General features: G+C 45.1%; 2 protein-coding genes and 1 long non-coding RNA gene across 6 annotated transcripts; 2 read left to right on the forward strand and 1 right to left on the reverse strand.

The window, feature by feature from the left end:
• The first annotated feature begins 587 nt into the window (after window positions 1–587).
• On the forward strand, window positions 588–8,286 carry CZIB (CXXC motif containing zinc binding protein). Its single transcript, XM_002810805.5, has 8 exons — window positions 588–1,836; window positions 2,062–2,145; window positions 3,486–3,542; window positions 3,914–3,995; window positions 4,206–4,237; window positions 5,554–5,631; window positions 6,357–6,422; window positions 7,649–8,286. The coding sequence occupies exons 1-8, from the start codon at window positions 1,831–1,833 to the stop codon at window positions 7,724–7,726; spliced, it is 483 nt and encodes a 160-aa protein (XP_002810851.3). The 5' UTR covers window positions 588–1,830; the 3' UTR covers window positions 7,727–8,286.
• Window positions 8,188–28,192, reverse strand: CPT2 (carnitine palmitoyltransferase 2). Of its 4 annotated transcripts, none has more exons than XM_009250174.4 (5): window positions 25,327–28,192; window positions 21,610–21,690; window positions 19,985–20,091; window positions 11,143–12,378; window positions 8,188–9,125 (listed from the first exon to the last, which is right to left on the reverse strand). In XM_009250174.4, the coding sequence occupies exons 1-5, from the start codon at window positions 25,476–25,478 to the stop codon at window positions 8,794–8,796; spliced, it is 1,908 nt and encodes a 635-aa protein (XP_009248449.2). In that variant the 5' UTR covers window positions 25,479–28,192; the 3' UTR covers window positions 8,188–8,793. The 4 variants fall into 4 exon arrangements, with proteins under 4 accessions (XP_009248449.2, XP_002810850.2, XP_054390725.1 ...); XM_002810804.3 differs by having other exon boundaries at window positions 11,074–12,378; XM_054534750.2 differs by having other exon boundaries at window positions 11,024–12,378.
• Window positions 28,193–45,288: 17,096 nt separating this feature from the next.
• Window positions 45,289–49,051, forward strand: LOC129050932 (uncharacterized). Its single transcript, XR_008514842.2, has 3 exons — window positions 45,289–45,465; window positions 46,186–46,313; window positions 46,908–49,051. It is a non-coding gene; the product is annotated as an uncharacterized LOC129050932 (long non-coding RNA).
• Window positions 49,052–71,199: the final 22,148 nt, after the last annotated feature.

Consider the following 71,199-nt stretch of genomic DNA (forward strand, 5'->3'; position numbering starts at 1 on the left):
ACTGTGGCTGGGATGGTATCCAAGCTGTAAGACAAAGTCCTCCTTACTTTCCCCTCTCCTTTCCTCTAAGGGAAAGGAGTCTCTCCTGGAGCTGTGAGCTGTGCTGCCTGGGGTTGGGGGACTGGTGACATAAACACTCCTTTGGCTCCCCAGCTGGTATCTCACTAGGCTGTGTGCACCCCAAGTCCACGGGCTCTGAGCTCAGCACAGCACCAGGACTTGCCCAGGAATTGCAGTATTTGTGGCCTAGACTGCCTTTCTAATTTATTTAGGACCCTGAAGCGCTTTAGCCAGTGGTGGTGGGGCTCGCCGGAACCTGACCGCTGGGATGGATGATTCCCCTCTGGGTTTCTCTAAGTGCTTCCTCTGTGGGCACTAGCTGAATTCTGCCCTGAGTTGCTTTCTACTGTGACAGGGCAGCACTCAGTTCCAATGCAAAGTCCCATAAGCACACAGATTCTCTCTCTGTGCCGGGCAGCCAGCTGCTGCCAGAGGATGAGGGAGGGGTGGTGGTAGCAATTCAAGACTGTCTTTCCTACCCTCTTCATTGCCTTGTTCCTTTTTTTTTCTTCTTCTTCTTTTATGAGATAGAGTCTCACTCTGTCACCCAGGCTGGAGTGCAATGGCATGATCTCAGCTCACTACAACCTCCACCTCCCGGGTTCAAACAATTTTCCTGCCTTAGCCTCCGGAGTAGCTGGGACTACAGGTGTGCACTGCCATACTCGGCTAATTTTTCTATTTTTAGTAGAGACAGGGTTTCACTATGTTGGCCAGCTAGGTCTCAAACTCCTGACCTCAGGTGATCTGCCCGCCTCAGCCTCCCAAAGCACTGGGATTACAGGTGTGAGCCACTGCGCCCGGCCATTGCCTTATATCTTGATGTGATGTTAAAACCAACTACTGTGATTGCTATCTGAGTTTTGGTTCTCAAGAAGGTGCTTTCTTGTGTGGATAGTTGTTCAGTTTGGTGTTCCTGCCAGGGAAGAGGAGGAGGAGGCTCACTGGAGGGTTCTATTTGGCCATCTTGCCCCACCTCCTAGAAGGAGTCTTGAATGTGCTGTTCCTTTTACCGTTAATCTCCACAGCTCCTGCATGGTCTCAGATGTAGCCTGGACAGGAGGCCAGGTAAAGTTCAATAAACATATGAGAGAAGAATAAACCAGGTGGGCTCCCAAAAAAGAGCCAGCTGAAGGGGAATGTCCAGTCGCAAGGACCACAATGAGATGGATATGGACACAGGGCAACCTCTGGAGAGGGGTCTAGAAACCAGGTCTCTTGGGTGAAACAGGAAAGGGCAGTTTAAAGAAAGGCATCATCCCCAAATCTGATAAACCAATACACTCTACTTTTTAAAGTGTATTGGTTTATCTTTATTTGGCAGTCTTGGAACTCTTCCTTTTATAGCTTTTCCCCTGGGCAGAGGGAGCTGACGTGATCTGAGAAGTTCCAGGGCAGGCAGAGTAGTGAAGAGCCTGGAAAGAACTGAGGGGCAGGAACTGTCTTGTTCGCTTAAAGCAGGCACAAAATTGGCGTTCAGTAAGTGTCTGTGGCACCACCGAAACCCGGAGTCAGGCTTCCGCTGGCCTGAGCACAGGTTGCTCGCGGACCTGGCTGACCTCCTCCACCGGCCCCAGATCCCCAGATGCGAAAAGCCCTGTGGGCCAAGCGATCAGCCGCGCGTAGACGTCCCGGCCCCGGCCCCGGCCCCGCCCTCGCCCTCGCTCTCGCCCTCGCCCTACTGAGGGTGCGCAGACGGCATCCGCCTTTTACGACGCACCGGAAAGCAACGGCAACGGCCGCAGCCAGCACCGGGCGGAGTGGGCCACCATGGGGGTGAGGGGAGGCCGCCCGCCGCGGGGACACGGAGGGGAGGTGGCGAGGGTGTGGGAGGCAACAGCTCGCGCCAGGAGGAGATGAAGCGAGTGGGTTCGCGCTGAAGGAGCAGGAGGCAGAAGGAGTGTCTCCCTGTGGCACCCACGGCTGGGAATGCGGGAGGGTCGGGCTGGCGTGGGGCTGCGCAGGCACGGTTGACGCAGTCGCTCTGGCCCTCCCCCACAGAAAATCGCGCTGCAACTCAAAGCCACGCTGGAGAACATCACCAACCTCCGGCCCGTGGGCGAGGACTTCCGGTGGTACCTGAAGGTGCGGCCGGGGGCGGGGCCCGGGGAGAGAAGGCGAGTCCTGATCTCAGTGCTGAACCGGAGCCTTCTCTCCGGCAGTATGAGAAAAATATTTAACCAGGCACATTAAGTGTTCAGGGTTTTCCTAGTTAGAATTTTACGTTTGCTTTTTATTAAAGTATATTGGTTTATTTCTAATTGGCAGTCTTGGAAAGCTTCATTTTGTAGTTCTTCCCTGTGTTAAATATTTCGTGGTCTGTAAATGGACACAAAACGAAATGCTACTTGAAGGGACGTTGTGATTATTTAATAAGGTGAATAGTTCGCCTTTCGTTTATTGATTTGGTTTTCTTTATTGTGAAATAGTTTAATTTTGTGCGTAATCCACCCTTCCTTAACCCTCCCACACTGGTAAAGCTGGTACCCAAGTGGCATGGTCTACAGAGGCCTCCCCTTCCCCAGCAGTTCGAGGCTCTTCACTCTTCCAGATCCCAGAGCTTCTGCTCTGTTTTCCTCTTGGTCAAAATCCCGGCATCCTTCTCTACCTCTGAAAAGCCCTGTTCTTCGGGAAGCTGCCTCCGGACTACTTTTATTTCCCAGGATTTTGAAGCCTGAATACCAGGGCTTACTTGGGAGAATCTGTTCTTTGGCTTGAAGAAGCAGAATCGAGTGAAGGAGACAGAAAAATAGAGTAACAATAGAGTGATAAATGCTTATACCAGTGACATACGGGGCCTGTGGGAACATAAAGCTAACTAAGCAGAGTGGGTCGGGAGCCTGCTGAGGCCATTTCTCTCTTTTTTCTTTTCTTAATTGACACATAAGAATTGTACATATTTATGGAGTATATAGTGATGTTCCAATAAATGTAATGTCTAGTGATCAGATCAAGGTAGTTAGCATATTCATCTCAAACGTATCATTTCTTTGTGTTGGGAGCATTTAATATCCTAGCTATTTGAAACTATATATTATTGTCAGTTATAGTCATCCTACAGTGCTATAGAACACTAGAACTTATTCCTCCCATATAGCTGTAATTTTGTATCTTTTAACACATCTCTCCATATTCCCCCCCACCCCTGTTGAAGCCATTTCTGCACCACAGGTGCCTTGAATCCCCGGCCACACTGAGCACTTCATAGAGGAGGGTGGACACACCGGCATAGGAAACAGGCTTACCTATCCTTTGCCCAGAGATAGGTCTAGTTTTGTCCTTGTTGGGGATGGTGTTAGGGATGAAGTGAGATTGCCAACAAGAAGGTAGGTCATGAGCCTGCCCACCTCCCACTGTTATTACCCTTTCCTTGGTGTCTGTCCAGCTGAGCCAGCTGCTTTACTAACATTCTTTTTCCCCCAAAGATGAAATGTGGCAACTGTGGTGAGATTTCGGACAAGTGGCAGTACATCCGGCTGATGGTAACTGTTCTCCCCCAACCCCCAACATAAACACTCATAAACACACATACACTTCTGGGCAGGGATTTGGGGAAACTGGCTTTCATCTCTCCAGTTCTTTGCTCCCTGCTTTTTGTGGTTTGGGAGGGTAGGTGTCAGTGTGATCAGCACTGGATTCAGTAGGCATCTTTGAGGTATGAGGCAGAGTTCAAAATCAAGGGGAAGCCCTTTTTTTTATTTTCTTCAGGAAGCCTTCCCAGGAGTCTTGTCCTAGTAAGTTACCCTTTCTGGGTCTTGGTCTCTTTAAGTGGACAATAAATGGTGGGCTCGATCTCCTCAAGACCGTACATCTAATTCATATGTGACTGAAAGTTCTGTTTGCTTTTTGCCAGGACAGTATGGCACTGAAGGGGGGCCGTGGCAGTGCTTCCATGGTCCAGAAGTGCAAGCTGTGTGCAAGAGAAAATTCCATCGGTAGGTCAGGCTGTGTGTACTGAGTTCTGCCAGGGTGGCCCACAGCTTCCTGGCACCAGGCTGAAAGTAGACTCATGTTACCTGAGGGTGGAGTCAGGCCTAAGATGCCGACACCTGTACAGCGCGATCTTTTTCAGGGCCACATGTGGGCACCTGGCTGGGGCCAGGGTATGGACTTAAGTCAACTTTGTGTTCTCTTTTCTATTTCAGAGATTTTAAGCAGCACCATCAAGCCTTACAATGTAAGTTTGCTGCTGTAGTGGCAGGGATGGTGGGCTTAAATCCTAACTGGAGTTAGTAGGTCTGGGTTCTAGAGTCATGCCAGCATCAGGGTGACCTGCCATAGGACATTCACTCATGAACTTAGTTCTTCTTTGACTCAGTCATTTATTCACTGTACACTGAGTGCTTGGTATATTGCCTCTTGCAGTGCCTTCTTATGAGGGCTGGGCTGTAGGAGCTCAGGGGACCTCTGACACAACCTAGCTGTTCAGTTTGCATCACTGAGAGCACTTGCCTTGTCTTCATTTTAGGGGACTAGCAAGCTTTCTCTGGAACCATAGGTGGGGTAGTCCTTTGGTGCATCTTATCCTTTATAGCATCAGTGTTAACAAGTTAGCCCAAAGGTGAGGGAGGGAGTATGTGCTTTGGATCTGTTTGTTTAAAGAAAGCCAGTTATTTGTATTCACCTATTCCTTATTTGGTATTTATTTAAAGTATCTTGAGTTGTGCTGAATTCTTGGCTTTGTCCTGAAGTTAAAGAGAAATTAAATGAGGACTTGCCTTCAAGTACATAATAATCTAGTGGAAAATACAAAAAACAAGAATCGAACTAGGGCCCTAACAGAGAAGTGCCTTACCAGTGCCAGAGATGTGGTCAGTGTGCAGGAAATTATTTTACAGTGAATGACAGGATGAAACTGAATGTAGGGCATGGCACTTATGGTCCCTAAGCCCATAGGTCAGGTAGGCATGAATTTCCTGGCCACCTACCCACCAAGAGGTGCCCCCTCCACATACATAACCATTTCAAAGGCTATAAGACATCCCTCTGCCCTTACTGCATGGCAGATGGTGAGCAAAAGGCTATGGCTAAGTGTACTGGGTCTGTTTGGATGATCTAGAGACTTTGGAGCTTAACATTCTTGTTCATATTTTTGGTGTTGATAATTTTATTTACTATTTATTGAGCACTGTGCTGGGCACTTTGTATGCATTTCAGAATCTGACAATAAAATTGTAGAGGTTTCCTCAGCTCTATTTGACAGTTTAGGAATCTTGGGCCCAGAGGGGAAGAGAGGCATAGCTTACCTTACATCCAGGCAGGTTGATCCCAGCATCAACACTCTTCTGCAGCCTCCATGTCTACTGTCTACAGACAGCTTCATAGGGAGCAGGTGCCCAAGGCAGGCCTCCTCTAAGAAGGGGATGAGTTCTTCCTGGGTCTCATGCTAGGCCTCCAGGGGCAGTAAGTGCCCATTTGGCAGGAAGGAGAGGGGCCATGGGGTTATCCTGAGAGCTCATTTGGGCCTACCTTCTCAACACACTTCCTTTCTAGGCTGAAGACAATGAGAACTTCAAGACAATAGTGGAGTTTGAGTGCCGGGGCCTTGAACCAGTTGATTTCCAGCCCCAGGTGTGTATGTATCTTTCTGGGGAATTTTTGTCTTTGGGGAGGGGATGTATGAAGTGACAGCCAGAACTGTGCTACCTACAGAGACCATGGACTAGACATTCTCCTTTCTAGCGGTAGTAATAATGGTCCCTTAAGTTGCTGCTGTATGCTTGGGCACCCATGCCGTCATTTTTACACGTTACCACATTTAATCCTCATGGTAACCCTATGAATTTATTCATCCTGTTGTTCAGATGAGGAAGGAACTGAAGAGATTTTGCAACTTGCTTAGGGTCACACAGTAAGCAATGGAGCTATAGTTTCAACCCAGATCTATTTGACTTGAGCTGGTGCTCATCCCCCTTTATTTGTGCATGTTTCACCTCACAGCAAATCTGTGAGGTAGGCAGAAGAGCAAATACTTCATCCCCATTTTATAAATAACTAAGGTCCAACCTGGGAAATGACATGCTCAGGGGCCTTCAGCAAACCAGGGCTAGTGGAAGGGATTACGCTGTGCCTGCTGCCTTCTGGTCCAGGGCTGTAATTCAGAGAAACCACCACTCTAGTTCTGAGGCAGCTGCCAGGTCCTGGAAGCTCAGCAGTTATTCCAAGACAGGTGCTCCTACTGCATCTCTGTCCTCCATCCCAAAAGTGTGAGAAGAGCCAGCAGCCTGGCCGGCCCTCACTTATAGCCGAATGCCTCCTTTTGCCAAGACTAACTGGTACCTTCTTGTGCCCTGCAGGCTGGGTTTGCTGCTGAAGGTGTGGAGTCAGGGACAGCCTTCAGTGACATTAATCTGCAGGAGAAGGTATGAGACTTGGGGGCTTTGGGAGGTACTGTAGGGCACCTGGTGGGAATTATTTTTTTGGTGGACAAGGCTCATCAATGGAAAGCCAACTTTGTATTTTTGTGCTTTTTGTTAGTGATGTTGCTGTTCAAATGGCCACAGGTATAGTGCTAAAGTGCTTTCTAATGTTCCTACATATGAGAAAGCTATGATGCCCCTTACAGAGAGAATATGTGTTAGATAAGCTTTATTCAGGCATGAGCTATAGTGCTGCTGGCTGTGAGTTCATGAATCAACAATATATATTAAATAAGGTATCTTTAAACAGAAACACATAAAGCTAGATTATTGATTGGTTGATGAAAATGTGACCAGAGGCTCATAGGAACCTAACGCTGTATTTCCCTGGGGAGTATTCATTCAGTATTCCCTAATTCAGTGTTTGTGGTGGCTTTATTGCACCTGACTACCATGAAGAACAAGAAATAGTCTATATTACTGGACATATTACTACTCTGCAGATAGAAAAGCCTTGTGCTCAAGCCTTGAAGGAAGGACAAAAACTTCATTTCATTTGCTTAGCACCTAGTAACAGCGGCTAGCATTTACTGAGCTCTTATATGTGCCAGGCACTCACTATGCTGAGTGCTTTTATTTTATTTTATGTATTTTTTGAGACAGTCTCACTCTGTTGCCCAGGCTGGAGTGCAGTGGTGCAATGTCAGCTCACTGCAGCCTCTGCCTCCTGGGCTCAAGTGATCCTCCTACCTCAGCCTCCCAAGTAGCTGGGATTACAGGCACCTGCCACCATTCCTGGCTATTTTTTGTATTTTTAGTAGAGACGGGGTTTCACCTTGTTGACCAGGATGGTCTCAGACCCCTGACCTGAAATGATCCACCTGCCTTGGCCTCCCAAAGTGCTGGGATTACAGGCATGAGCCACCACACCCGGCTGCTTAGTGCTTTTAAATGTGTTACCTCATTTGATTCTTTCAACATTCAATATGAACTCCATTGTTGTCCTTTTTTTTTTTTTTTTTTTAAAATAGAAGATAGGACTCAGAGAAGGGGCTCAGAGAAGTTAAGTGATTTGCCCAGTCATACAACTGAAAGAGCTAGAATTCAGGCCTGAGCTATCTGGCTCTGTTCAGGGTCATACATGTTCATGATTATTTGAGTCAGAGCCTGAGCTGGGCCCTTTAAGTCCCAGTTTTCTGTGAGGCTAACAATGCCATTTTGTTTCCCAGGACTGGACTGACTATGATGAAAAGGCCCAGGAGTCTGTGGGAATCTATGAGGTCACCCACCAGTTTGTGAAGTGCTGATCCCTCTTCCTTCCCAGTTGCCCTTAAGAACTGAGAAAGGACAAAGTACTCTAAGCAGCAGAGCCCACAGAGGCTGGTTCCTTTGACCCTTGTCTCCTGGTGGCTGTACGAAACCTTCACAATCTGCATGCTGGACTTTATTACAGCTTCCCAAGCCCCATCAATAAAGCCCCTGTTCATGCTGCACTGGTGCATGAAGGTGAAGTAAGGAGGCAGCTACTCCCTTCACAAATAAGAATTCGTGCAGCAGCAGTTCACTTCTTAGGAAAATGAAGAGTATTTTTAAGGAGATGGTATCTCCCCAGTCAAGGGCAAGTTTACAGAGATGAAACCACAGTCCCACCATCACTCAATGAGCCAGAAGCCAAAGGTGACGTACTGTTACCTGAACTTACTGAACTTGCTGTTGGGAAGATCTTTGTGAGGATTAGGAATTAGGTTAAAAGAAATTAAGAACCATCTTCAAGCAAAAATTAAACTTTATTTCTGCTTAAACAATAAATACACCTGAGTTAGTTTTCCAAACCTTTCCTCCTGATTAAATGCCCTTAAAACTGAAATCTCTTGTTATCTTCAGTTGTGATCTAGTCCCACACGGAAATTACATGTTTAGCTTTAAAACCATGAGTTTAAAGCTCAAGCCTGTAGCTGGCTGCCTAGGCAGCCAGCTTATGATTAGTTTCACAGAATAGCACCCACTGGCTACACAGGCCCGTTTTTTTTTTGTTTGTTTTTTTGAGACAGAGTCTCGCTCTGTTGCCCAGGCCAGAGTGCAGTGGTGCGATCTCAGCTCACTGCAACCTCCACCTCCTGGGTTCAAGCAATTCTGCTTCAACCTCCCAAGTAGCTGTGATAACAGGCACATGCCACCACACCCAGCTAATTTTTGTATTTTTAGTAGAGACGAGGTTTCACCATGTTGGCCAGGTTGGTCTCAAACTCCTGACCTCAAGTGATCCACCCGCCTCAGCCTCCCAAAGTGCTGGGATTACAGGCATGAGCCACCATGCCCGGCCTCCCAGTTTTCATGAAGAGGAAGTGATGGTAGCTTTTCATCTGCCCAGAAGTTAACTTTTGATGGATTTGCCTTCTAAGGCATCAAACATGTCTTCTAAGGCCTTCTCCACACATTGGAGAAACTCCCGGGCATTGCGGCCTGGGTAGGAAGAGACATTGCAGCCTATCCAGTTGTCATGAACAGCATACCCAACACCAAAGCCATCAGAGACCACGGGGGCAAAGCCCCCAAGGTTCACTGCTGGGCTGCTCAGCGTGCTCGTGGACAGGACATTGTGGTTTATCTGCCCATATGCAGGGTCCAGGTAGAGCTCAGGCAAGATGATCCCTTTGGCTGCTGCCAGGTGCCGCAGAGCAAACAAGTGTCGGTCAAAGCCCTGGCCTGTGAGAAACAAAATGGAAAACCAGAGTCTCAGGATGGAAAAGGACCTCAGGAAAACCTCCCCACTCACCACATGGTAGGAATACCCCTCATAGCATCCTTGAGAGTGGGGGAAGGCTCTGTCTACCTCTATGCACACCACCAAGTGACTAACTTCAGAGCAGCTCAAGCTAGAATATTTTAAATTATTTAGAAAATATATTATGTCAGGTTACATTTAAAAATAGCTGTCAACAGCTGAGCTAAAAATGAGCCTAAAAGGAAAGCATAATTTTAAAGATTCGAAATCAGTTTAGTCAGAGTCAAGACAGTACAGGAAGAGAGCTGTGGACTCAAAAACTACGATAAAACTAAAAGTCTGATTCAAGTGTAAAAGAGAAGATTGAGTCAGTGGAACAAAATGGAAAGTCTGTTTGACCAGGGTTCGAATCTCAGTCTTACTACTAACTTGCTGTGTAACGGGGCCAGTGGCTTGGTTTCCTCCCTGTAAAATGGAGAAGAAGACTAGAATGTCTTGGAGGTCCCTTTCACTTCCAGCACTTCATAGCAACATGAAAGGATAACTATGACCCTCCAGGTCCTTTCCAGGTCTTGAATTTTATCAAAAAAACGTAATGATGGATGACAATTGGGAAGAGCTTCTGAGATGACCTATTTACAGAGAGCAGACACATTACAACTGAGATGAAGTTAGTGGGGCCATAAGTTTAGAAATCCTAAATTTTCAGAAAAGTGAGTCTGATAACCAATGAGTAATAGAAAAAGGAGGGTGGGTGCAGTGGTGCACGCCTATAATCCTAGTGCCTTGGGAGGCTGAGGCAGGAGGATTGCTTGAGCCCAGGAGTTTGAGACCACCTTGGGCAATACAGTGGGACCTCATCTCTACAAAAAATTTTAAAAATTAGGCCCGGCATGGTGGCTTACGCCTATAATCCCAGCACTTTGGGAGGGCGAGGCAGGTAGATCATGAGGTCAGGAGTTTGAGACCAACCTGGCCAACATAGTGAAACCCCGTCTCTATTGAAAATATAAAAATTAGCTGGGCATGGTGGCATGAGCCTGTAGTCCCAGCTACTCAGGAGGCTGAGGCAGGAGAATCGCTTGAACCCAGGAGGCAGAGGTTGCAGTGAGCTGAGATTGTGCCACTGCACTCCAGCCTGAGCAACAGAGCAAGATTCCATCTCAAAAAAAAAAATTAAAATATCAGCTGGGCATGGTGGTGCATGCCTATAGTCCCAGCTATTTGGGAGGCTGAGGCAGGAGGATTGTTTGAGCCAAGGAAGTTGAGGCTGCAGTGAGCCATGATTGCACCACTGCACTCCAGCCTGGGTGACAGAATGAGACCGTGTCTCCAAAAAAAAAAAAAAAAAAAAAGAAAGAAAAGGCCGGGCGCGGTGGCTCACGCCTGTATTCCTAGCACTTTGGGAGGCCGAGGGGGGCGGATCACCTGAGGTCAGGAGTTCAAGACCAGCCTGGCCAAAATGGCAAAACCCCTTCTTTACTAAAAATGCAAAAACTAGCCAGGCATGGTGGCGGGTGCCTATTATCCCAGCTACTCGGGAGGCAGAGGCAGGAGAATCACCTGAACCTGGGGGCGGAGGCTGCAGTGAGCCGAGATCACGCCATTGCACTCCAGCTTGGACAAAGGAGGGAAACTCTGTCTCCAAAAAAAAAAAAAGAATTAATGCGTCACAGCTGAAAGTGACCTTACATGAGGACAAAGTCACATGCATTTCCCCACCCCTGCTTAGGAGGCAAGAACATTCTGATCCCTAGTGGCTAGTGTGGCTGTTCAGACTGCTAGGGTAGAAAAGAAAAATTTGGGGAGTTGGCGATGGATTAAACCTAGTGAAGGGGTAGAAATCAGATTTGGAGTAGAATGATTTAGGCTTGCTTACCCGAGCACTGAAGACAAGACCCAAGGGCATGCTCCCCACCCCTGCCTCACCCATTGCTGCTTCTTTGGTCAGCTGGCCATGGTACTTGGAGCACTCAACCATCATCTGCTGAAGCTCACCAGCACTGTGCCTGGAGGGCTCCCTGACAAAGGCCTCAGAGCACCTCTTTGTATAGATGGAGGCCGGGCGGATGGTCTCAGTGCGGCCGTGCTTGAATGCAGCAGTGCTACAGGACTCATAGGTGGCCACTGTCTGCCCGTACTGCCGCAGGAAGGCCATCTGGAATGCCAGCTGGGCAACTGCGTCAGGGCTCAGCTTTTGCTTCTTCAGGAATTCTTTGCCTCCTCTCTGAAACTGGATGCAGTCAATAGTGAGGGTCTTCATGGTGGCATCAAACTTTTCCTTAGCAGCTGTGATGCCAGTCTTTAAGGCATCAGTCAGCTTGAAGCTGAGTTTCTGCACAGTGACAGTAGAGTCAGTGGTAGCTGGCTGGCTCTGTGGAGTGACGGCAGGGGTCTGAGTGCTGTCTTTAAATACTTCATTAAAAAATCTGAGCACTGCCACACCATCACCCCAAGAGTGCTCAAAGTGGACGGCAGCAGAGCCATCCTTGGCGATAATGAGGTTAAAGGATTTATCAAACCAGCGGTTTGTGCCATCCCCATGCAGCATATTGTGGGACAAGTGGACAAGGTCCTTAATGGGGAATTCATCTAGGCAGAGGCAGAACACTGCCGAGTCCACTTTCCTCAGGCTCTCCTCATTGCCACTACTCATCAGCTTCTGCCTGAGCTCTGCCCAGATGTCTCGGTTCTCACTGGTCAGGTATGTCAGAGGAAACTCGGGGGCAGGGCTGCTGTCTGAGAGAATGTACTTCAGATGCGCCTGGATTTCCGAGGGGCTCACAATGTTCCCATCTGGATCCAGGACATCAAAGATATAAAAATTTCCTTTCCTTAGGACCAGGAGGTGTCTGGCCTTGTCATCAGTGAAGAGTTCATCCCGACTGGGTTTGGGTAAACGAGTTGAGTTGAAAAGCCGAAAATACTGGGACATATCCAGGGGATATGCATTGACCAGGTAGGCCCCATACCAGGACAGAGAGGAAGGCACAAAGCGTATGAGTCTCTTGAAGGTGTCAGTGTCACTTTTTGCAGGGTTCAAGTGGAACACTTCTGGCTCCAGAAGGCCAGCCCGGAGTGTCTTCAGAAACCGGATGGCAGAAACAGTCATGTTGGTTGCCCGGGTGAGCTGGTCGTTATACTCAGATTTTGGGTCAGGATTGAAAGCCATAAATGGATTAAAGTTCAGAACAACGGAGTCTCGAGCAGATAGGTACATATCAAACCAGGGTCCTAAAAAATAAAAAGAAAAAAAAAACATAAAATGTTAATGCTCTCCCTAAAAATAAAATTTGAAGAAGAAAAAAAATTCAAGCCTAGGCAAAGGAAATGGCATTAACCTCCAGAGAGAATTCCCTGAATGTTTTTGCTCTGCAGTAATTCAAGACATATAAATGGGGTCATACAATATATGGTGTTTTGCATCTAGCTTCTGTCACTTATAATAATGTTTTTGTTTTGTTTTTTTGGGACGGAGCCTCGCTTCTGTCACCAAGGCTGGAGAACAGTGCTGCAATCTTGGCTCACTGCAACCTCCACCTCCTGGATTGAAGCGATTCTCCTGCCTCAGCCTCCCAAGTAGCTGGGATTACAGGAGTCCTCCGCCATGCCCAGATAATTTTTGGATTTTTAGTAGAGACAGGGTTTCACCATGTTGGGCAGGCTGGTCTCAAACTCCTGACCTCAGGTGATCCACCCGCCTTAGCCTCCTAATAATGTTTTTAAGGTTCATTCATGTTGTAGCATATAAGTTCTTCATTTCTTCTTACCGCTGAATAATGTTCCATTATATGGATATACTATATTTTGTTTATCCACTCATCAGGTAATGGACATTTGAACTGTTCCACTCTTTATTATGAATTATATTGCCTTTTGTTTTTTTTTTTTTTTAAGACACACAGGATTTCTGTCATCCAGGCCGGATTACAGTGGTATGATCATGGCTCACTGCAGCCTTGAACCCTGGGCTCAAGCGATCCTCCCACCTCAGCCTCCCAAGTAGCTAGGACTACAGATGCACACCACCAGCCTGGCTAATTTTTTTATTTTTTGTAGAGATGGGGTCTTACTGTGTTGCTCAGGCTGGTTTCAAACTCCTGGCCTCAAGTAATCCTCTCACCTCAGCCACTTAAAGTGCTAGGATTACAGGTGTGAGCCACTGCACCTAGCTATTAAGAATTATGTTGTTATGAACATTCTTATACATGTTTTTATATGGACATAGCTAGGAGTGGAATTGCTATCACATGGTAAGTCTCTGTTTAACCTTTGAGGAACTGCCAGGATGTTTTCCAAAGTGGCTGCCCCATTCCCACGAGCCGTCTATGAGGGTTCCTATTTTTCCACATCTTCAGCAGCACTTGTTACATGTCTTGTTGCGTGGAGATATTCTGGTAGGTGTAAAGTAGTATGGCATTGCAGATTTGGTTTGCATTTTCCTAATGTTTATTAATTGCTTTTTCTTCCTCTTCTGTTTCCTTTCTTGGTTTAAGGAATAAAATATGGTAACACTCCACTTGCATTCATGCTGGAACAGAATAGTTAATTCCCACCCCATCTCTTTAGGTTTCTCTTGCTTCATCTCCTTTCAGGGGCAACAGTCATATTTGATTGCTCCCCGATAAGGGGGGAACGTCTTCATTGTCCTTCTGTGTATCGGGGGGAACGTCTTCATTGTCCTTCTGTGTACAGTGTACATTTGTACACTCCCTGTTTAGAAAGTACTCAAAAAGCTATTATAAATATCAGTGCATGGATCACTCAGACTAGCCCTCTGAGTTCCTATAGATGTTTTACCTGTAAAAATTCCAGAAGCAATATTTTATCAGAAAATATATCAGGGAAAGTTCCTGCTGGGATTAGTAAGCATGAATAAACTCTATAAATAAGGACTGTCTTTTATTCGGGCAAATAATGTTCATATGTATAGCACTGGGAAAAGGATTAATAGATGCAGATTTGTCTGTTACTCATTTGTTGGTCCATCCACTCATTCCATCCCTTGAGTATCAGTGCTGTGCCAGGCCTTGGTCCAGGGGATTTAGAGAGGAATAGGACATGGTCTTTCATTCTGAAAAACCCTGGTGAAGGAGGCAAATAATTAAAACATAACACAGTGCACTAAAATGGTGAGAGAAAAGTACTGGTGGACAAGATATATTTGATGAAACAAGACATAAATTCATGCCTCTGACCCCCCTTTAGCAAAAGAATTTCAAAGAGACATAAACCAGTCAGGCCAAGAGAATGGAAGATGAGAAAACAAATACTGGAAGCTGGAAAGCACTTATGCAACTGGTAATGACTAAAGCAGACTCAAGAAAGCCAATCCTAAATTGGCAAGAGAGAAAGCCAAGAAATCATATGATTTGCACAGCAGAACCCCCAGAGGGCTCAGTAATTGGCAACCTAGATACATCTGGTTGAAGGACTGTTCAATTATATCACCACTACCACAACCTGAGATTCCCTCCTCACTCCAGTAGAAGACTTAAGTTTTACTCTCTGGAGATAATAAAACTAGGGGCTGGGTGCAGTGGCTAATGCTGGTAATCCCAGCAATTTGGGAGGGCGAGGTGGGTGTATCATGAGGTCAGGAGATCAAGACCATCCTGGCTAACATGGTGAAACACCGTCTCTGCTAAAAATACAAAAAATTAGCCAGGCGTGGTGGCACGTGCCTGTAGTCCCAGCTACTCGGAAGGCTGAGGCAGGAGACTCACTTGAACCCAGGAGGCTGAGGTTGCGGTGAGCCGAGATCGCACCACTGCACTCCAGCCTGGGTGACAAAGTGAAACTGTGTCTCAAAAAATAAATAAATAAAAGTGGGAGACCTGAATCACAGTTGAGATCTCAAACCTTCTTCCCTTACTTACCCTACCTTCTACAACACTAGCAACCTTTTGGCAGTTTACTGGAAAAGCCTCCCTAGGGAATATAACCCAATTACACTACCATTAGGGGCAACCCAGGGAAGCAGTTTAGCTGGATCACTGTATTAGTCTGTTTTCACACTGCTATAAAGAACTACCTGAGACTGGATAATTTATAAAGAAGAGAAGCTTAACTGACTTAGTTCTGCATGGCTGGGAAGGCCTTAGGAAACTTACAATCATGGCAGAAGGCAAAGGGGAAGCAAGGCACATCTTACACAGCAGCAGGAGAGAGAACAAGCGAGGAGTAGGAACTGCCAAACACTTTTAAACCATCAGATCTCATGAGAACTCACTATCACAAGAAAAGCATGGGGGAAACTACCCCATGATCCAATCACCTCCCACTAGACCTTGACACTAGGGGATTATTACAATTCAAGATCAGATTTGGTTGGAGACACAGAGCCAAACCACATTCTGCCCTGGCCTCACCCAAATCTCATGTACTTCTAACATTTCAAAACACAACCATGTCTTCCCAACAGTCCCCCAGAGTCTTAACTCATTCCAGCATTAACTCAAAATTACAAGTCCAAAGTCTCATCTGAGTCAAGGCAAGTTCCTTCTGCCTATGAGTCTGTAAAATCAAAAACAAGTTAGTTATTTTCAAGATACACTGGTGTTACAGGCATTGGGTAAATGCTCCCATTCCAAAAGGGAGAAATTGGCCAAAACAGAGGGGCTACAAGCCCCATGCAAGCCTGAAATCCAGCAGGGCAGCCATTAAATCTTAAAGCTCCAAAATAATCTTTGACTCCATGTCTCACATCCAGGGCATGCTGATGTAAGGGGTGGGCTCCCAAGGCGTTTGGTAGCCCTGCCCCTGTGGCTCTGCAGAGTACAGCCCCATGGTTGCTTTTACAGTCTGGCATTGAATGCCTGTGGCTTTTCCAGGCACATGGTGCAAACTGTCAGTGGATCTACCATTCTGGGGTCTGAAGGGCAATGGCCCTCTTCTCACAGTTCCACTAGGCTCCCCATTGGGAACTCTGTGTGGGGGCTCTAACCCCATGTTTCCCATCTGCATTGCCCTAGTAGAGGATCTCCATGAGGGCTTCACCCCTGCAACAGACTTCTGCCTGGACATCCAGGTGTTTCCATATAGCCTCTGAAATCTAGGAGGAGGTTTTCTCTTTTTTTTTTTTTTTTTGAGACGGAGTCTTGCTCTGTCACCCAGACTGGAGTGCAGTGGGGCTATCTCAGCTCACTGCAAGCTCCGCCTCCTGGGTTCACGCCATTCTCCTGCCTCAGCCTCCTCAGCAGCTGGGACACAGGTGCACGCCACCATACCCGGCTACTTTTTTTTGTATTTTTAGTAGAGAGAGGGTTTCACCATGTTAGCCAGGATGGTCTCGATCTCCTGACCTCATAATCCGCCCGCCTTGGCCTCCCAAAGTGCTGAGATTACAGGCGTGAGCCACCGCACCCGGTCGGAGGAGGTTTTCAAACCTCAACTCTTGTTTTCTGCAAACCTGCATGCCCAACACCATGGGGAAGCCTCCAATGCTCGGGGCTTGCACCCTCTGAAGCAATGGCCAGAGCTGTGCCTTGGCCCCTTTTAGCCATGGCTGGAGCTGGAGTGCCTGGGACACAGGGCACCATGTCCCAAGGCTGCACAGAGCAGCAGGGCCCAGGAAACCATTTTTCCCTCTTAGGCCTCTGGGCCTATGCTGGGAGGGGCTACTGTAAAGATCTCTGAAATGCCTTCAAGACATTTTCCCCATTGTCTTGGCTATTAACATTTGGCTTCTCATTACTTATGCAAATTTCTGCAGCTTGGGGCTTGAATTTCTCCCGAGAAAATGGGTTTTTCTTTTCTACTGCATGGTCAGGCTGCAGATTTTCCAAACTTTTATGCTCTGCTTCCCTTTTAAACATAAGTTCCAATTTCAGATCATCTCTCTGTGAATGCCTATGACCATATGCTTTCAGAAAAAGCCATCTTGAATGCTTTGTTGCTTAGAAATTTCTTCTGTCAGACACCCTAAATCACCTCTCTCAAGTTCAAAGTTCTGCAGATCTCTAGGACAGGGACAAAATGCCGCTAGTCTCTCTGCTAAAGCATAGTAAAGAGTGACTTTTGCTGCAGTTCCCAATAAGTTCCTCATCTCCATCTGAGACCACCTCAGCCTGGACTTCATTGTCCATATCTCTATCAGCATTTTGGTCAAAACATTCAACTCTCTAAGAAGTTCCAAACTGTCTGACATCTTCCTGTCTTCTTCTGACCCTTCCAAACTGTTCCAGCCTCTGCCTATTAACCAGTTCCAAAGTTGTTTCCACATTTTCAGGTATCTTTGTAGCAATGCCCCCCTCCTGGTACCAATTTTATATATTAGTCCGTTTTCACACTGCTATAAAGAACTACCTGAGACTGGGTAATTTATAAAGAAAAGAGGTCTAATTGACTGACAGTTCCTTGTGGCTGGGGAGGCCTCAGGAAACTTACAATCACAGCGCAAGTTGAAGGGGAAGCAAGGCACATCTTATGTGGCAGCAGGAGAGAAAGCGAACAACTGGGGGAACTACTGAACACTTTTTAACTATCAGAGCTCGTGAGAAACCGCTCACTATCATGAGAACAGCATGGGGAAAACTGCCCCCATGAGCCAATCACCTCCCTCCAGGTCCCTCCCTCAACACGTGGGGATTACAATTCAAGATTAGATTTGGGGGGGGACATAGAGCCAAACCATATCAATCACATTAGAGCAAAGCCTGTAACTGACAAGCCTCACCCTCATCCACATAGCTTCCAAGAGCTTTCTAATATCTCATTCATATCTAAGACGACACAGGATTATGAAGCATCTGAAGAAAGGGCAAAGCAAACAGGAGAAAAGCAACTTGGAGGCAACAGACTATGAAGAAGGAAGAGATCTTAAAAAAAATTATCAGAGATAAACTATTTTTAAAAAGAACACCATAAGAAGAAAAAAGAGCTTGTGGAAGTAAAAAACAGGAAAGCAGGAGTTTTAAAAACAGACAGGTTGAGAGATTAAAATTAAGTAAGTCTCCCAAGAAAATGGAACAAAAAGAGTAAGAGATGAAAAATGTGAGAGAAAAGAAAATTAGAGGATGAGACCCAGAAATTCTACACCTGAATAATAATAGAGTTCCACAAAGAAAAAACAGAGAAAAAAAATGGAGAGGAAGAAATCCAAAGAAATAAAACAAGAAAATATCCCAGACCTGAAGGATGAGATTCCAGATTCAAAGGACTCACAGAGTGGCCCAACACACACTAAAACACATTACCTGAAATTTCAAAACACTGGGGACAAAGAGAAAATTCTAAAAAGCTTCCAAAGGCAGAGAGAAGAAGTAGTCAAAAGATTAAGTCTCAGAATAGCATTAGATTTACCAACAGCAACACTGGATGCTAAAAGACAATGGAGCAAAGGCTCCAAAATTCTGTGGGAAAATGATTTCAAACCTGGCCAAACAAATTATCAATGAAGTATAAGGGCCATTTTAAAATTTTTGCTTCCCATGTTCTGTTTCCAGATAGTAAAGGGAATATGTGCTCTGATTTAAAAAAAAAAAAAAAGAAAAGCCAAGAAATAAGAAAATATGAAAGACAAGAAACACGAGTCCCAACATGAGAAAGAGATGACAGATGCCCCAGCTGATGGTGAAAGAGCACAGGAGAGCAGCTTCAGAGTAGGCCAAGAGGTTCACAAATCCAGACTACAGCATGTCGCAAGTTCTGGAAGAAGTTTCGTCAAGAAGACCAAAATGGATAGAATGTCCAATCTGCTTTCATGTATTGAGAGGAGATTCAGACAGCTTGGGAAGAGTCTGGGGGTAAATTAGTAAGCACATAGAAAACTAAACAAGAGAAAGGATGGAACAATGATTAACTTAAGAGAAAACAAAAAGTTTGTACTGGAAAGGAAAAACAATCCCAATATGCTACATGAGTCAGCTGACAATAGTGTTTCTATGATCATAATAGCATAAAACTAGATACTGAGTTATCCAAAATTACAAATCCCTATGCTGTGAAAATGAGGGGATAGGAAGTACGTGTATACACATCCCACATATGTGGTGGGATGTAAAATACTGCTGAATTCTAATCTTCTACAGTGAGATGTCAATAGCTAATGACTAAAGTGAAAAAATCAAGATGCAGTAATGTAAGTATCTAATTTAGAGATACGGGGGTATATAACAAAAGATTTAGGAGCTGAAAGTGAGAAGTGGGAAATAAGGAGATGATAAGGAATTTGCTCTTTTTCCTAACAAGCCTTATAGAACTGTCTGATTCTTTAAACTATATGCATGTATAACCTTGGTAAATATATAAACTAAATTAAAAGAAGTGCTGTAGGAACAGAGGTGGAAGCAACCAACTCTGAATGGAAGGGAAAAAGGACTGAGAAGGTTTCACAGAAAACCATCCTCCTTGGATCTTAAAAGAAGAATTTGCCAGACAAAAAAATGGTAGTGGGAACAGCATGGATAAAGGCACAGAAGAATGAAAGACTAAGGGTTCAGGGAGCAATGAGGAGTTTTAGCAGGAAGTATGTCGGGGTGGGTGGTGAGAGAAGAGGCTGGAGAGGACAGTTCTGTCTGACAGTGAAGGACCCAGAATGATACAGGACATAGGACTTAATCCTGCATCCTTTTCAGACAGGACCGTTGATTAGGTTCTGCCTCAATCCCATCTACAGAGAAGGCTGGCCATCGTTCTTGAGCATGGGCTCAAGTCAACACCTCAGTAGAGGAGGAACACACTCAGCCTTAACATTTACCTCAGGAAGGGAGGATGAGACATTACTTCATTTGCCGGTCTCACCAAAAATATCTCTGAGACCAAAACAGGAGAGAATATGCCTTACTTTTCATTATGGAGGGCTCTGGGAGAAATCATACCCACCGCCCAGCCTACCTACCCGAAATGTAGCTTGTATGTTTATTCTGTTTGTCCTGAGCAACAAGCTGCTTGTGCAGTTCTTTTCCAATCCCATTTTCAAAACTCTTGCAAAATTGTTCTGTTTTCCTAAAACATTCAAGAAAAGGCAAAATCAAACCATGGTAGGGAATACATGATTTTTAGGTTCATGGTGAGGAACTCATAATAGAGTTTTGGGTCCCCAACAGCACAGCCCTAAAACCTGGAATGAGATCAGAAAGTACCTCTAACCAGAACAGGAATCAATCTAAAATTGATAATCTACACTACCTTCTTAAAATGAATGATTAGGAAAATCAATCAACATCTCACAAAATAATCCATACCCTAGGAGGCAGTTTGGCATGGAGAAAAGGACATAAGCTCTGGAGTCAACATAAGTTAAGTCTGAATCCTAGCTCTGTCGCTTTTCAAACTGTGTGATCTTGGATAAGTTACTTGATCTGAGTCTCAGTTTCTTGATGTGTAAAATGGATAATAATACCACTTTACAAGACTAAAAATATTTATAAAGCTAAGGATTTAGAATATCCTAAAACATAATACTCAATAACTGGTAGCTATTACCATATCAAGAGAAACTTTAAATGACTAATAACAAATATTTGAAAACAGAGGCCTAGATTATGGATAATTCATCTGTTTCTCCATCGCTGTCCAGTGAAGAGTTCTGTGATTCCAACAACAATGCCAGTTACCTGTACAGAAAAATTTCCATTATGGAAAAAGAGCACTACACTAGGCTATGAGAGCTTAATGCAATCCACTTTTTGACAATATTTGATATTATTTTCCAATTCCATGCTGTATTTGCTTCCTAGGACTGTTATAACAAAACACCACAAACTGGGTGGCTTAAAACAACAGAAATTTATTCTCTCACAGTTCTGGAAGCTTTAAGGACAAAATCCAGGTGTCAGTAGGACTATATCTTCTCTGAAGACTGGGGAAGAATCTGTTGCATGGCTTTCTCTTAGATTCTGGTGTTGCCAGCAATCCCTGGCATGCCTTGGCTTGTTGATACATCACTCCAATCTCTGCCTGTGTCCTCACATGGCTGTCTCTGTGTCTTCTTACAAGGACACCAGTCATATTTAATTAAGAACCCACACTACTCCAGTAGGACCTCATCTTAACTAATTACATCTGCCACAACCCTAATTCCAAATAAGATCATATACTAAATTTCATGAAAAAGGGCATAAATTTTGGAGGCATGCTATCCAACTCAATAAACATGCTCACAACGCAGACTTCTGGTCTGCCGTATGGTCTCCTCAATGGACCTCTCTTCCAAGGGTACATGTTGTCTATAAATGACCAGGACCAGCGAGCCTCCCAGGTACACCTGCTAAGGGAAAGTACACATTTGGCATTCTGGCTTATAAACTATCTCCTATTGAGCCTGTTTAGAAGAACCCTCGGGGCTTGGTCAGTCCTTCATGAATGAAAATATATTTCCTGAACTTGTAGATGTACAACTAGGTTCTGGGTTCCTGGAGACCCAGCCAAGTCACAGACATACCCTGAAGCTTGGTCCACCACTACTTGCCAGCCTGTCTTGAACCACCCCAACTATGCTCACCCAAGGTTCTCAGTGTTTACCTGAACTGGCCATCATCCAAGAGAGGCTTCTGTGCACTGAGGTATCTCCTAATGGTATCTTCAAGTTTGGGAATAGGCAGCCTGGAGAGAAAGCAGGGTCAGTGTAAGGCTGACAGTATGTGGAAGAGGTTAATTAGCTTTACAAGCTAATGAACTGATTACTAGATCATTAATTTCCTCCCCCAAAACCAATAATTGGAAGTGACTGACAAATCAGAATCAGTGGGTTTACTAATGCCAAGTATATCAATGGTAACTCTATTTTTAAGTAAAATGACAACTAAATCTTTAAGTAAAATAAGAATATCATTATTTTAAATAATAATAATAGATTCAAAATGGGGAAGCAGAAGCTGCCCCAAGCATTCCTGTTTTCTGGTCACAATGATGACACCTGTGCTAACACTGTATTGGCCCTGATTTAATTCTACCCTTAGTTTGAACAACCGCATTTTTCTCCCCTAGGATAAAATGAAAAGGGTCTATTTTCTAAATTTTCTTCTGCATTTTACAACAGATAGTTAGATAAGAGTGAAACACAGATCTGTTCACGGGCCAGCCATGTATGGGCGCTACAGTCACTGAAAGGTAGGATTCGACCAGTAAGCCATGCCCAGACACCAGGAACGCCATTAGGAAGAACCAAATAGTCCCTGTGCTTAAATAACAGGAACAGCAATTTGCCTACTTATCATTCTGTCTACTAGTGATTTCCAAAGATGGCTATGGTGATGAAGTTACTGGCTTATTGTGAAATGAAAATACATGGACAGTAAAGTGAGGTGTATTTTCTCTTTCAATTCATTGGTTTTATTGAAGGAAATATCCCCTAATAGCAAAACAATCAGAGTTTGTTAGGTTGCCTCTACCAACTCAAAATTAACACTGATATGCAAAATACTGAAATGTATCAGTCATTTAGGAAAACTGAAACATGATACATAAAGCAGTTTAAAAGCCTAATATAAGATATACTGTGGTTTATCAGTTTATTTTTAATGCATGTTTATCCATAATATGACAAAAATAAATCAATTATTTACTGCCATTATGGACTTAGACTGCACTAAGTACCCATTTACAACACTTTAACACCATAGATCCCCTTACATTCACTGACTTACTCAGAAAAATTCCAAATACTATCTCAGCTACCTCATAATTCCAGTTGCCTACGTATGTTTAAGATTTAGTTTTATTACAGTAGGAATATTCATGAAAGTTAACCTTCTTCCTTTTAAACAAAATTCTACATTAGAGACAATGGCAATTTGATTAAAAAAAGTCCTACTTAAAAATTTCTGGAGTGAAGCTGGGCACGGTGGTGCACACCTGTAATCCCAGCACTTTGGGAGGCCGAGGCAGGCAGATTGCTAGAGTCCAGGAGTTCAAGACCAGCCTGGGCAACATGGCGAAACCCTGTCTCTACAAAAGATACAAAAAATCAGCCAGGCATGATGGTGCATGCCTGTGGTCCCAGCTACCTGGGAGGCCATGGGCAGCTCACTTGAGGTCAGGAGATTGAGACCAGCCTGGCCAACATGGTGAAACTCCATCTCTACTAAAAATACAAAAATTAGCTGGTTGTGGTGGCGCATGCTTGTAATCCCAGCTACTTGGGAGGCTGAGGCGGGAGGATCCTTTGAACCCAGGAGGCAGAAGTTGCAGTGAGCCGAGATACGGCCACTGCACTCCAGTATGGGCAACAGAGCGAGACTCTGTCTCAAAAAAACCAAAATAAAACTGTGGCTCAATGAAGTTAACAGAATTGCCCAAAATTATAGCTAAAGACTTGCAGATGCAGAATCTGCAACTATATTCTACCAGACTTCAAAGTCACGGCTTTTCACCAAGTGTGACATCAATGAGTGAGTGTGAAAGATTATACATTTTACCAGTCTAGAATCTGAGCGAGAGAAGGAATCTCATCTCTCATCTAACTGCCAATTTACAAATAAGTTAATGGAGGTCTGGGGGAGGTTGGTTGCTTAAGGTTATGCATAGGTGATTAGTGGTACTATTTGAACTGGAGTTTGAATTGGTACCTCCAGATTCCTACAGACTGTGCTATGGATGGGGTTGGAATAAATGATCTTGAATATTCTTTCCAGCTTTCCAATTCTAAAGTGCAGAAAATCCCTCTGATCTTAAACTTGGGTGGGGCCCAGGCCTGCCTGAAAGTCAGTAACCATCTGACTCTGAATTTGGCAAGTGAAGACAGGTTCTGTCAGTCCTCACCTTTCACCCATATACTGGCTCAGCTCATACACACAGGCTGACAGGGTGGAAGCAGGTACCAGGCTCATTCCACAGGCACAAAGCCCCTTTTTCTTCCTCCCTCCTGCCACGTGTAGATAATCTCATTTTCATGTCTTAGATGTTTGCACAAAATGTAATTTCACAAGAATCACTTGATCCCCCTGAAAGGGTGAGGGTATGTAGTGACGACGTGGGGTTAAGTGGTCCCAGATGCAGAGAAAAACAAACACCCAGCAGCTCAGGTGAGGCCTGTGACACAATGTTTGTTCCACACATGGGGAAGAAGCCTGGCCTCTAGCTCTTGGGGTGTGGGGAATCCCTGAGGGCAGTTTGGTGAGAAATAAGGTGAGAAGGGTCTTTGAGACAAATTTTGAACTTGGCTCCAGGAACTGAGTTACTCACTCAGTAAGTTAGAAGTTAGTTTAGGTTTGGTTTAGAGGGTGAAGAAAATTTCTAATATTGAAGAAGGAGACCTGGCAACTCAGACAAAAGCGGAGTTCAAAGGCTGGGAGAACTGGAAGCCGGATTTAAGAAAGTACTGGGGGAGGGAAAGGCAAGAGGATTTACTAGGGCTATTTTCAGAGGGGAAGTCGATTCTGGGTGAAGTGTTTCGAAGGCAGGGTAGCCTGTAGTGAGGAGGAGTAGAGAAATTTGGGTGGACCCTTGATCTGAGTATGATGGAGTGTGGACGGGGTACTGAGGGTGGTGTCTAGAATTCTGTGAGGGTGAGCTGCACTTACAAGAGGTACTGTGGGTGAGGAAGGATATTTTAAGGGGAGGAACCTGTTGAGGAAGGCTTGGAGAGACTGAAAGGTTTCCGGGTGAACACTGGACTTAGGAGATTAAAGATTTAAAAACATGGGGGAGGGTCAGTTGAGGACAAGGGTGAACACTTGAGGGCTGTGCTTGTGGGGGCTCATGGGGGGTGAAAGAACAGAGTACTGGAGAAATGGGAGGTGGGGCTGAGGGTCCTGAGTGACAGGGGTGAAGGCGGTGCTGGGAGAAGTTAAGGAATGGTAACCATGATATATTAGGAATCAGCCTACCCATATTCCGGGTAGGAATGTGAGGCAGTCATTAAAGTACTTCAGGAGACACCATAGTCGAGGGATTACAGCGGCGCTGGAAATATGCAGGTCTGGCATTTTTCAGGGAGAAGAGGACTCAGGATAGCTGGCTGGAAGTTAGGTTAAAGGAGAGGGAATCTGAGAAGCGTTCAAGATGGAGAATCTGAGATAGCATCGAGGGGTTCTGGAAGAGAATTTGAGGGTTCTGAGGTTCCTGTGCTAGGAGATTCTGAAAAGTCCTAAGACTTCCAGATTAGGGGATGTGGCAGCCTCCATGGTAGGGGCTTGGGGGCGGAAACGGGTTCACTAGAAGAGTCATGAATGACTGCAGTCAGGTTGGGGCCGATCCTGGGATGGCAGCGGGCGGCGGGGACCCGGAGGCCGGGCTCACCTGGGCAGGCTGTCCTGGTAGTGCATGGTGGGCACGATGCTGCGCTGCAGGTACTGGCCGGGCCCGGAGCCGGCGCTGAGGGGCCGACTGGGGGCTCCCGGACCAACCGCGGGGCCCCGAGGCCAGGCGCGCAGCAGCAGGCGGGGCATCATCGTCCCGGGAGCCTGCGGCGGCGAGAACGCGGCAAGTGGGGAGTTCTGGAATCTAAACACAAGGCTGCCGCCGCCGTTAGAGCCCAAGACACTGCGTCAGGACTCCGGGGACACCTCTCCGCCCGCAGGCCACTTCCGGCCCCTGTAAGGCCGTCGGCTCCGCCCCGGACTGGCTCCTTCCGGGCAGGGGCCGCCCACCGCCAGGCCCCGCCCACCACTAGGCCCCGCCCGGAAGGGGGCCCCAGCCTCCGCGCTGCTGGTCTCCCTTTCCTTCCCTAGGAGGCGGGAAACCGAGCGCCGCAGCAGCTCCTTCCCCTTTTTTGGAGCAAGACAGAAACTGGAGCTGGAAAAAAAAAGAGAAGCTAAGAAACGTGATTGGAATCTGATAACCGAAAATTTGATCCAGGCTCCATCCTTGCGAGACTGTGGACTAAATTTTAAACCTCTATTTCCTCACCTAAGAAGTAGATAGATCGTAGTGATTCAACGTACCTCCCAAAATTCTAGATGTGAGATAAAGATAACATGTTATGCACAGTGCATGGTGCTTAATAGGAAAGCAGTAAACAGTAACGGTTGTTACTGTTGTTAGTAATCCGTGCTGAAGATCATTGACATAAAAAGACCCTGAACACTGCACAGCTACTGCTGTGCCAGCTCACCTGAGTGGATGGATATTAGAAAGGATTTGTGCAGGAGCTGGAAACCTGGAGTTTCCCGCTGGCCACCACTTCAGTGCAGAAAGCCCCTTCCGAGCGGAATCCCCTCTGCTTGAACATCCGTTCTCGGCTTGAGCATTTCCAAAAACAGGAAGCTCACTGCTAAGAGGAAAGAAACCCTTGTCCTCCGGCTCTAGGAAGTCTTCCGTGTTCAGTCTATTGGAAGAGGCTTCCTGTCACCACAGACCACCTCCAAGATTCCTTCCAACTCCTGACTCTAAGATTCCGCTACTTGAACATAGATCCATCATCCCTCATCCATCACAAAACAGCTGCAGAACAGCCCACCACGCCCCAATCCCTGATATTAGAAGTAGCTGAAGGATTAAGTAGGCTCTACTCCCATTTTACAGAAGAAGACAGGGAGTTACCAAAAGACACACAATTATGCTGCCTGGCTTGAGGCACAACAGAATTCCATTTTGGGAACAGAACTGCCCTTTAGCCCTGTTTGGGGCAGCCAAGTACATTCTGTCTGTTCCATAATTGGCTAAGCAGAGCCAGAAGCTGGAGCACACCAGATAGAGTACTGGATTGGGAGTCAGGAGACCGGACTTTTAGTTTCAGCTCTTTGTTATCTAGTTAGCTGACCTCGGATTGAACAGGAAGATCACTAACCAGCTCTGGCACTCATTCAGTGGTGATCACAAATGCTTAACCCATTTCCCGTTTAGAAAAAAACAGTGCAGCTTGCTGCCAGCACTTATTTCTTAGGGCAAATGGGAAATGGGTTAAGAACTAAGCATGAAATTCAGAAACACTGAATATCGAATCCTCCTCTCTTGAGGGGAGAAAAGGCCCAACTGGCCCAACTCCAAAACATCAGTGCCATTTGCCTGTAGTGTATAAGGCCAGAGGGAGAATATAAAACTCTTTCTGAAAAAGAGCAGTGTCTTCTAAATCCCGATCATTTTCAGAGCCTTGATACCTGAGGCAAATATCGAGATCTGTGTAGTGCTAAGGGGATCAGAGGACCAGGAAGAAATAGTTGGCCCAGGAGAAAAGCAGTGGCTCTATTCTAGAGACAGAGGGCCAAAAGATTGAGCCCATCCAATCTAACAGCCAAAAGAGGGACTTGAACACCTTTGGTAAGTGCATGGCCAATGGGAGCAACTCTAAGCCTTTAGGCTGGTGTCCAAGGCCTTCTGAATTCTGGCCCCCACCTACTTCTCCAGCTCCCATCATGTCACCCCAAAATACTCTATGCCAGAGTTGTCCAATCTTTTGGCTTCCCTGAGCCACACTGGAATAAGAATTGTCTTGGGCCACACATAAAATACACTAACACTAATGATAGCTAATAAGCAAAAAAAAAAATAAATAAATAAAAAATGTAAAAATATCTCATATTTTAAGAAAGTTTACTAATTTGTGTTGGCCTCATTCAAAGCCATCCTGAGCTGTGAGTTGGACAAGCTTGCTCTATGCTGTAGTAACACTGAACCACTTCTCATTCCCATCCTTTTCCTTACTCTGCGACTTATTTATTTATTTATTTTAGCTGTCTCTGCTGCCTGGAATGTTCTTTCCATGCATCTCTGCCTAGTAAATTCTTACTTGTCCTTCAAACCCTATTTCAAAACTCACAACCTCTTTGAAGTCTTCCTCAATCCTCATCCTTCTTCCTCACTGCAAGAATGAATCCCTCCCACTGTGATTTTACAGCACTTTTTACATTCATTTACAGTTATGTACTTGAAACACAACTGTATTAGGGCTTTTAAAATAATCAGCTATTTAATTACCAATTCATCTCTCAGAGTAAATTTTGAGGTCTTTGGGCAGGGACTTTGTTTCCACTGTGTGTCCACTGTGTCTAGCACAGGCCTACTGTGGGGAGGTACTTTGCTTCGTTTTCCTGGGGATGGCCCTGGGGTCTGGACCACATTAAGAATAACCATGAGCTGGTAGTCCAAAAAGACCATATATTGCTGTGTAAGGGTCAAGAAAGTTCCTCTACTTAGAGAAAGATCCTGAAGAATACATTGTTTCTATTGAACTAATCCCCACAGTTCTGCTCTGTTTTGAATTAACTATGAAAAAGCAGTACATGATGGCCACGTTAAAGTAATATTCATCTTCAAAATCAAAGTTCTGAAAAACAATGAACTTTAACTGGCTAGCAGTAGAGTTCACATTTCAACAAAAAAGAGGCCCAGTTGGGTAAGTATGACCAAAGAGAACAAATATGACCACCCAAATATTAAAAGAAATGTCAGGAACTAGTACCTAGAGTTGGCCTGGCAGTCCCAAGTTCTCAGGTTCTATTGGAGCTTACCTGGACTAAACAGTGCTTGAAATGAGGAAATTCATAGGCAAGACCTTGAAAAGCCCTGCCTATTTAATGGGATTTGTTAAAATGAACTCTAACCCTTTTATAAATATTGAGTATGTGAGAAAGTATTTAAATGCAAAAAAGTGAAACCAGAGTATTAAAAAAATGCTCTCCCGGCCCCTTAAAGGAACTTTTAAAACATACCTGTAGACACGTTAGAGTTAGATATTGTAACTAAACCAATCAATGAAAAATTCATGGTATGTGGGAAAAAATATGTTCCTTTTAACTTTACAAGGAATCTGATGTTTCGTTTTTGAAGCATTGCTCAGAACTGCTGGAGAAAAAGAACCGATGGACAGAGCATGAAGAGCTTATTGCATGAGGGTCTACGGGGAGTGACAAATACAGTGTACTTTGGAAGGATCCAGAGGACCAAATTTATGCATCTCAAACATGGTCCTGGTCATCTGGGCTGGCAGGTTTCTGGGCTCCTGGTTCCAAGGACACAATGGAGAATGGGGGTTGGGGAGGAGGTAGAGACTTGACCCATAGCTAACATCTTCTGGGGAAGGGCCCTAGAGCAGGAAGGCCCTTGCCCCTCTCTGGCCCCTCTGGCAGTAGATTCCTGACTTCTGTTGCACTCCTGTATGCATTTAGCTCTTCTGAAGTGAGGAAGGCTAAGCTCAACTCCAGCACCCTCCAAATGTCACCATTTTCACTGTGGATTTTTCTTGTGGAGGTAGGCCTCACCCACCTAAAGCCCCAAGCCAGTAGCCAGGTAGAAAAAGGGAGGACAACTTTCAAGACTCTAAAATAACAGCCTGGTCCAGCCTCCTAGGTGTGATGGGATTATTGTAAAAGACAAGTTTCCAGTGGAAAGTGGAACTTTGCTTCCTCACTGGGTCCTTAGGTTCCAGTTTTCTTTATGCCCCTTTGCCAATTTCATTGAAGGAAAGAACTTTAATGGGGCTGTGTGTGTGCGTTCTGGGTTAGTGAAAATGTCACCAAATTCAGCAACATAGAAACCCCAGTCAAAAAAATTTAAGATTGTAGGAGAAATGGACAAATGATGACAAAAGGAGCTGAAATCAAGAGTTTGGTACTTTAGCTAGGCACGGTCGTAGCTACTTGGGAGGCTAAGGCAGGAGGATCGCTTGAGCCCAGGAGGATCCCTCAAATTTGAGGCTGCAGTGAGTGAGCTATGATCATGCTCCTCTAGCCTGGGTGACAGAGTGAGACCCCATCACTCACACACACACACACACACACACACACACACACACACACACACACACACACACACACACACACACACATAATACAGGCAGGTGATATGGTTTGGATCATGGGGGCAGATTTCCCCCTTGCTGTTCTCTTGATAGTGAGTGAGTTCTCATGAGATCTGATTGTTTAAAGTATGTAGCACCTCCTCCTTCACTCTCTCTTCTTCCTCCCCCAGCCATGTAAGACATGTCTGCTTCCCCTTCATCTTCTGCCATGATTGTAAGTTTCCTGAGGCCTCCCCAGCCATGCTTCTTGTACAGCCTGTGGAACCATGAGTCAATTAAACCTCTTTTCTTTTCTTTTTTCCTTTCCTTTATTTTCTTTTCTTCTTTCTTTTTTTTTTTTTTTTTTTTTGATATGGTCTCACTGTCTTGCCCAGGCTGGAGTGCAGTGGTGTGATCTTGGCTCACTGCAACCTCTGCCTCCCAGGTTCAAGTGATTCTCCTGCCTCAGCCTCCTGAGTAGCTGGGATTGCAGGCGCAGGCCACCACATCTGGCTAATTCTTGTATTTTTAGTAGAGACTGGGTTTCACCATGTTGGCCAGGCTGGTCTTGAACTCCTGACCTCAGGTGATCTGCCTACCTCATCCTCCCAAAGTGCTTTGATTACAGGCATGAGCCACCATGCCTGGCTCTATCTCTTTTCTTTGTAAATTACCTGGTCTCAGGTAGTTCTTTATAGCAATGTGAGAATGAGCTAATACAGGGGGACAAGATGATTATTCAGCCTCTTCACATATGAAAGGGGGTGAAAAAAGTCTGGCCTCCAGGGACCCTGGCTGCCTGACTGAGATGCCTCTTTCTCTACCCCTGGAAAGGATTCCTTGGAGGAGAAGGGAACCCAGCTGGGGATGAGGACCTGAGCTGAGGTATCTGCTCCTTTTTTTCCCCCTCCCCATTGATCCTCATGTCCCCTAGCCCATTTGGTCAGGGCATAACCGATGATGGACTTGTTATTTATTTATTTATTAAGACAGAGTCTTGGTCTGTCACCCAGGCTGGAGTGCAGTGGTGTGATCTTGGCTCACTGCAACCTCTGCCACCCCGGTTCAAGTGATTCTCATGCCTCAGCCTCCCGAATAGCTGGGACTACAGGTGTGTGCCACCAACCTAGCCAATTTTTTTTTGTATTTTTAGTAGAGACAGGATTTACCATGTTGGCCAGGCTGATCTTGAACTCTTGAGCTCGGGTGATCTGCCTTCCTCGGCCTCCCAAAGTGCTGGGATTACTGGCGTGAGCCATTGTGCCCGGCCTGGACATGTTATTTAAAGCAGCAAGAACCTTTCCCCGGCAGTCTGTGGTGCCTTGGTTGAGTTTCTGGATGGTCCTGTTGGCATAGCAGGTGGCATTACAGTTAGGTGTCAACCTGTACTGAGTATGCAAGCCCAAAGCAATAGGCACCAATGGCAGGAAAGGCCCCACCTTCCAGGCCAGGCTGGCCAGCTCCCTTGTGGTGAGGATTCTGTGATCCATCTGGACGTAGGCTGAGATGAAGAAGGCTGTGTAATCAGCACCCTTTAGAGGCAGCTCAGGTCTGCAGAGCAAACAATATCTGTGTAATTCCTGACCTGTGGGTAGAAAGAACAGAAGAAGATGTTGGATCTCAGGGGACTTCCCTCAGGAACCAGCCCCAGACTTCCTTTCCAGGATGATTTCTCATTTCTCTCCTTCAGGACCCATTTCCTCTAGCCAGGCTGTCTTTTCACTCTCCCTGGAGTATCCCAAACTCTTTCTGGCTTCCAAAATTTGGGCATACTTTTCTCATCACCTGGAATACCTGTTCTGTCTCCTTCTTGCTTGTACAACTCTTATTTTCCTTTCAAGGCCTCCTTCTATCCGCCAATCCCCCGAACCCTCCCTGACTATTGTGGCTCCCTCAGGAACTTCTCCCTCCTGTCACCTCAGGGCACTTCCCATCAGTCCCCTTCATTTCCCACTCATCTGCATGGCAGTGCCTGAGACATCCTCACGTCACAGACTGCATCAGGCCTGAATTCCCGTGGTGGAAGCTCACTTTTTGTGTGTATATCTTGTTATCCCCACATGAGGGCGGCCGCTGGGGCTTCTCATACTTTCCCAGCGACGTACCCCCAGTGAGTGAGGAATGGGGAAATGTTCCTTTGGGAGGGTCAAGGGCATCGTCCATATGGCAGTGGTCCCCAACCTTTTTGGCACTAGGGACAATTTTTCCGTGGACAGGGTGTGGGGGGTGGGGGGTGGTTTCGGGATGAAACTGTTTTGCCTCAGGTCATCAGGCATTAGTTCAATGAATTGGAATCACCTGGCAGCTTGTTAGACCTGTAGGATCTCAGACATCATCCTAGACCTGCTGAAACAGAATCCACAGATCAACAAGATCCCCAGCTGTTTCTTAGGTACATTAGAGTCTGAGAAACACTGGTCTAGTCCATTGGACTGGTACCTGCCTCATCCTAGCAACTAGCATCTGTCACTTTGTAATTTATAATGCACATTTCAAATAGTAAAAAAAAGGCAGCTAAAAATTCTTAACTGCCCACCCTGTGCTGTATCTATGTCATTTCATTTAATCCTCACCTTTCCCATAGAATGTGATCTGGGTTGAATGTTTGGGTCCCTCACACACACATCACTGAGACACAGGTTGACTTTTTTCACTGCCACATTCCCAAGTGCCCTCTCTTCACTGCCTTGTGTTGCTGTTGCTCACCAGCTTCTTCCTCAGCCTCGCCCATGCACCTCGGTTTTTTATTGTCAGGTAGGACAGGGGACTGTGGGTGGGGCTGTTGCCTAAGAGGATGTACTTCAGAGGAGCCTGGATTTCTGAGGCCTCACAACAGTCCATAAAGCATTGGAAATATAAAAATAGCCCTTCCTCAGCACCAAGAGGTATTTAGTCATTTCATCAGTGTAAAGTTTGTCTTCCTAGAGCTTGGATTGCTGGCTTGTGTTAAAAAGCAGAAAATGGAATCGTCCATGGGGAAGATTCTGGGCATGGAGGATCAGTGGGCCACACCAATGTTAGGGAACCACTGAATCAACTTCTAAAAGATGTCAGGGTCAGTCATATGGGGATAGGGATGCAACAGCTCAGATTCCAGACAACCACACCTAACAGGGTTCCAGAAACTCAACTGGAAACAGTTGGGTTGTAGCCCTGGTGGTCATACTCAGCTCTGGGATCCTGATGGAATGCCAACCATACTTCTCTATTAACTATGGTTGAGTTATGGCATCTTAGATAAGAATCCATTGGCATCTCTGGAAAGGAAGGGCAGTGGAGATGTGTGGGCGGCAAGCTACCCAGGTGCCGAGGCAAGAGACCAAGGGCACAAGCTGTTCCAGTATAATAAAGAAAATATATACAATAAGAATAGTTATACTAGAAATAGATTATAGATATGATTATATATGAATATTATTAATCATTAGTTTGTAGCATTACTCTTTATTCCAATATTATAATAATCTTTGTTCTACAATTATAACCTAGGAAAAACCAGGCCATACAGAGATAGGAGCTGAAGGGACATGGTGAGAAGTGACCAGAAGACAAGTGTGAGCCCTCTATTATGCCCAGACAGGGCCACTAGAAGGCTCCTTGGTCTAGCGGTAGCGCCAGTGCCTGGAAAGGCACCCGTTACTTAGCAGACCGGGAAGGGCAGTCTCCCTTTCCCTGGGGAAGTTAGAGAAGACTCTGCTCCACCACCTCTAGTGGAAGGCCTGACATTAGCCAGGCCCGCCCACAGCCATCCAGAGGCCTAAACGTCTCCTTCTGATGCTGTGCTTCAGCGGTCACGCTCCTGGTCCACTTTCATGTTCTGCCCTGTACACTTGGCTCCACCTTCTAGGTAGAAGTAGCAGAAGTAGTGAAAGTATTAAAGTCTTTGATCTCTCCAAGAAATACATAGAAGAAATAATGACATAAGCTGTCCTCTCTCTCTCCTCCTCGGCTACCAAATAGGGAAGGGCTCCCTGTCTGGTGGACATGTGACTCACGCGACCTTACCTATCATTGGAGATGACTCACACTCCTTACCCTGCCCTCTTGCCTTGTATACAATAAATAATAGCGTGGCCAGGCATTAGGGGCCACTACCGATCTCTGCACCTCGGTGGTAGTGGTCCCCTGGGCCCAGCTGTCTTTTCTTCTATCTCTGCCTTGTGTCTTTATTTCTACGATCTCTCATCTCCGCACACGAAGAGAAAAACCCACAGGCCATGTAGGGCTGGACCCTACAGAGATGTAGACAGAACAGGAGAAATATGCTGTATCATGGGGCATGGAAGAAAGAAATCGCTGTCTTGTCAAGACCAGACCACTGAAACTGCGGCCTTCCCGGAGCTGCTGCTTCGCTTCCAAGCACTCACTCTGCACCAGTTGCACAGAGATAAATATGGAACATGGCACAGCCTTCAAATAGCAGGCAGACTCATAAACAATTATATGACAGTGCAATGTATGCAGCAATAGCAGCATGCCCAAGATGCTACCAAAGCACAGAGAAGGGATGCTGCTCCCAACAACCCCCTCAGTTATGCATGCCAGGAACCCGGGAGCCAGCCTAGACTTCTCCCTCACTCCACACACCTTGACAGTCTCCAGGTCCTCTTCATCAGAAATGCCTTTGGACTCGTCTTCATCCCGTCTTCCAAGGCCCTTGATATCTATTGCTCCATTATCACTTGTCATCTCTGTCTGGACCTCATGGCTTGCCCCAGTTATGGCCTCATTTCCCATCTTCCCCTTTCAGCCAGTTTTCCCCAACAGCTGTTTCTACTTGCTGTGTGCAAACACTCAGTTTCCATTCTCTGTTAAACCTGCTCCCTCAGGCTTGCGTACCCACCACTCCACCAAAACTGCTCCAGTCTTCTACGTTGCTAAACCCAGTGATTCTTATCCTCAGCTTACCTGACCTATCAAAATTTGATGCACACCTCCCTCCTTGCAATGCCTTCCTCCCTTGAACTCCAGGATGCCATGTCCTTCTAGTTTTCTGCCTACCTCGCTGTCTGCCTCATTTCCATTATCTTTGTTGGTTCTTTCTCATCTCCTTAACTTTCAATGAGCTCTCCTCTGAATGAGGCTTACAGATCCTACTGTCTAACATCGAATTCTTCATGCTCCCCTGAAAACTCATTCTTCCCACAGCTTTTCTCTTCTAGGTAAAGAACAACTCCATTTTTCAGTTACTCAGACAAAAAAGTTTAAATCTTCCTTAATTTCTCTCTTTCTCTCCACCCTGTATACAAATCATCTGAAAATTCTGTTTGCTCTACCTTCAAAATATGTCCAGAATCAGATCACTTTTTATTACTTTTACCAGCATAGCCTGGTTCAAGCCATCATTGTATCTTGTCTAAATGACTGCATTAATAAAAATGGCTACCATATATAGTGCTTACTGTGTGCCAGGCACTTCCCACATGCTTTGCATATATTGATTCATTTACTCTTCACAACAGCTCCATAAGCTAGGTATCATTACACTATTACCCCAATTTACAAAAGAGGAAACTGAAGGCCAGGGAGGCTGTGTGACTTGCCCAAGGTCACTCAGAGAATAAATAATAGAGTTGGTCTCCCTGCTTCCACTCCGGACTCCCATGCAGTCTATTCTCACACAGCAGCCAGAATGATCTGAATGCAACATCAGTTACATTGTGCTCCTTCTTTACTCAAAACCCTGTGATAGCTCTCCATCTTATTCAAGTAAAACTAAGACCTTCAGTGCCTCTAATGGCCTACACCAGGGTTGACAAACTATGGTTTGCAGGCCATTCTGACCCATCACCCATTTTTGTAAGTAAAGTTTTGTTGAAACAGCCATGTTTATTCTTTTACATTTGGTCTGTGGCTGTTTTCACACTACAAGGGCAGAGTTCAGCAGTTGCAAGAGAGACCATGTGGTGCACAAAGTCTGAAATATTATGTTTACTGTCCGCCCCTTAACAGATAAGCTTTGCCAACCCCACCCTACACAGTTTGCCCCCTCCCCATGTCTCTGATGTTGCCCCTGGCCCCCACCCTGCCTGCCTTGATTCTGCTCCAGCCACACTGGCCTCCTTGCTTTTCCAAGATCTCACCAGGTATGCTCTGACCTCAGCCTCTGCCCTCACTGTTCTCTCTGCCTGGAAGGCTTTCCCTGGGACCTGGAATGCTTTCCTCCCTCACTCCCTTTAGGCCTTTTAATCCTTTTCTCACCAGGGCCTTCGCTGATCATCTTATCTAAAATTGCAACTCTGCCCACATTCTCTATCCTCCTTCCCTGCTTTATTTTTTTCCCATTGCTTTTCATATTATCTGAAACACTATATATCATAATATTTATATGTTTGTTGCCTGTCTCCCCCTAGTAGAGTGTAGGCTCCCAGAGGGCAGCAGTCTTTATTTTGTTGTCTTATAGATCTCTAATGCCCAGAACAGTCGCTGGCACAGTGTGGGCATTCAGTAAGTATTTGTAGAATTCATGAAGGGATGGGAGACTTCTTCAACGGTCTGCTAACTAGTTCCCCTGTTTGTGGTTTCTTCTCTCTTCTAGTCCAACATTCACCCTGCTACTGGTAATCTGTCTAAACACAGACCTGCCTGTCCTTCAGTGACCTCCATCCCTGCAGGAGAAAGGCTCCTTCTCATGGCACGTATGGCATTTTCCACCCAGCCCTGACTCTCCTCTCTAGCCCCAGCTCCACCTCCACTCCCCTCTCAAGACATAAGGAAATAAGATGCAGAGCTGATGACTTGCCCAAGATCACACTACTGGGAAGTGATGGAATAGAATGTGAACCCAGACTGCCTTACTCCCTAGTCCATGAGCCTAACCACCAATCAAAACAACAGCTAAACACCCAACCTTTCACCAATACCTCATGTCCTTCTGCGATGTTTTGGCATTCTCTACTCTGCTCTCTGTGCCTGAACATCGTCCTCCCTTTTCTCTGCTGTCCACTTCTGTGTGTTCCTTTGGAAAACTCTCAAAATCTGACTCACAGGTCACCTCCTCTGGGAACCTCCCTACACTTTACCTCCTCCTCTAGGCCCTGTCATGTCCAGATGCCCAGCACATGCCCAAATCCCAGCACTCACCACACGGCACGGAGGGGTCCCTATCGGCCCAACTTAAATGATAGGAATTAGAAATCATGTGACACGTGATACTAATAAAGTCTGACTTGATGCCTACAACTTTGGAATAATGCAACTCTTACCAATTAAATAAAAAGAACTAAGGCTCACGTAATTTCAAAGCTGCCTATCCAAGTCCATCGCAAATAGCGTTTACATTCTTGCCACACGGTGGCGCCACTTTAGCCGGTAAGGTGAAATCCCCGACACGTCCTGTCAGTGATGTCTGAACGGGGGTGTTGTTTGCACACACCAAGTGATTGTGGTGGCTTTTATTCAGGTTTTATACTTTTAAATCTCTTTAAACATCTTGTAATAATGTCATTCATACATTCCATAAGCGGTAGTTCTATGACAGTGCTGAGAAACACTGTGGAAAATCAGTTAGGATGGAAGGGAGGTTGTATGTTGGATGTGATGAAACCCCATGCCATGCTCTGCTGTTCAATGAGCAGGCAGCCCCCCAAAAAATAAGAGATGATACTGAGACTATAGGAATTATGGTTATAGATTGATGTTTCCCTAGAATATATTTATCTCTTTTTTTGTCAGGGGAGGGGATGGGGTCTCACTCTGTTACCCAGGCTGGAGTGCTGTGGTGCGATCATGGCTCACTGCAGCCTCGACTTCCCAGGCTCAAGTGACCCTCCCACCTCAGCCTCCTGAGTACCTAGGTTCACAGGCACATGCCACCATGCTGGGCTAATTTTTTAATTTTTTGTAGAGACAAGGTCTCCTTAATTTGCCCAGGCTGGTCTCAAACTTCTGGCCTCAAGTGATCCTCCCACCTCAGCCTCCCAAAGTGCTGGGATTACAGGCATGAGCCATTGTGCCCCCGCAGAATGCATTTCCATAAGAAATATTCTTCAGAAGAAACGTGCACTGAATGACGTGCACTTTGACTCCGGCCCTGCATGGTAAAGATTAATTTTTCTTGCTTTCTCAGCCATAAGCTGGGAGATTCCTAATGACTCAGCTACAGTTGAGCTGCTGTTTTGATTAGTGGTTAGGCTTATGGGCTCGGCAATCTGGGTTCAAATTCTAATTCCACCACTCCCCAGTAGTGTGATCTTGGGCAAGTCATCAGCTCTGCATCTTATTTCCTTATGTGTAACATGGCCACAGAACTGCTTTCAGCTCATGGGGTGCTGCGTGAGAGGTAAATGGAGCCAGTCTATGAGGGCTCAGCGCAGCGCTGGGACAGTGTCCCTGCTGGCTGGCATGAGCCATGCTTCCCTTCCGCAGCCACATTAACCCAGCTCACAGCTGAGCCAAACTCCCAGACAGGGAAGGTTCCCATCACTTAGAGAATTGTCTCGCCCTCCTCTCTTGTCCTTTCTGACTCGGAGCTAGCGTGCTGACTGTGCTCATCTCAGAAAACCAATATGGTATTCAGCTCCTTGCCAATCTCATTTTGAACTCTGTGGGGAAAGTTTTGGGTTTTTCTGAAATAGTAGGAAAGGCCATTATAGCTCTGGTGAATCAAGGCTGGCAAGATGTCAGCAAAGCCTTTGGGGACCTGTCTCTCCCCTTTGCCACGTCCACCTCTCCTTCCCTGGGCTATTATGATCAACTCCTCACATCTCTGGAGACTTCACAAGGACCTGCTGCCTGGCACATGGCACCCCGTCAGACCCAGAGTTCTCTCCTTGCCCCATCCCCAGTCAGAGCTCAGAGAGCGGGGCTCCATGGAGACGCCCTTGCTCCTCCTTCTCAGGAGGTGCTCTTGCCATCTTTGGTGAACAGGATATTTTAGGGACAAGTAAAAGGATGATAAAGGCTGGAAGGGGCTTATAGGGACACTGCTCCCCCCTCTCCTTGGTGTGCCATTGGCTAGTAAGATTTGAGACGGCCAATTTTGAGGGCTGAGGGTAGGAGTTGCTTCTGATTGCAAGACTCTGACCTGGAATCACTAAAGCAATTGGGCAGGCCTGGAAAAGGGAAAACAGGAATGTATTAGTCAGGCTTCTCCAGAGAAACAGAAGCAATAGGATGTGTAGATATGAAGAGATTTATTGTAAGGAATTGGCTTACATGACTGTGGAGGCTGGGAAGCACCTCTTCCTGCCATCTGCAAGCTGGAGACCTGGGAAAGTCAGTGGTGTCATTCAGTACAAGTCTGAAGGCCTAAGGACCAGGGGAGCCTATGATCCCAGTCTGAGAGCAGGAGAAGACAAATGTCACAACTCAGGCAGCCAGGCAGAGGACAAACTCAGCCTTCCTCTGCCTGTTTGTTCTATTCAGGCCCCTGACAGATTGGATGGTGCTACCCACACTGGAGAGGGCTGTCTGCTTTACTCAGCCACCAACTCAAACACCAAAATCATCCTGAAGCACCCTCACAGATGTACCCAGAAGTAAGCCAACTATCTGGGCACCCCATGGCCCAGTCAAGTTGACATGTAAAATTAACCATCCCAAGGAATTTTGCTCCTTAGAGCTTCATCTCTGCCAGGGTTCAGAACCTTTTCACTTTTTTCCCATGGACCCCCTATTCGGAAAGATTTTAGCTACCGAATTGCATTTTTAAAACAATCTCCTAATTTATTTCTCCGTTGCACACATGCACATGGGTGAGTGGGTAAACCGAAGAGGGGTGTGAGGGAGGATTGTCAGAGTAGAAGATGAGACAGGAGGTACCAGCCTTCCACTCTCTTGGATTCAGAGGTATTGGTGAGGCAGGACAAGGAAGGTGAGGAGGCCACACTGACTTGTCCCCTAGTGTGAAGCCCTGTGGGCTCCTTTCAAAGCAGGCCCCCCTTGTGCATCAGCACCTACCTATAAGCAGTCCTACAGGCTACTGGCAGACCGCCAGATGGCTACAAGTTCCTGATACCTAGTACCACCTGAGAAAGAGAACAAAAACCCATTGTTCATGATGTGATGCAGCTTCCCCAATCTCTAGCCAATCAGCACTAAAACCCCAAGAAGCTATTAGCTACAAATTCCTGGCTTGTGGGGATGGACTAAGGACTTCTCCTGGGTCTCATATGAGCAGCTAGGCTCAAGGTTTAACTTGGTGATTTTTCCTCATTTTAATAAACACACCTCTGTGTGATTTTCTGTGCTAGTGATAACATGCAATGCATGTGAGAGCATGTAGATGCTGAGTGCATACACCAACCATAGGTCAGCCTTTGCACTTCACCTCACCAGTATTTCATGCATATATATGTACAGCTCTCATAAAGGGAATTCCCTTGGGACATTGGGGGCTGTCTCTGCCTCTGAGCAGCCCACTCTGCCTCTGAGAGTGTACTTTCACTTTGCAATAAACTTCTTTGCCTACTCTTACTTTGGACCCACCCTCAAATTCTTTTGTGCAGTGAAGTCAAGAATCTGAGTCACCCCACCAGCCACACCAGCTTGGGTGATGCTCTGAAAAGGCCCTGGAGACCTAGGCAGTTGCCCTTAGCTCAGCCCCTAACTGGCTGTGTGACCTTGAGCAAGTCACTTCTTGGAGCCTCAATTTGGAAGCTGAGGAGGTCTGATAGTGTCATCTCTGCAGCTTCAGATGAGGGCTCTCCCCTCCCATTGCCATTCTGTCCCATCTGCTATGCTCAAGTTCTTGAGAGACACCCAGTCTTTGTCTCTCCCATGGATCCTTGCACAGCGTCCTGCACAAAGTGGGCACTTGGTACATTATTTGATCAATGAGGGAATGATAAAAGGAGCTTCCATTTCTGCAGCATCTCTCATGGGCCAAGCACTGTGTCAGGAACCTTTACGAATATTATGTCTGATTCTTACAACACCTCAGGATAGACATTTAAAACATTTTCTGTTGCAGGAAATTGAGTTAACATCAGGTTAACATCTAGATTAACAGTCTACTATTATCACTGATATGCAATGCTCTTCTCTTTTCTTGTTTTACTCTACACCCCCAATATTATGATTTATAATAAGAATTTTTTTTTGTTCCTCATCCATGGTTCCTGACACAGAGCTCCTAAAACACTTGTAATTTGCAATGAGAGTGCTAGGTACATCTTCTGTTCTAATATTTTGTCTTTGACCCCAGTTTCTGACACAAAACTCCTAATCTCTTGGAATTTTCTGGGTGATAGGAGTGTCTTTTGTTCTAATTAGGTGACTTTTTTTTTTCTTTTGAGATGGAGTCTTGCTCTGTTGCCCAGGCTGGAGTGGAGTGGTGCAATCTTGGCTCACTGCAAGCTCCGCCTCCCAGGTTCATGCCATTCTCCTGCCTCAGCCTCCCAAGTAGCAGGGACTACAGGCGTCCGCCACCACATCTGGCAAATTTTTTTTTTTTTTGTATTTTTTTTAGTGCAGACGGGTTTTCACCATGTTAGCCAGGATGGTCTTGATCTCCTGACCTTGTGATCCACCCGCCTTGGCCTCCCAAAGTGCTGGGATTACAGGCGTGAGCCACCATGCTCAGCCTACCCAACACTGTTTTGAAGAATTCTCCATGCTGCTCTGTGTGCATCTAGTCCATTGCTTCTGCCTGCTGTCGGGAATTCCACAGGTGCATCCACTGTAGTTGACTTATCCATTCCCTGGTGGTGAAAACCTCCAGTATCTCTCCTGTCTGCTACCACAAACACCACCATGACGAATATCCTTCTACACATCACCGTACACGCCTTCTGGGATATAATCCAAGAGCAAGATTGCTGGGTCCAAGGGCATCTACAATGTGGAGATTATGGCCCCAATTTTAGAACTGAAGAAATGATGCTTAGATTACACAAACAGCACTTGGGGATTCATTTCCAGAGTTTCCACCTCCAGATGCTATGCTAATCCCAAGGTGTCAGCCCACCTTGATGAATAACTAAATCTGGTCCATTCAGTGCAACACTTAATTTCCCTGCTATGTAGACCTCGCATCTCAATAATGAACTGAGATAAACTGAAGGGATTGCCTAGACATCTTGGCATGACTGTGACTTGAGGAACTCTTGGTTCTTTGAATTATTGACACTCTCACACGTTTTCAGCAAAACACAGTTACAAGCATGCCCCACGTCTATTGTCTTACTCCCCTAACAACCCTATGAGGTAGGAATGATCATCATTTCCATTTTACAGCGAAGGAAACAGAGGTTCAGTATCATTTATTTAGCTGTAAAGTGGCAGGGCTGAGAATCAAATGCAGGCCTCTGAATCCAAGCCTAATGTAATTTCCACCACTCCAGAGCTGGTAGCCCAGGAAAATAAGCCTGTTCCCCATAGCCAGGCACTTGGATGAGATCACAAAAGCTTAGAACTTTGAGCCAGCTGTTTGCAAACCCTGTCTGCAGATGTTTGGCATTCAGCAGGGACAGCCCTGGCCAGGAAAGGGAGACAGCCCAGCTGGCACACAGAAGGGAGAGGGGCATGGTACCAGGGATGGCCCCCTGCACAGGCAGTCCCGGAACTGCAGCGCTCCATGCTGCTGTCAGTGGGTGGCAGCAAGGCGCTGTGGCCTTTCCCAACGATGGGACTACCTGGCTTCTCTCTCCTGGCTCTCGCCCCAGACACTGAAAAACATTAGTGGTGGCAAGAGAGAAACAAATGCCCTCTGCTTTTGAAGTCTTCCCTGGCAAACCCCTCTAGCTGATGTTATTCCATTCTGTTCAGCTTACACAGCCCAGCATTTTCACAAACACACTTCCATTAGACAAATATTTGCTCTCTACTCTGTGCCAGACAAGTGCTCAGCAACTTGAGATTATGAAATGACTAACTTCACGAGCCATGAGTTACTAAGCAAGATACTTACACCCTGAGCCAATGATGATACGATATGATACGATAGTACCTGCCCCAAGGTGGTTGCAGGGCGAGCACATGCGCAGCACAGAGCAAACGCTAGAGGAGCGGTATTTGGTAGTATTACTTGATGTAATAAAGGAAGAAAGTAGTAAATAGAAAATATGAAGGAGCACTGGGAAGGGAACAATGAAGTAGCTCTGGACAGAACATGGAGGTGGCAGTAGATACCACTGAGTAGGGAGACGGTGTTTAGCTGCAGGATGAGATGTTTCCTGGTGAAGAGGCGCAAGGTAGCAAAGGGAAGAACATGCATAAAATAAAGACGTTCCCTCCCTCTGCAAAGAGCCTTCACCAGGGCTTCTTTCCTCCCTTCTGTAGCCTGGACGTGGTTGCACTTAATCCGTTTCCAAGCCTCTCTTTTCCTTAGATTCTGAGTTCTTTGAAACCTGGGACCACGTGTTCCGCCCTTAGCACAGGATTGTACACAGTCAGCACTTATTAGAGACTTTTGGTGAATGAAATACAAGAGGTATAAAGGAGCATGGGCTCTACAAGTAGTGGGGAAGGGTCTGCATGCCTGATGCATAGAGCAAATGCTGGGAACGAGAGGGATGAATGCTGAGAGTTAGACCGTCAAGTGTCCCGTGCTATCGGCTGGGGATTTCCATGGATGGCTCGGATTAAGGAGCAGCAGTGAGAAAGAGAGTAAATGTAGGAAGTGGGAAGGGTTGGCCACTACACAGATTGATGGGGACGGAAGCTGGAGGAAGAAGTCAAGGATAACACTTTGCTCCATTCTGAACTGGCTTCCTGCTCTTGAATAATTCACCATGTCTGCCAAGAGGGCACAAACATTCATTCGAATGAGGCCCCACACATTCTGCTGGAATTGATTGGCTCCCATCTTGGCAGGGGAACAGAGCCAACAGGATGTGTATCTATACCTAGAAAGAGAGAGGTCTATTTTAAAGAATTGGCTCATGTGATTGTGGAGGTGCAAGTCCAAAGTCTGCAGGACAGGCCAGCAGCTGGAGACCCAGGGAAGAGCTGCAGATTGAGCCCACAGTCAGCCTGCTGGCATCATTCTTCTTGCTTAGGGGAGGTCAGTCTTTGTTCTTCAGCTTATTAGATGACACTCGCCCACGTCATGGAAGGCAATCTGGTTGACTCAAAATCCACCCATTTAAATGTTAATGTCTTCCAAAAAACACTTTGACAGAAACATCCAGAAAAATGTTAGAATGTTTAACCAAAGATCGAGGCACCATGGCCCAGCCAAGCTGACATATAAAATTAACCATCACAGCACTCTAAGAATTCAGCCACGTCCCTCACACGGACAATCAGTTCATCTGCAGCTGATCTGCAAGCGTGCTTTCTCTCTCTCTCTCTCTGATATCTCTATACCCCAACAGAGTCACTATAGGGAAAATTCCTGATATGGGGGTGGTTACTCCCATGCTGTTCTTGTGATACTGAGTGATTTCTCACGAGATCTAATGGTTTTATAAGGGGCTTTCCCCCCTTGCTTGGCACTTCTTCCTGCCACCCTGTGAAAAAGGTGCCTGCTTCTCCTTTGCCTTCCGCCATGATTGTAAGTTTCCTGAGGCCTTCCCAGCAATGCAGAACTGAGTCAATTAAAGCTTTTTCCTGGCTGGGCGCTTTGGCTCACGCCTGTAATCCCAGCACTTTGGGAGGCTGAGGCAGGCCGATCACCCGAGATCAGGAGTTCAAGACCAGCCTGACCAACATGGTGAAACCCTGTCTCTACTAAAAATACAAAAATTAGCCGAGCATGGTGGCATGTGCCTGTAATCCCAGCTACTCAGGAGGCTTAGGCAGGAGAATTGCTTAAACCTGGGAGGTGGAGCCGAGATCGTGCCACTGCACTCCAGCCTGGGGAATAGAGCTAGACTCTGCCTCCAAAAAAAAAAAAAAAAAAAAAAAAAAACCCACCTTTTTCCTTTATAAATTGCCAGTCTCAGGTATTTCTTCATAGCAGTGTGACAATGGACTAACACACTATCTCCAGCCCTATTTTGCCCACATGAGCCATGCCACCCCATTTGTCGTTCTCCTCACATTCCCAGAGTCAGACACATCTGTAAGGCAGCAACTCACGAAAAACTCCTGAGAGTAGGCAGGGAGCAAATCTTCTCCACTCCTGGGTCCCCTCAAGTTCCAGGGGAACATTAACCTGTGTCTCCTTGGCCAGGGATGGAAGGGCAGGGGCAGGGAGCCGACGGTATGTTCAAATGGTGTGGTTTGAAGAGAATTAAATACAGAGATTATTTATGAAGGTGTGGGCAGGGTGCGGGGAAACCCATGTCCAGTGCAGTATCCCTGAGCTAGCTAGTAACGTAGGTGCTGTTACCACCGCAGCCACCATGACCAGAGCCATAGGACCTTGGCAGAAGGAAGCCCCGGAATAAATACCCACCCTCACTTTCCTCCTGCCTTCTTTGTCCTGTTACTGTTCCCCATGATCTGAATCCAACCAGAGGCACTGGTCAGAGAGGCCCATTGGTGTGTTTATAGCTCAACTTCCCGGGGCAGAGAGGCGAGTGGAGAGGGTGAAGAGGGAATGTGGAAGGCGACCCTGAAGCTATCTAGCCAGGCAGGGTAGAGGTCCCTTCACGCTCACATCTAGAGCTCTTGCTCCTTCTCCAAACCCTCTCACCTGTCTCCAGCTCAGAGCCAAGCATGGTGACAGGGGATGGGGAACTTGTTCTGCCTTTTCATTTCCTCCTTGAAATATCTTCTTTCTTATACCTGTAGGCCTAGACCAGGCAGCTTGCCCTTCAGAGCTGAGGATTTGCCATCTGTTTCAAGCTGGCCCATTTCTGGCATCTACCCCTGGGGCAAATGGTGGCCTCCAGGTCAGCCATCTCAAGTGTGTGTGTGTGTGTGTGTGTACGTGTGCGCGCGCATGTGGGTGAGTGTGTTAGAGTGTGTGAGTGTGTGTGAGTGATAGTGTGTGTGAGTGTGTGTATATGAGAGAGAGAGGAGGAGAGGAGAGGCAAGGGGAAGGGAGGGGAGGGGAGGAGAGGGGAGAGGACAGGGAGGGGAGGGGAGAGGAAGCAGGAGGAGAGGAGAGGGAGGGGAGGGGAGGAGAGGAAGGGGAGGGGAGGAGAGGGAGGGGAGGGGAGGGAGGGGAGGGGAGGGGAGGAGAGGGAGGGGAGGAGAGGGAGGGGAGGGGAGGGAGGGGAGGGGAGGAGAGGGAGGGGAGGGGAGGGAGGGGAGGGGAGGGGAGGAGAGGGAGGGGAGGGGAGGTAGGGGAGGGGAGGAGAGGGAGGGGAGGGGAGGGGAGGAGAGGGAGGGGAGAGGAGAGAGAGGAGAGGGGAGGGGAGGGGAGGGGAGGAGAGGGGAGAGCAGAGGGAGGAGAGGGGAGAGGAGAGGGAGGAGAGGGGAGAGGAGAGGGAGGAGAGGGGAGAGGAAGCAGAGGGAGAGGAGAGGGAGCATTTTGGTAAACTTCTAAAATAACGAATCCCCGAAAATGGTGAATTTTTACTGAATATTTCCCGTGTACCAAGCACAGCACAGCTCCTTTAGTCCTCCCCTATCTCCTTCAGTGATGTTATGTTTTTCCTAATTTACAGATGAGGAAACTGAGACTTCAAGGGTCCAAATATCTTAGTGTTCTTGAGCCAAAGGTGCTGAGTGAAGGAGACATGGTCCCTGCCCTTGAGGAGCTGGCAGTCTTTCTGGGGAGACAGATGGTGAGCAGGTGAGCAGGTGCATGGTGTGGTAAGTGCTGTCACGGATGGGTGAGACACCATTCGGTGCACAGAGGAGGAAGTGATTTTATACCAGGGGTGTGTCCATGAGGACGTCAGAAAAGAGGGGGCATTTGTGTTTAGGCTTAAAGTCTTATTTGGGTCACTAGATGGACCTAGAGGGCACTCCAGGCAATGGGAAGAGCGTGCAAAGACACAGACAAGAAAGGGCATGGTGTTCTGGGAAAATGGTGAGAATTCCATTGTGGATGGAGCAAGGGGAAGAGGGAGGAGGGGAGGAAAAGACGAGGGATGGAGGCAAGGAGAACAGTCTTGGCTTTTATGTTAAAATAAATTCTCATGGCAGAATTCTTGCTGATGTGCAAATTCAAAATTTTATTCAAAACATAGGCTCTGTAGTGATCAACCAAAGACCCACACTGGAAGTGTTAAGTAAATTTCATCTGTTCAGCCTGTCCAAACACAGCTATAGAAAGAGCTAAACAGGGCTTGAAAAGGATGTTTGGAATACTTAAAAAAAAAAAAAAGTAGAGTCAGAAGAGCCTTTTGCAGTTTCTAGGAAGATTGACTACTCTGTGTTTTAGGAGCGGTGCCTGCCACTATGCATGGTTAACTGAGCTGGAGGACCCTGTGCTTCCCGCACCTCACAGGCGGAGCAGCCTTTCAGGAACCCCTTCCGAGGCTTCTTCCTGTGGGCATGCTGCTTTCTCATCACTGCTGCTGCTGACCTTTCTCCCCAGCAACTACCAAAAGCCCGTTTATCCACAGTCTAAACAACCAAGAGAATCAAGGAACCCCACGGAAGGAGGATGAGAGCAGTCTGTACTCAATTTTATAATCAGTAAATAATAAGAAAACAAGCTCCTGCTGGGCACTTAGTTCAACAACAGCTCCCAGGTTGCATGTAGTCCCACAACCAGCACTGTTCGACTTCTGCATCTTTTGTGTGGCTCGCCCTGTTCTGGGCACTCAAGACATTTCACAACAATATCTGTGAAATTATAACATGTCATCTGCATTTTTAAGATGCATTATGGACAAGGCATGGTGCTGGGAGTGCTTTGGGAGGCTGAGGTGGGAGGATCACTTGAGGCCAAGCACTCCAGTGCAGCCCAGGCAACAGAACAAGACCCCATCTCTACAAATTTTTTTTTTTTTTTAAATCAGCTGGGTGTGGTGGCACAAGCCTGTAGTCCCAGCTATTTGGGAGGCTGAGGCAAGACGATCACTTGAGTCCAGGAGCTGGAGGCCACAGTGAGCTAGGATCATGCCACTACACTATAGCACGGATGACAGAGAGAAACTCCTTCTTTAAAACAAACAAACTGACAAAACAAAAGGGAAGCATGATGGTGTGCCACGGAGGGGTCTATTTGAAGGCATTTAGACTGGATTCAGCCAGTCAGAAAGTTCAATTAACCAGAAAATTTCATTTTCCAAAGAATCAGAATAACCAGGAGTTCATTGGAATCTCCCTGAAGGTCCTCCTGGATTTATTCCCATGGACTTACCCTACGAGCTTGGAGCTGCAGCAACATTCTTCACTTCCAGGAGGCGCAGGAACCCCTGGCATCACGGTGCTCCCTGGTCTTCAGGGATGGGGATGTGTGCGGCAGCTCAGGCTTAGGTCTCCTGGGATGCACAGGCTGCTTGTAAAAAGGGCCCAGCAATGGGTGCCGGAGGCCAAAACCTGTGCACATTCTTTTGTCTGAAAGTCATAATCAGCCAGGCATGCAAAGATGTTGTTCGTAGGGGATTTATTCCAGCCTTGTATATTAGAGCAAAAAATCAGAAACAAACTAAATTTCCAACCCTCAAGGAACAGTCAACTACATTGTGGAACAGTCGGGTAATGTACTATAAAGCAGCCACTAAAAAAGGCATTGGGAAAATTTAATCATTCATCTGAAAAGATGTTCATAATAGATTAAGTTAAAAAGCAGTATATACAATAGCTAGAACATAGACACAATCCAAATGTCCATTGACAGGTGAATGGGTAAGCAAAATGTGATCTATACATACAGTGGAATATTATTCAGGCTTAAAAAGGAAGGAAATTGTTTTGTTTTTTTAGACAAGGTCTTATTCTGTCACCCAGGATAGAGTGCAGTGGTATGATCTTGGCTCACTGCAGCCTCAGCCTCCCAGGCTCAAGTTACCCTCCCACCTCAGTCTCCTAAATAGCTGAGACCACAGGTGTGTGCCACCACACCCAGCTAATTTTTGTGGGCTTTGTAGAGATGGGGTTTCAGCATGTTGCCCAGGCTGGTCTCAAACTCTCAGATTCAAGGGATCCTCCTACCTTGGCCTCCCAAAGTGGTAGGATTACAGAAGTGAACCACCATGCCTGGCCTCTTTTTTTTTTTTTTTTTTTTAATTAAGAGACAGGTTCTCACTCTGTCACCCAAGCTGGGGTGCAGTGGCGCTATCATAATTCACTGCAGCCTAAAAGGAAGGAAATCCTGATATATGCTACCACATGGGCAAACGTCGAGGACATTGTGCTAAGTGAAATATGTCAGCCACGTAAGGACAAATATTTTATGATTCTACTTATATGAAGTAGGTAGAGTGGTGGCATTCAGAGAAAGTAGAATGATGGTTGCCAGGGGCTGGGAGGAGGGAAAATGGGGAGTTATTGTTTAATAGATGAAGAGTTTTCATTGGAGAATATTTTTAAAGTTCTGGGCCGGGCGCGGTGGCTCACACCTGTAATCCCAGCACTTGGGAGGCTGAGGTAGGTGGATCACTTGAGGTCAGGAGTTCGAAACCAGCCTGGCCAACATGGTGAAACCCCGTCCCTACTAAAAATACAAAAATTAACCAGCCGTGGTGGTGCACACCTGTAATCCCAGCTGCTTGAGAGGCTGAGGCAGGAGAATTGCTTGAACCAGGGAGGCGGAGGTTGCAGTGGGCCGAGATTGTGCCATTGCACTCCAGCCTGGGCAACAAAGTGAGACTTTGTCTCAAAAAATAAAAATAAAAAAATAAAAAAATAAAAATAAAGTTCTGGAGATGGATGATGGTGATCGTTGCATAACAATTTGAATGCATTCAGTGCCACAGAACTGCATGCTTAAAAATGGATAAAATTGTAAATTGTAAATTTTATGAGAAAGTGTTTTTTTTATTTTATTTCACAATGTCCTTTTTTTTTTTCTTTGAGACGAAGTCTTGCTCTCTTGCCCAGGCTGGAGTGCAATGAATGGCATGATCTTGGCTCACTGCAACCTCCACCTCCCAGGTTCAAGTGATTATCCTGCCTTAGCCTCCTGAGTAGCTGGAATTACAGGCACGCACCACAACACCCCACTAATTTTTGTATTTTTTAGTAGAGACGGGGTTTCACCATGTTGGCCAGGCTGGTTTCGAACTCCTGACCTCAGGTGATTCACTTGCCGCAGCCCCCCAAACTGCTGGGATTACAGGTGTGAGCCACCACGCCTGGCCCACAATGTATTTTTTAAACTGGCAATAATTGTATGTATTTACAGGGTACAATGTAATGTTTTGATATATGTATACATTACAGAATGATTAAATCAACCTAATTAACATATCCATCATGTCACATATTTGCATGTGTGTAGTGTGAATTTGATTTTTTATTTTGATTTTTATTAGTGATGGGTACACTAGAATCCCAATCCCCACCATATTGAGCTTTGCCCAAATATTGAACATTGTACACAATAGGGAATTTGTCAACCCTCCCCCATTTTGTAGTTCCTGCTGTCTGTTATCTCCATCTGTATGTCCATGTGTACCCACTGTTACCTCCCATGTATAAGTGAGAACATGGAATATTTGACTTTCTGCTTGTCAGTTAGTTCACTTAGGTGTAGGGAAAAGAAAGAGAGATCAGACTGTTACTGTGTCTATGTAGAAAGGAAAGACATAAGAGACTCCATTTTGAAAAAGACCTGTACTTTAAACAATTGCTTTGCTGAGATGTTGTTAATTTGTAGCTTTGCCCCAGCCACTTTGCCCCAGCCACTTTGACCCAACCTGGAGCTCACAAAAACATGTGTTGTATGAAATCATGGTTTAAGGGATCTAGGGCTGTGCAGGACGTGCCTTGTTAACAAAATGTTTACAAGCAGTATACTTGGTAAAAGTCATCACTGTTCTCTAGTCTCAATAAACCAGGGGCACAATGCACTGTGGAAAGCCGCAGGGACCTCTGCCCTTGAAAGTGGGGTATTGTCCAAGGTTTCTCCCCATGTGATAGTCTGAAATATGGCCTTGTGGGATGAGAAAGACCTGACTGTCCCCCAGCCCGACACCCGTAAAGGGTCTGTGCTGAGGTGGATTAGTAAAAGAGGAAAGCCTCTTGCAGCTGAGATAGAGGAAGGCCACTGTCTCCTGCCTGCCCCTGGGAACTGAATGTCTCGGTATAAAACCTGATTGTACATTTGTTCAATTCTGAGATGAGAGAAAAACCGCACTATGGTGGGAGGCAAGACATGTTTGCAGTAATGCTGCCTTGTTATTCTTTACTCCACTGAGATGTTTGGGTGGAGAGAAACATAAATCTGGCTTACGTGCACGTCCAGTCATAGTACCTTCCCTCGAACTTAATTATGACATAGATTCTATTGCTCACATGTTTGTTGCTGACCTTCTCCTTATTATCACCCTGCCCTCCTACTACATTCCTTTTTACTGAAATAATGAAGATAATAAGCAATAAAAACTGAAGGAACTCAGAGACCGGTGCCAGTGCAGGTCCTTGGTATGCTGAGCGCCGGTCCCCTGGGCCCACTGTTGTTTCTCTATACTTTGTCTCCGTGTCTTATTTCTTTTCTCAGTCTCTTGTCCCACCCGACTAGAAATACCCACAGGTGTGGAGGGGCAGGCCACCCCTTCACTTAGGATAATGGCCTCCAGTTCCACCCATGTTGCTACAAAGGACATGATTTCATTCTTTTCATGGCTGCATAGTATTCCACGGTGTATGTGTACTATATTTTCTTTATCCAGTCAACCACTGGTAGACACTTGGGTTGGTTCCATGATTTTGCTAATTTTTTGTAATGTATATTTTACCACAACAGAAAAGAAAAAAACCAATATGTATGTTCCTGCAAAACAAAAAATTTAGACATAGAAAAATATTTGGGAATATGAACTAAAAAGTTATTTTTTGGGGTTGGATTATGGGGAATTTTCTTTTTTTTTCATTTTTTTTCTGAGATGGAGTTTTGTTCTTGCTGCCCAGGCTGGAGTGCAATGGTGCAATCTTAGCTCACTGCAACCTCCACCTCCCAGGTTCAAGCGATTCTCCTGCCTCAGCCTCCTGAGTAGCTGGGATTACAGGCATGCACCACCATGCCCAGCTAATTTTTTGTATTTTTAGTAGAGATGGGGTTTCGCTATGTTGGCCAGCCTGGTCTCAAACTCCTGACCTCAGGCGATCCACCTGCCTTTGCCTACCACAGTGCTGGGATTACAAGTGTGAGCCACCACACCTGGCCTATGGGGTATTTTCATTTACATTTTTCTTAGTTTTTGACAATGAACATGTATTACTTGCAGCATTTACTTTCTTCATTGAAGGAGATAGGGCAAGATAGGCACAAACTGACTCGGCCTGTCACCTAACGGGCAGTGGTTGGAAGGAAGAGTGCAGCACCACCTGCATGTGTCAAAACAATCTTCATTACTGGGCAGACACTGATTATCCCTGATGGGACCCCAACTGCCTGGACAGAGAGCCCACACCCATTCTTCCACCTTCACTTGTGTGGACACTCAGAAAACAGCAAGTGCATGGAGAACCACAGAAGCTGTGAAGTTTCCGGATCTCTCATGAGTCTCACTACTGCCTTGCGCTTTTTCTATCCATTCTCTCCCTTATTCACCTGGACAACATTCGTTCATCGAAACTCAGCCCAGCTGACACCTCCCCCGGGAAGCCTTCCCTTACCCTCCGAGCTATGTCTAGAGTCCCGAGCTCTCTCTGTGCAGTACATATTCCACAGACTGAGCTCCTGGAGGCAGGGCCAGAGCTCAGCAGCTATGCAGCCTCAGTGCCCAGCCCAACGCCCAGCCCAGGCAGGAGCTCAGGTTGGCTGAGCTGAACAGAAACTATCTTGTTCCTGAGATGTAGCTAGTTTCTTGATGGAGGTCACCCAGTGCTAGCAGCTCAGTTTCCAACTCCATTTTGAGAATTATGGCCAATAATTTGTTTTCCTAAAGCAAAAAGGAGGTGAATCATAAATCTGAGTGGTTTTTGTTTGGCAGACTTTTTCTTTCTTTCTTTTTTTTTTCCTTTTAGAGACAGGGTCTTGCTCTGTCGCCCAGGCCGGAGTGCAGTGGTACAATCACAGCTCAGTGCAGCCTTGACTTCCCTGATTCAATGTTTAGCCTTTAATGCAAATATCACAAGTGGGCCATTGATTATTTTTAAGGGGAAAGGTAACTTTTTGGCAAGTGACTCATGTCCACACACACCCCATATTTGAATTTCACTTGTCAGTGATTCTTACCTGGACTTGAGCTGCTCAAGAGCTGGGAGCCCACCCACTGCATGCCACGTAGTAGGTCTTCGCCCGTGTGCCAATCATTAGAGACATTGGGGCCCTGAAAGCTGCCGATGTCGCCCTGTTGCCATTGGCTTTCACTCTTTCTTGTGCTCTTGCCACATGCCAGGCATTGTTGTAGGTGCTGAGGAGGCAGCAGGGAACTAATCCTACAAAACACGAGCCCACCCCTCCCACCAAACAACACTTACAAACTCTTACCAGAAGCCGGGCCCCATAGACTCACCCATTTTAAAGAAGAGAAAGAGAGAAAGGAAGGAAAGGCTGCACTGCAGGACTCTGGAACAAGTGTGGATTAGGACCCAGAAGTCTTCAGTTTATTTTGAGCTTTCTGGCTGTGTGACTTTGGGAAATCTACTTGACCTGTCACTACCTCAATTTCCTTATTCGTAAAATAGGAATAATGACCATATCTAATAAGATCGAGAGAATTAAATTAAACATGTAAAGTGCTTAGAATAATTTGTACACCCAGTACAAATTACTATTTATTGCAGTTGCTGTTATTACTAACCCAGAGTAGGTCCTGTAACATCTCAGCTTTAGTTTCTTCTCCTGTAAAGGGAACAATACTAACACCTCCCTCATAGGTAAAAGGCTAATGAGATGAAGCAGGTGAAAGCATTTTATCAACTGGGGTTATAAACTAGGTACTCACAGCCTCCAGCAGCAAGCCACTCAGGGAATCCAGGGAGATAAGGGGTAGGAGGCAGAAGGTGTCCGGGAGTCACGGGGTTTGGGATCAGGAACAAGCAGCTGACTCTCAGCTCCGGCAGTTGTGGTCATGCAGATGTTTCCAATGAAGCCACAAATCCAGATTTTTATGTAAGATCCCTAGTTTTTAAATGTTGGCAACTAAGTCAAGTTTTTGTAAGTCACTTTGAGTGCCAATCAAAACAAGGGTGCCGCCAATTCGTGACCTGTTATAAACTTTTACAACTATTACTTAATAAACCAAGGGGGAAAACTACGAACGTAGCTGATGCAATAACTCAACTGAAAAGCCGAAAAATAACTAATATTTGATTCTCCCAGTAGCCCTAAGAGACAGGCATCAGCATCCCCATTTTACAGATAAGGAAACTGACCAGAGATGGAAGGTCACACAATTGCTGAATGGCCAATGGGGCTGGATGCTGTGACTCTGTGACTCCCTAACCCAGTCTTTTTTCACTCGGACTATGCAGCATGATTGCAGCACAGTGTCCTGAGCCCTCAGGCCCCACAACTTCACTGCAGAACTAAAATGCAGGGGAGCCAGCATCCAGACTCATTGTCCTGCCCTGCTCCACAGGGCATGTAGGGAAAAACCTACATGAAGACCATTAACGGCAACACCAATTTATTTTATTTTTTTGAGACAAGGTCTTGCTCTGTCACCCAGGTTGGAGTGCAGTGGCACAATTACAACTCACCACAGGCTTGACCTCCTGGGCTCAAGAGATCCTCCTGCCTCGGCCTTCCAGGAAGCTGTGCACCACCATGCCCAGCTAATTTTTTGATTTTTTTGTAGGGATGGGGTCTCACTATGTTACCTAGGCTGGACTTAAACTTCTGAGCTCAAGCAATCCCCCTACCTCAACCTTGCAAAGTGCTGGGATTACAAGCGTCAGCCACCATGTCTGCTGTGGGTTTTTGTGTTCCATCATTCAACATCTGAATTGGTCCTTGCCTAAAAGAGCTGCTAGGCCATTAAGGTGTCTTTTCAGTAAGGCTTCCAGATCTGTAGGCAACTGAAAGAGAAAAGAGAGAGAAAGGATGTTAGGGTCTCCAGATCAAAAAGAGCCTCAGAACCAGTCCCCAAAGCAATGTACAAAAATGCAGCAGGGTCTATATACTAATACACTCACTTTATATGCACAATCCAAACCATAAGTCTCTACATAGCTGTGGTTTAGACCAGGGGCTCCCATCACCCTCGACTCAATGCAGGGCCCCACCCCCAAACAATTCACTCAGAACTGGGGATTTGATGGGGATATGGGTATGTTTTAAAAGCTCTCCAGTGACTTACCTTGATCACTGATCTACTGAAGACTAAGATAATTCATTCATTCACTTTATTCATTCAACAACCCTTCCTTCCTTCCTTCCTTCCCTTCCTCCCTCCTTTCTTTCTTTCTCTCTTTCTTTTCTTTCTTTCTTTCCTTCTCTCTCTCTCTTTCTTTCTTTTTCTCTTTCTTTCTTCTGAGATGGAGTCTTGCTCTGTCATCGAAACTGGAGTGCAGTGGCACATTCTTGGCTCACTGCAACCTCTGCCTCCCGGGTTCAAGAGATTCCTCTGCCTCAATCTCCTGAGTAGCTGGGCCTACAGGCATACACCACCATGCCAAGCTAATTTTTGTGGTTTTAGTAGAGAAAAATATATGTTGGCCAGGCTGGTCTCGAATTCATGACCTCAAGTGATTCACCCACCTCAGCCTCCCAAAGATTACAGGCGTGAGCCACCACACCTGGCCAAACAGCTATTTCTTGAGTACCTACTATGTGGCAGGCACAATATTAGTGTTGGAAATAGAGGGAAATAGAAGACAATGTCCTTACCCTATCCTAGTTGGGAGAGAAAGTAAAAAAAAAAAAAAAAATAGCATAATTTTAGGTACAATATAAATTGTTATAAAGAAAAATAAAACAAGTTAAGGAAGTAGGGAGTGACTGAAGAGCAGCTTATTTTATTGAACATTGTTAACATTTTTTGAATTAAGCTTACTTTTGAGTAGGTAACAGATTTGCAAGTTTTTAAAAAATCAAAATAGAAAAGTTGTACCCTGAGAAGACCTGCTCCAGCCTCTGACTCCATTCCATTTTCTGGCCCAAACTTGGTTCCCTGACTGGCAGTGTCAGCACCCCTGGGAACTTGTTAGAAATGCACATTTTTAGGTGGGGCATGGTGGTTCACGCCCGCAATCCCAGAGCTTTGGGAGGCCAAAGTGGAAGGATTGCTTGAGCCCAGGAGTTTGAGCCTGCATCAGGCTAGGATTGTGCCACTGCACTCCAGCCTCGGTGACACAGCAAGATCCTGTCTCAAAAAATAAAATAAAATAAAATAAAAGAAAGAAAGAAAGAAAGAAAAAAGAAAAAAAAGCAAAAGGAAAAAAAGAAAAGAAATGCAGGTTTTGTGGCTCCACTCCAGACCTACTGAATCAGAAGCTGTAGGAGTGGGAGCCAGTGGTTTGCATTTTAACACAGGGAGGGATTAGCCCTCCCTGTGATGCTAATCCACGCTGAAGTTTGAGAACCGCTGCTCTCTGTTAACAAACACACATTCCTCTTAGTTTCTTATGTGTCTTTCCAATGTCTCTTTCATAAATACTGGTAACACAGATGTTTATTCTTGTTTTCTCTTTTCTTACACAATTACTAATCTGCACCATAGTTTTATTACTTAATGTATGCTAGAGATCTTTCCATTTAAGTACAAAGTTTATTATTTTCTATACATCCGTATCACGTCATCGTGCGGATGTATCATAGACTAACCAATTCCCACTGAATGAGCGTAGATTATTTCCATCCTTTGCTGTTACTATTTGATATTATGGCAGTTGCTAACCTTGCACATGTGTCATTTCGTGTTTGTGCATATCAGAGGATGAATTCCTAGATGTGAGATGTAGGATCAAAGGGTAAATAAACTTGGAAATGTCATAGATGTTGTCAAATTGCTGCTCCTTAAGGATTCCCACCTGCAATGAATGAGAGCATTTTGTTTCACCACAAACTTACCAAGAGAATGTGTTGGGATTTCGCCGGTCTGTGAGGTGAAAAGTTGTAGCCTAGTGCACTTTGTTTTGTTTTGTTTTTGAGACAGGGTCTCACTTTGTCAACAAGGCTGGAGTGCAGTGGTATGATCACTGCTCACTGCAGACTCAACTTTCCAGGCTCAAGAGATCCTTTCACCTTAGCCTTCCAAGCAGTTGGGACTACGAGCACAAATCACCGTGCCCGGTTAATTTTTTATTTTTTTGTGGAGATGAAGTCTCTCTGTGTTACCCAGGCTGGTCTTGAACTGCTGGGTTAAAGCAATCCTACCACTTGCCATCCCAAAGTGCTGGGATTACAGGTGTGAGCCACCTTGCCCAGCCAACTAGTGTAGTTTTAATCTATATTTATTGAATGAAGTTGCCCACCTTTGCATATGTTTAAAGCCATCTGTATTTCTTTAACTATCTTTTTGTGTCTTCTGCTCTTTTTTTCTGTTAGATTGAGGTTTTAGTTCATTGTCATGCTGCTAACAAAGACATACCTGAGACTGGGTAATTTATAAAGAGGTTTAATTGACTCATAGTTCAGCATGGCTGGGGAAGCCTCAGGAAACTTACAATCATGGCAAGAGAGGAAGCAAACATGTCCTTCTTCACAAGGCAGTAGCAAGGAGAAGTGCCAAGCAAAAGGGGGAAAAGCCCCTTATAAAACCATCAGATCTCATGAGAACTCACTCACTGTCATGAGAACAGCGTGAGGGTGACCACCCCCATGATTAAATTACCTCCCACAACACATGGGGATTATGGGAACTATAATACAATTCAAGATGAGATTTGTGTGGGGACACAGCAAAACCATATCAATTAATAATCTTGTATTTCTTTTTTCTAGAAGCTTTTTATATATTAAGGGAATTAATCTTTGGTGATATGAGCTGCAAATAATTTTTCCCGGTTTGTCTCTTGTTTTTTCACTTATGCTTAAGTAGTTTTTGTTTTGTTTTTTTGAGACAGAGTCTCTCACTCTGTCACCCAGGCTGGAGTGCAGTGGCATGATCTTGGCTCACTGCAACCTCTGTCTCTCAGGTTCACGCAATTCTCCTACCTGAGCCTCCCAAGTAGCTGAGATTACAGGCACGTGCCACCACACCCAGCCAATTTTTGTATTTTTAGTAGAGACGGGGTTTCACCATATTGGTCCGGCTGGTCTCAAACTCCTGACCTCGTGATCCACCCATCTTGGCCTCCCAAAGTGCCAGGATTATAGGCATGAGCCACCATGCCTGGCCACTTAAGTAGCTTTTTAAATTTTGGTTTGACTTTTAATTTTTAATATTGTTTTCTACCTAAAATTTAGTTCTTGAAAATCAGAATTTAGTAACTCATTCAAAATTTTTTACAGGGCTGATCAGGGCCTATCAGAAGCAAATGACCAGGCCCCTTCCCTCAAGGAAAAGGCACCCCTTTTTCCTTTCCCCTCCACTCCTCTCTGGGTGGGTACCTGCAACCAGGATGCCATGGTCCCCTGTGGACCAGCCACAGGGAGTGGAAATAGTCAGGTGGCTGGGGGAGCACCAGGCTCTCCCCATACTGGCTTTGTGGCCTCAGCTATGTGACCCCTGTCCTGTGGAACCCGAGTGAGTATGTGCACAACCCCACTGTGGGAACAGGGAGGGGCCCAGGGCTAGGGGCCTTCTTGCCTTCACAGGACAATACTCTCTGGCCCTGGACCTTTGGCCCAGGCCAGGCTTCCCACACCCCATGTGACTGGCAGCCACGATGCCTGGGCCCCTGCCCTGCTCAGAAGTCATTCAGATGCTCTCATTCTGGTTCAGGGTCCAGCAGACCTCTTTGGCCTCATCTCCAATCTCTGACCTGAGCTCTCCAGTTGGACTTGAGGGAGGGAACCAGCTTCTCGGCCTGTGGCCCTCAACCACCCTTTCTTCCTTTAATCCACCTTATGCATCAACTTTGAAAATTAAAGAAGGTAACAGATACCAAAAAAAGTTAGTTTTATCTATAATATTTGTATATATATATATTTATGTAGTATCCACTCTGTGTCAGTAGTATTTTTTTTGAGCTACATGTTTTCTCCTATGATTTTTCAATATAAATATTAATATATATCACTATACAGGTGGTTCCCAACCTAGGATGGCTTGACTTAACCATTCTTTGACTTCATGATGGATTTTCTGAGCCACAACCCCATCATAAGTAGCTGTAAATAGTTATGTATAAAGGAAGAAATGTTTTTCCATCAATGGGGCCAAGAATCCAATATATGGAAAAGTGTATAACTTATTTATCCCCCAAAAGAATAAATTATTCTAATAACCAAACATTGATTTACAAGTGAAATTCTGGAAGGCAGCCCATTTGCAGATTTGTAAGTAGGTTGATCGTACATTTTTTATCTGCTGCTCAACGCTAAGCTCTGAGAAGGCAGAGGCCAAGTCCCCACAGTGTTCACAAAATACTTCTGGGAACAACTTACTAATGAAGGAATCATGGAGAAGGTGACCTAATCAAATACTTTTTTTTTTTGAGACAGAGTCTCGCTCTGTCGCCCAGGCTGGAGTGCAGTGGCGCGATCTTGGCTCACTGCAAGCAACACCTCCCGAGTTCACGCCATTCTCCCGCCTCAGCCTCCCAAGTAGCTGGGATTACAGGTGCCCGCCACCATGCTCGGCTAATTTTGTTTTTGTATTTTTAGTAGAGACAGAGTTTCACCGTGTTCGCCAGGATGGTCTTGATCTCCTGACTTTGTGATCTGCCCTCCTCGGCCTCCCAAAGTGCTGGGATTACAGGCGTGAGCAACTGCGCCCGGCCTCAGAATGGTAGATTTTAACATGTTTCAATCAATTGATAGATCAAGTAGACCAAAAAAAAAAAAAAATGAGCACAGATACAGGAGATATGAACGAATGGATTCTCAAGTTTAATCTAATGGATATGCATATAACACTGGACCCATTATCTGCAAAATACACAGTCTTTCCAAGCACATGTGGAGCATTTATGAAAACTGAGTATCATAAAGCAAGTCTATTCAAAGGATTACTATCATATATTCTCATTTTCTGACCACAATAGGGTTATCAGAAATCAACAACAAGGTGTATTAGTCCATTTTGTGCTGCTATAAAGGAATACCTTAAACTAGGCAATTTATTAAAAAAAAAATGGTTTAATTGGCTCATGGATCTGCAGGCTGTACAAGCATGGCTCCAGCATCCACCCAGCTTCTGATGAAGCCTCAGGCAGCTGTTACTCCAGGCAGAAGGTGAGGGGGAGCAGGTGTGTCACATGGCAAGAAAGGGCACAAGAGAATGAGAAAGAAGGGAGGCACCAGACTCTTTCAAAAACCAACCAGCTCTCGAGTGAACTAACAGAGCAAAAACTCACTCTACTGCGAGGATGGCACCAAGCCATTCATGAGGGGCCCATCCCCATGACCCAGACAGCTCCCACTAGGCCCACCTCTAACACTCGGGATCACATTTCAAACATGAGATTTGGAGGGGACAAATATACAAACCATAACACAAGGTTTTCCAATAACGGTGCTGGAACAATTGGTTATCCTCATAAAAAGATGAGCTGATTGATTGATTGCTTGAGATGAGGTTTCACTCTGTCACCCACGCTGGAATGCAGTAGCATGATCATAGCTTACTGCGACCTTGAACTCTTGGCTCAAGGGATCCTCCTGCTTCAGCCTCCTGAGTAGTTAGGACTGCCAGCATGCACAACCACACCAGGCTAAATTTTGAAAATTTTTTTGTAGAGATGGGGTTCTTACTATGTTGGCCAGGCTGGTCTCAAACTCCTGGCTTCAAATCATCTTCCTGCCTCAACTCCCAAAGTGCTAGGATTATAGGTGTGAGCCATCACACCCAACCACAAAGGTGAATTTAGATCCTTAACTTATACAGCACACAAAAATTAATTCAAAATGGATTGTAGACCTAAACTTAAGTGATAAAACTATAAAGTTTTTAGAAGAAAGCATAGGAGAAACTCTTCCTGATCTCCAATTAAGCAGAGTTCTCAGATACGACATTAAAAGCATAATTCATAAATGAAAAAAATCAATAAATTGGAGTTAATAAAAATTACACACTTTTATACTTTAAAAGTCACTATTAAGTAAATGAGAAAGATAAGCCACAGGCTGGGAGTAAATATTTGAAAATCATAATTCTGATAAAAGTTTTTTATTTTATTGTATTTTATTTTTTTGAGACAGAATCTTGTTCTGTTGCCCAGGCTGAAGTTCAGTGACATGATCTTGGCTCACTGCAACTTCTGCCTCCCGGGTTCAAGCGATTCTCCTGACCCAGCCTCCTGAGTAGCTGGGATTAGAGGCGCCTGCCACCACACCTGGCTAATTTTTGCATTTTCAGTAGAGACGGGGTTTCACCATGTTGGCCAGGCTGGTCTCAAACTTCTAACCTCAGGTGATCCGCTGGTCTCGGCCTCCCAAAGTGTGGGATTACAGGTGTGAACCACTGTGCCTGGCTGCTGATAAAGATTTTAGCCAAGCATGGTGGCATGCACCTGTAGTCCCAGTTACTTGGAAGGCTGAGGCAGGAGGATTGCTTGAGCCCAGGAACTGATTTGAGGCCTCAGTGAACTATGATCATATGACTGGCATTCCAGCCTGCATGACAGAGTGAGACTCAGTCTCCAAAAAACAAAAACACAAAACAAACAACAACAAAAAAGCTTTCATATCCAGAATATATGGAACTCTTACAACTCAATAAGAAGAAGATAACCCAATTTTTTTTTTTGAGATGGAGTCTCGCTCTATCACCCAGGCTGGAGTGCAGTGGCGCAATCTTGACTCACTGCAACCTCTGCCTCCCGGGTTCAAGTGATTCTTCTGTCTCAGCCTCCTGAGTAGCTGGGTCTACAGCTGCGTGCCACCATGCCCAGCTAATTTTTTGTATTTTTATTAAAGATGGGGTTTCACCATGTTAGCCAGGATGGTCTCGATCTCCTGACCTCGTGATCCACCCACCTTGGCCTCCCAAAGTGTTGGGATTACAGGCGTGAGCCACCACGCCCAGCCCCCAATTTTTAAAATAGGGAAAAGATTTGAGTAAACACTTCACTGAAGAAGATATATAAATGGTTAATGAGTACATGAAAAGACACTCAACATTATTAGTCATTAGTAATATGCAAATTAAAACCAAAATGCGATACCACTTCATGCCCATTAAGACAGCTGTAATAAAGAACACAGACGATAATACCTGTGGGCAACGCTGTGGAGAAATCAGAATCCTCATACATTGGTGGCAGGAAAGTAAAATGGTGCGGCCACTTTGGAAAACAGCTTGGCAGTTTCTTAAAAAGGTATATATATATAAATGTATCCAGCAACCTAGCAATGGGACTCATAGGTAGCTACTTAAGATAAATGAAACATGTCTACAGAAAAGCTTTTGCATGAAGGTTCATAGCAGCATTATTCATAAAAGCCAAAATGTGAGTACAAATGTCCATCAATCGGTGAGTAGAAAAAAAATGGGGTACATCCATACAATGTAGTACCTACCATTCAACGGTAAGAGGGAGTGACTACTGATCCATGCTGCAAACATGGATGAGCCTAGAACATATGCAGAGTAAGATGAGAAAAAAAAGAACACAGATTGTATGACTGTATTTTTATAAAATGTCCAGAAAAGGCAAATCTATGGAGATGGAAAGCATATTAGTGATTGCCTGGTGTTGGAGATGGGAATGGGGATTGGCTAAAAGTGGGCATGAGGGGCTCTTGGGGATGTGGAAGTGTTCTAAAATCGGACTGTCATGATGATTGCACAACTCAGTAAACCTGCTAAAAATGATTGAAGTGTACACTTTGAATGGGTAAATTATACAGTATGTAAATCATATCTCAATAAAGCTAGTTTATAAAAGGAACAAAAAGATAATTAGGAAAGCCTATGTTGGGAAGTTACGAAACATACATAGTTTACATAATGCATAAGAATAAAAAATTGAGGGTGGCAAGCAGACAACTACATGTACTGGGTTACCTGGTGGCCCAGAGTTGTGGCTTACAGAAGATATGAACTATGGTCTGAGGATAATATGAATTGGAAAGACTTCTAGGAGAATGAGGGCCTCCTCAACGTCCCCCCAGGGATGGCTACCGTATTAGCTGTTCTCTCACTGCTATGAAGAAATATCTGAGACTGGGTAACTTACAAGGAAAAGAGGTTTAATTGGCTCACAGTTCTGCAGGCTGTACAGGGAGCATGGCAGCATCTGCTTCTGGGGAGGCCTCAGGATCCACCCACCTCGGCCTCCCAAAGTGCTGGGATTACAGGTGTGAGCCACCGTGCCGGGCCTATTTTTTCTTTTGTTACTGGAGATGGGCTCTCTAAAATATCTTAGTTGTAATTTTTTTCCCACATGTAGACCCTCCTAATCCATGCTCATCTTTTTTTCTTTCTAAAATTGTTAGTGATGGCGAATCTGTATAGGTCTGTAGCAACCTCAATTCTTGCATCCTCGGAGGAAAGAATTTGACTGAGCAGCACAAGGCAGAGGGATAGACTGAGGCAAGTCTTAGAGCAGGAGTGAACGTTTACTAAAAAGCTTTAGGGCAGGAATGAAAGGAAGTAAAGTACACTTGGGAAAGAGCCACCTGGGCAACTTGACAGATCAAGTGTGCCATTTCACCTTTGACTTGGGGTTGTACATGTTGGCATGCCTCTGGGGTCTTGCGTCCCTTCTCCCCTGATTCTTCCCTTGGGCTGTACGCGTGTGCACAGTGGCCTGCCAGCCCTTGGGAGGGGAGTGTGCACAGTGTGTTCACTGGAGTTGTAGGCATGCTCACTTGAGGCATTCTTCCCTTACCAGCCGAATGTCCCTGGAAGGTCATGTACCAGTTAAACTCACCATTTTGCCTCTTAGTGAGCATGCTTGAGCCCACTTGCCCAACTCCTGAGATAAAGCGGCTGACCACCAGTTTCAGGTGTTTCTATCTATTGGAAGACTGCCGGTCCCTGGCACCAGCTGCAACCAATTATTATTTTAAACAGGCTGTTAACAACCACCTGACCATCACCTGATGGTTGCCTGACATTTGTGGTGAGGTAGGGGGAGCCCTCTCCTGCCCTGCGCATGCTTGACTAGCTACCTACTGTAACAAAATGATGGGCCAATTAACTTTTCAAGCTTTGAGAATGCAGCCTCGGAGAGCAGCTTTCTGTACTTACGTTCTGTAGTCTTCCACAGTATGTAATCATTTGCTTGTTACAGGAGTGTAATTTACAGGTTAGAGATCATTCCACTTAAACATTAGTAGTCTTTGCATCTCATAGTGTTACGGGATCTTTGGGGTGTCACTTTTCTGGCCAGAAACCTCTGTGGGCAGTGGTGCCTTTGCCCGAGTTCTTGTCCTGCATCCAGGAAGAATAAGATACTCAGACAATGAAGGGCAAGCAAGACGAAGAGAAGCTTTATTGAGTGTTAGGACAGTTCAGAGGAGACCCTCAGCAGGCAGCTCCTCTCTGTAGGCAGGTTGTCTCATCCAGTGTTCAGCTCTCAGCAGACAGGAGGCCCTGGAGAGGGTGGCTGCTCTCTGAAGGCAGGTTCCGGTTGGCTTCCCAGGTCCCTGTTGGTTATCAGCAGAGAAGGTGGCTCCTCTCTGCAGCTGATCATCCAGTCGCCAGTCATCTCTCTGTCCTCTCCATCCTCTGCCCTTCTCTGGCTGAGCCCAGGGCTTTTATGGACCTCAGAGGGGAGGAGGTGCATGCCAAATGGTCCATGGGCGGCCATGGGCAGACCAGAAGAGGTACCACAAGTCCCCACTCTGGTCTGCAGGACTGGCAGCCAGTCTTCCAGCCTTCAGGCCTCCTTATTAGAATTCAGAGTAGTGATTCTCATGACTTGCATGCTTTTTCTTAGACTTTGTAACTTTTAATAAGTTAAAGTGTACTACCCTAATAAGCTGAATAGTTTAGCATCTTAGAGAATATTTGCTTTACTCATTCAATAGTAAAATAGAGCACTTAAATCTCTGAAAGTCATCTCGGAATAAAATTCTTCTTTCCAAGTAAATGAACTCAATGTCTGCTATTAAAATAATCCTAATAATTCCTGACCCTCACCAATGTGTGAGTCTTAATATTATTTACAAGACTAATAAAAGGGGGTAATTTGAGATGAAAGATGAGGGATATTTTAAAGTTGAGATTTCTCAAAAATTTCTCGGAAACAAGAGCTAGACTCAGTCTCAAAAAAAAAAAAAAAAAAAAAAAGAAAGGAAAAGGAAGAAAGGAAGCGAGGAGGCCAAAGCACTCTCTTCACGAGTGAGCCATCCAAATCACGGGTTAGTTAAGAATCTACCTGGGATGGTTAGGATATTGCACTCATTTCCTTGTCCCTTCCAGCAACCCACTGACATTAAGCCAAAATACGCAATTTTGTGGCATTAGTTAACTAGTGAGAAAACCTTAAAAATCCTGTTTCTTATTACTACCCAATTTCTTTATCCTCCCATTTTCTTTCCATTTCTACTCTCTTCTCACCGGAATTCTAGCATTATTTTTAGTGGCCTCTAATGATATCAAAAAGAGCCTCCCCAGGTACATATAAATTATATTAAAAGTGAAAATATGCCACGTTGAGTAGTTGGGTTAAAAAGAAAAAAAAAAGTGTAAATAGGCCAGGCAGAGTGGCTCACACCTGTAATCCCAGCACTGTGGGAAGCCAAGGCATGAGGATCGCTTGGGGTCAGGAGTTGGAGACCAGCCTGGGCAACATAGTGAGATTCAGCCGCTACCAAAAAAAAAAAAAAAATTAGCTGGGCATGGTGGCATGTGCCTGTAGTCCTAGCTACTCTGAAGGCTGAGGTGAGAGGATCGCTTCAGCCCAGGAATTTGATGTTGCAATGAGCTATGATCACACCACTGCACTTCAGCCTGGGCAGCAGAAGCAAGACCTTGTTTCTAAAAAAAAAAAAAAAAAAAAAAAAAAGTGAAAATAGCAGTATGCATAATTTTAATTGGATCCTATAATGATGCTCAAAATATCTATTATGTCATTCCACAAATTTAAAATGTAATTGAAGACAATTAGTTTTTAACATTTCCTAAATGAGACCACCTTTAATTTTTATATTTGCCATTTAGATGTTATACTTATCTAATTTTTTAAAAACATAAGCCAAACTAAACCCTACATATCAACTCTGGTATTCTTTTTTTTTTTTTTTTTGAGATGGAATCTCGCTCTGTTGCCCAAGCTGGAGTGCAATGGCGTGATTTCAGCTCACTGCAACCTCTGCCTCCTGGGTTCAAGCAATTCTCTGCCTCAGCCTTCTGAGTAGCTGGGATTATTTGTTACCCATTTTAGCTATCTAAGAACATACTAATCTTATTTTTCGTCTTTCCCCCCTCAATGTTGTCCTCTTCCTTAAATATTCTAGTCCCAGGATTCAATTCTTTTAGTCAAGATGTCACAAGTTTAAAAATAAAATTTGAGAAACTACCAAAGGCAAAGAACTTGTTCACTTTGTTGAAATTCATTAAATTAGAGAAGTCTTACTAACAGATGCACTTAAATGTAGGTTCAACAGATAATTTCTTCTTCTCCACTTCCCCCAAATTACAGTTAACATTGAAAGCTGTTTATAGCTTGCTATCAGCTTTGTTCTGGTAGGCTAGCCAGTATTGAAATCTGAGATTTTTTTTTAAAGCCTTTTAAAGTCTAATTTTAGGACGGATGAGTTCAGATGCATGCCAGAGTGTGTATTTTACAAAATGTTCTTGATTAAGGAGATTTGTTTGTTAATTTTTCATTGTGTTTTAATATGCCCAATTGAAAAAATAAAATTTTCATTGTCTTACGATAAAGCTTTGATGATTAAGTAGAGGAATGCAGATATTGTAAAGCTTTTTGTGAATTTTAAAAATGCAATATAAAGCAACCACATTTAAATAAAAATAATGATAATAATAATAGGAAGAAATCATGGCCAAGCTGTGTTTATTTCTGTTATACAAGATTGTTACAATGTTTCACAGTTATTTAATATAATTCACCACATTAATAAATTAAAAGAGAAAAATAATTTGACAAAAATTTAACATGTGGTGGGGCACGGTGGCTCATGCCTATAATCCCAGCACATTGGGAGGCTGAGGTGGGTGGATCACTTGAGGCCAGGAGTGTGAGAGCAGCCTGGGCAACATAGTGAAACTTGTCTCTACAGAAATTAGCCAGGCGTGGTGGCACATGCCTGTAGTCCCAGCTAGTTGGGAGGGTGAGGTGGGAAGATAGTTGAGCTCAGGAGGTGGAGATTGCAGTGAGCTATGATCATGCCATTGTACTCCAGCCTGGGTGACAGAATGAGACCCTGTCTCAAAAAATAAAAATAAAATAAGAATAAAGTAAAATTCAACATCAAAAAACCAAAAAGCAAAACCCCTTTTTAACAAACTAGGAATAAAAGAGAACGTTCTTAATCTGATAAAGGGCATGGGCAAAAAACCCCTATAGCAGTGGCAATGCTAATGGTAAATGTTGAAAGCATTCCTCTTAAGATCAAGACCAAGACCTGAGTGCCTCACATCATGATTTTTATTCAGTTTTGTACTAGAGGGCTCAGCCAGGGCTATAAGGTGAACAAACAAACAAGCAAGCAAGCAACAAATAAAAAATACATAAAAATATACATATATATAATATACATATATAAAATATGGTGTAAGGATTGAAATGGAAGAAGCAAAGCTATTATCGTTTGCTGATGACATGCTTATCTACATAGAAAACCCCAAAGATTAAGAGAATATAGTCAGTCAACAGAATACAAAATCAAGCTGCATGTCAGGCGCGGTTGCTTATGCCTGTAATCCCAGCACTTTGGGAGGCCAAGGTGGGTGGATCACGAGGTCAGGAGTTCAAGACCAGCCTGGCCAATATGGTGAAACCCCGTCTCTACTAATAATACAAAAATTAGCAGGGCGTGGTGGTACATGCCTGTAGTCCCAGCTACTTGGGAGGCTGAGGCAGAAGAATCGCTTGAACCTGGAAGGTGGAGTTTGCAGTGAGCCGAGATCGAGCCACTGCACTCCAGCCTGGGTAACAGAGCAAGACTCTGTCTCAAAAAAAAAAAAGGAAAGAAAAGAAAAAAATCAAGGTGCAATAATCAATTTTATGTCTACACACTAGCAAAAAACAGAAAATGCAATAAAACAGAACACTATTTGCAGTAGCATAAAAAATAAGATATATGAGAATAGATCTTTAAAAAGATATTCAACACTTTTATGGAGCAAAATAAAACTATAGAAACAAGATCTAAATAAATTGAAAGGTATGTTCACAAATTGGAAGAGTCAATATCATAAAGATGTTGATTCTCTCAAATGGATTTAAAAGTTTCCATGCAATTACAATAAAAATCTCAATTTTTTTCTGGAACTTGACAAGTTTTCTTTTAAAATGTTTTATTGAAGACTAATACACTCCTTTTTTTTTTTTCTTGAGACGGAGTTTCGCTCTTGTTGCCCAGGCTGGAGTGCAGTGCAGTGGCACCATCTCGGCCCACTGCAACCTCCGCTTCCTGGGTTCAAGTGATTCTCCTGCCTCAGCCTCCCAAGTAGCTGGGATTACAGGCATGCGCCACCACGCCCTGCTAAGTTTTGTATTTTTAGTAGAGACAGGGTTTCACCATGTTTGTCAGGCTGGTCTCGAATTCCTGACCTCAGGTAATCTACCCACCTCGGCCTCCCAAAGTGCTGGGATTACAGGCACGAACCACCATGCCCAGCGAAGACTAATATATTCCTGAAGAAGATAAAGATAGGACTTGCCTTGCAAAGTATCAAAAATTATCATTAACTGGCAGGGCGCGGTGGCTCACGCGTGTAATCCCAGCACTTTGGGAGGCCGAGGCGGGCGGATCACGAGGTCAGGAGATCAAGACCATCCTGCCTTACACGGTGAAACACTGTCTCTACCAAAAATACAAAAAAAATTAGCCGGGCGTGGTGGCGGGCGCCTGTAGTCCCAGCTGCTCGGGAGGCTGAGGCAGGAGAATGGCGTGAACCCGGGAGGCGGAGCTTGCAGTGAGCCGAGATCAGAGCGAGACTCCGTCTCAAAAAAAAAAAAAAAATCATTAACTTACAGTGATCCAGACAAGAGTGGTATTGACAAAGATATAGACAAATCAACCAATGGGAACCCAGAAACAGACCCAGACATATACAGAACTTGATTTTGTTTCAGAGCAGCCATTTTAGTTTCAGGTGTAAGGATAGATTTTTCAATATGTGATACTAGGACAATTAGTAGATCTTAAAGAAAACAGGATATTAGACTCTTACATCAGTCTTTAACCAGGTCAGTTAATGACCTGTATGAGAAAAGGAAAAGTATACTACTCTTAGAAATTTACACAGAAGAATAACTTTACTGGAGTGGGGAGGTTTTTAAAATAAGACAGAGACAAGTCATAACGAAAAAGAATGATAGATTCAGTTATATTAAAAGTTATAAGTTCTGTTTACCTAAAGACATAATAGATAAGTCATAAACAGGGAAACATATATAAAAAACAAAGAGTTAATATCCAGATTATATAAAGAATATTTATAATGTATATGAAAAGACAAACAACCCAATTAAAAATAGGCAAATGAACAGCAATTTCACCAAAGAGGAGGCACAGATGACTCATAAACATAGTACAATATATTCAGTCTCAGTAGTCAGGGAAATGCAAATTTAAACCACAGTGGAGCACCATTTCACACCTACCAGATTGGCAAGAGTTAAAAATTAATCAATATCAAATGTCGGTAAGCATGTGGAACACTGGGAACTTACAGGCATTGTGGATGAACGTATTAGTTGGTAAAACTAATTTGGAAAACAGTTATTACCTACTAACGTTCACCATCTGCATAATCTGTGACCTAGCAATTCCATTGCTATGTATATATCCTAGAGAAACTCTTGTACATGTACATTAGTATTCAAGAATGTTTATAGCGGCATTGTTAAAATGATAGTCAAAAATTGGAAAAAAAACCCACAAATGTCCACAAACAGTAGATGATATATATTATTCCATTCATATCATGGAATTCTATATAGCAGAGAAGAAAATTAACATTTTTTCAATAACACTGATGAATCAACAACTCAACAACATTGATGAATCTCAAGAGCACAGGCTGGAATAAAAAAAACATTCAGTAGCTGGGCATTTATGATGGGCGCCTGTAATCTTGGCTACTCAGGAAGCTGAGGCAGGGCCCAGGAGCTAGCTGTGCTAGGACCCAGGATTTTGAGGCTATACTATGCTATGATCTCGTTGTGAATAGCCATTGCATTTCAGCCTAACATATCAAAATCCTGTCTCAAAAAAAAAATCGATCTGATTTAGTTTACGTAAATTCAAAAACAGGCAAAACTAATATATTAAAACTTATCAAGAAAAGTAATGGAATGATAAAACACAGGGGAATGATAAAGCACAACTGAATGATAAAACACAAAATTTGGGATTGTGGTTACTTTGGGGAGGGAAGACAAACAAAATTAAAACTCTTCTTTTAAATAATCAGCCCATGAGAGGGTTAAGATTTACATTATTAATAGCGGCCTCCTTGGATTTTATTGATTATAGCCTGGGGCCAAGGGAAGCACATGGCCCCCTGCCAGAGTGAAATTGCCCTGACCTAACCCCCTCCCAAGAGTCTGCATGCTGTCAGGAGGCAGGGGCAGAGCCAGCCTTACTCTCACCCTAACAGGAGCCAGCCCCTGACCTTGACCTCTGGACTCCAGAGCTAATGGCTAAAGATTCTTAGCACTGTTGCCAAATTGTCTTCCTCAAGTACCACATCCTCCATCAATCAATCAATGCATTAACAAGCCCTGGGCTTAAGGAGTGAAGATGAGATTTAATTACTACTCAGTGACAGCTCGCTTTTCTTTTTAGAGATGGGGTCTTGACCATGTGCTTTTTGGCCTTGCAGCCTCATTGTAGCTTAATGAAGGAAGGAGTCTTTGAGTTGAGAAAGCTGAAGCTCTGGGAGGTTGACCTCCCAAGAGCTTTGGTGGCTGTGAGAGCCCAAACAATAGAGAAGCAGTGGGCTGAGAAGCAGTGAGAAATCACCTGTACCACAGTCTGTCCTGTGCGCTCTGCAGGTAGGCCCCAGGTGCCTGCTGGCATAAAGGGCCGAGGCAGACATCAGAGAAGACAAGCAACAAGGAATCTTGAGCCACTGACCCTGAGTTCTAGAGCAGCCTCACTGGAAATAAGATGTTAGGCATTTTACAAAAGAAAGAACAGAAAACTAAGGTTTTACTAAGCAAGCCATGCCAAGAGCTGAGTGCCTGGGACAGTGTACTAGATATTTTGCTGCGTCTGCCCCATGTATCCACTTTTCTAACTGCTACTACACACATCTACAGAGTTACCATAGAAGCAGCAAGTGTAAATAATGTGACCCTGCTTCCTGCCCCTACTGGCTGCAGGTGATTGGTCTAAACTGGGCCAATCAGAACCTTCCCTGAGAACTGTGGCACTGGCGTGAAACAGAGCTGTTGGTGGCCATGCTTCCTCCCTGTGG

This window comes from Pongo abelii, chromosome 1 (genome assembly GCF_028885655.2).
Source record: "Pongo abelii isolate AG06213 chromosome 1, NHGRI_mPonAbe1-v2.0_pri, whole genome shotgun sequence".
Lineage (NCBI taxonomy): Eukaryota > Metazoa > Chordata > Mammalia > Primates > Hominidae > Pongo > Pongo abelii.

Coding starts and splice junctions, on each gene's coding strand:
- CPT2 (XM_002810804.3), bottom strand. CDS start 25,478: ATGATGCCCCGCCTGCTGCTGCGCGCCTGGCCTCGGGGCCCCGCGGTT. Junction 21,691..25,326: donor TACCAGGACAGCCTGCCCAG/GTGAGCCCGGCC, acceptor CTTTCTCTCCAG/GCTGCCTATTCCCAAACTTG. Junction 12,379..19,984: donor ACATACAAGCTACATTTCGG/GTAGGTAGGCTG, acceptor TTTATTTTTTAG/GACCCTGGTTTGATATGTAC.
- CZIB (XM_002810805.5), top strand. Junction 3,996..4,205: donor TGCAAGAGAAAATTCCATCG/GTAGGTCAGGCT, acceptor TTTCTATTTCAG/AGATTTTAAGCAGCACCATC. Junction 4,238..5,553: donor GCACCATCAAGCCTTACAAT/GTAAGTTTGCTG, acceptor CTTCCTTTCTAG/GCTGAAGACAATGAGAACTT.